Source organism: Prunus avium, chromosome 3, assembly GCF_965620075.1.
Source record: "Prunus avium chromosome 3, drPruAviu1.hap1.1, whole genome shotgun sequence".
NCBI classification, from domain to species: Eukaryota; Viridiplantae; Streptophyta; class Magnoliopsida; order Rosales; family Rosaceae; genus Prunus; species Prunus avium.
Window position 1 is genome coordinate 13,698,588 of NC_142286.1, and position 72,089 is coordinate 13,770,676.

General features: G+C 40.9%; 2 protein-coding genes and 1 non-coding gene across 3 annotated transcripts; all 3 read right to left on the minus strand.

Moving 5' to 3' along the window:
- Positions 1 to 21,512: 21,512 nt before the first annotated feature.
- LOC110771851 (proteophosphoglycan-like protein) lies at positions 21,513 to 24,169 on the minus strand. Its single transcript, XM_021976203.2, has 2 exons — positions 23,315 to 24,169; positions 21,513 to 21,924 (listed from the first exon to the last, which is right to left on the minus strand). Coding segments are annotated over exons 1-2 (624 nt in total). The 5' UTR covers positions 23,938 to 24,169; the 3' UTR covers positions 21,513 to 21,923.
- Positions 24,170 to 27,875: 3,706 nt separating this feature from the next.
- Positions 27,876 to 30,720, minus strand: LOC148295675 (uncharacterized). The gene is made up of 2 exons (XM_088250566.1): positions 28,396 to 30,720; positions 27,876 to 27,971 (listed from the first exon to the last, which is right to left on the minus strand). The coding sequence occupies exons 1-2, from the start codon at positions 30,718 to 30,720 to the stop codon at positions 27,876 to 27,878; spliced, it is 2,421 nt and encodes an 806-aa protein (XP_088106692.1).
- A 23,727-nt stretch (positions 30,721 to 54,447) lies between these two features.
- LOC148295676 (small nucleolar RNA R71) lies at positions 54,448 to 54,554 on the minus strand. Its single transcript, XR_015834873.1, has one exon. It is a non-coding gene; the product is annotated as a small nucleolar RNA R71 (small nucleolar RNA).
- Between the last annotated feature and the right edge of the window lie 17,535 nt (positions 54,555 to 72,089).

Genomic DNA, 72,089 nt, shown 5'->3' on the forward strand with positions numbered 1-72,089 from the left:
TGCGACCGAACCGGGGGATTTCAACGGGACGCCCGGGTGCGGCCATCGAGGTATGGCCGCCTGGTTCTGCTGAACCGTATCATAATGGAAATCTTGGCGCATCTGCGTCGTCGCCGGAATGGCCGGACCGTGTATTTGTTCTGGAAGTGCGGCGGTCAAGCCTTTCTGATCGCATTGTCGTGGTGACGCCTCGGTTACGTCGCTCTGGTCGGGCTGTGCGTGGTCGGCCAAAGTATGGGTTGGGCCGAGGTGCTTGACTGTAGACAACGCGGGGCTACCCTGACCTAATGCTTTGGCTAAGGCGTGTAGTGGGCCGCATGCTGTCTTCGCCGGATGGGTTGGTCCAGAATTCGTCCACGTGGGCTGGGATTGCCCCCAGCTGTTTGTCAGTGGCAAAGAATGCTGGCCGTAGCCTAATGCTTGGGTGTGGGCCGAGACGCCGAGGCTGCTGCTTTCGCCGTAAGGCTCGATTCTGTCACGCTCTTGGCCCCTCGGTCCGGCTCTGGGAGGTGTCGCGGGAGAGGCCACTGGCATCCTCTCCTGAAAGAGCGTTCGCAGTTCTGAGGAGAACCTGTCCATCGCGGCCATGAAGGATGTTTCTATCCTGTAGGCCTGCTTGGACATCAGTTCCTCCACCACTGCCTGTTCCTGCATGGATTCGGCCGTGCGATCCGTCGTTACTGGAGCGCCGGTCGAGATCCCGACCGCACGTTCGTTCTCGGTAGTTGTGATTGGTGAGGCGGACTCAGGAGTCTCAGAAGTCATTTCGACTGCTTTGTTTTTGAGCTTTGCCTGTGCCCTAGTTTCCACCATAAATTTTTGACAAGTATCCCACCGGGCGTGCCAAAAATGTCTGCCGCGCAAATCTCACGGCCTGGAGTTCCGGGCCGAGGGGATATGCGTTAACACGCGGTTTCCTGCTTTTGGGTGCGATGCGGTTGTGCGCGGGCGTGCCAGCACGGTCTACCGTGCGTCGATGTGTTGATGAGTGTTGGATGGATAAGTGGTGCGCCTGTTTGAACTCGTCTTCCTAATCAAACGATTGTAGCCGAGAGAGGAACTGGTCTCGGCTGTTAGGTTCACGGCCTGAACTACAAGGCCGTTGAGTGATGGTGTTGGTGGTTGGTTTTGGGCGGTGCTCCGGCGCGCTGCTCAGGGAGCGACGGTCGTGTGATATATGGGGTGAGTGAACGAACGACAAGGATGGTGCTTCGGCGCCTTGAAAATCAAGGGTCGTATGATATATTGATGAATGGATTTTCCTTACAATCTAACACTACTCCTAGGAAAGCAAGTAAAGATATTGAAAGTGCATTACAGGAAAAAATAAGTTGCTCCGTGGGAGGCTTTGTTTTGGTGTTGAACCCTTTGAATGTAGCTCGAGTCTTGTATTTATAGGAAGAGTCTCTGGAGGAGTAATCGAGGCTAAAAATCTGCATGGTGGAGCCTGATTGGAGCAAGTGGGCAATCCAATCGACATTTGGGATCGTGAAGTATGGTGGTGTGACCCCAGAAATCCTGGTGAATCTCGGCCGCCGCTCTTGATCGTGGGTTCTGAGCTTCTGGCCGTGGAGACGCATTTATGGCCTGGATAGCTGGTGAACCAATATCTCAGGCTGTCAGAATTCTTGTGAGAATGTCCACGTCTAATCACTCTGATCCTCATCACCAAATCCTGACTTCAATCACTTCCCACCTTCCCTCATGCATTAAATGCTTCTTTGTGGCCAGTGGGTTTGCTGCATTAAACAGGCACTACTTCATTAAATGAAGCCTGGGACCCTGCTGTCACGTGATGATTTGCCTTTAATGCCTTGGCCGTGATTGTGTTCGGCCTTGGCCTCGGCCTGCGCTTGAGGCCGAGATGATCATGCCTTAGCATTTCCTCTTTTATCTTTAGGAAGGCGAAGTACCCTGGCGAAACGCTGCGTTTCAGTTTTTATGAACAAGTGCCGGGGCCGAGAGAAGGGGCTCCTTTGGCCAGCTTATGGCCGTGATTTATCCGGCATAAACAGGCATCACAGGACGAGAAGAACCTGCGTCGAACGCTCAATCGATCCTTGATCGTTCACATCACCTGTAAGTTGCACCTATCTCTATCTATTCAGTTTTAGTGCCAACACATGGTAAAAGCCCACCTCGGGAGAAAATGCACAAGACTTCTCAGTCGAAAAAAATCCACTATAGAATGATGATTACAATAAGAACTCACACACTTATCCTAGCCGGATGATATTTCCACACTCCTTATGTTGAATCTAATACTGGTCGTGATCAATTCAAACTCTCACGAGAAAACTGCCACTACAGTCTTGGTGCTCTTAACTGTATGAGTCACCAATCAATGCAAGTGAATGCAATATGAATGATGAAAATGTTTGATAAATCACCAAGTAAACATGGAACACTTGGTGATTTATCTCAAATAAAAACTCAGCTTTCCAAAATTTATGGATTGAAAATATGATTGTAAAAAACTCTAAGAAGAAAGAAGACAAAGGTATAGTTTTATAGTCTTTTTGCTCCACCAAAAACACAACTCACATTCAAAACAAATTTGCCTAATTTGAAGGCTGGCCAAACAACCAAGATATCATTCCTATTCAATATCAAATTCATGAGTAATCTAACTAATAGGCAAGAACTATAACAAGAAAGATTTTCACAATTACTCAATTACTTTGATAGAAAATTTGGTTATAAATGTGATTTGCAATAAACCAAAACTTGATAGCAAAGCAAGGGACTATCAAAACGCGCAAGTGGGAAAGCTAAAATTATTTGAGACATACTTGCTTTGAATAAAAATTCTTCTCAATCAAACTTCAATTTTCTTTAAAATCAGAGTTCTGAATAAATGCTTGATTTGAAAATGATTCGAGAATTAGCCCAATAAGAATGCATGATTTTATGATGATTTACCTCATATTGGATGTTTCACGTTGATTGAAACAAATATCTTAATATCAGAGATTGATGAGCTCCATCAATCTGCTATCATTAATCTTGTTCTTAGACTTTCTTAAAGCACGTTACATCTTGTGGTAGCCTATGATAGAGTCTAGGGAATGCCAATACAATTTTCATACTAACATACTGTCAAAGAGCCAGTTCAACATAATGAAGCTATAGGTTTTCTCAAGTCAAGTTTGGCAAGGGAGGTTAGTCAAGATTGTATGATCAACAATTTATCATCAAGTGTGCTTGATTTCAAAGGTGTAGAGTTGTGGGGTCGGAAGACAAGGTCGTAAGAGTGAAGTTAGGACAAGGGACGACGAGGATAGTGTTGTTGGCTCGGTGTTAACCGAAGAGGTACTTCTTACCAAGGTGGTCATGAAAGGAACTCTAGATGGGGATCAACAACAAACTCACAAAGGAGTTCTACTTGAGGTGGAGCCTTCAACACTAGCAAGGTAAGGGATTAAGAAATCCACCAAACCATCCCAAGGGTTTGGATGGACAGACAAAGTAGATTCAACTATGTTTCAAAGTGCTTTTGGGAGCATGAAGTGGGAAAGTTGGATGGGTGCTTTGAGGAAAAGGAAGGATTCCAAAAGGAATTAGTTCATAAATCCAAGAGCAATGTTGGTGGTTGCATGGGGATTTATAGATCAAGGTATGTCAAGAATTCAAGGTTCCAAGAAGGCAACGAGCAAGGAGTTCGGCATGGGGGATCTCTATTCTACACAAGAGGTCTAGGTTGCCCAAGTTTAGCTTGGGTGGAGCACCTCCTCACTTGAGGTGCATTGAGGCAAGAGGTTTCTTACAATGGTGGAGCTCTTGGGAATTACTAGAATGGTTTTCAAGATGGTTGAAGAGGTTCTAGGCATCAACAATTGTTCATTGGAGATTGATGGTTCTCCAAGGTGGAGATTGTTGAAGTTTTGGCTCATCCTTGATGTTGGCGGAAGAAGAAACCAAGGAGGTTGCAAGATTGGAGCAACAAGAAAGGGAAAATCGCACAAGGAGCAGCATGGTGAAGGTGGTCGTTCCCGCCTTGCTCCTCTGATGGTACTTCTTACCATGGTGGTTTGAAGGCCTTGGATGAAATCGATAGTGGAGCGAAGGGAAATGGATTTTCCTTGTTTAAAATTTGAGAGCTTCACTTTGAGTATGATTCGATCTCTCTCAATGAAAGCGCCAATTTGTGGAAGCAAAATTCCTCCAGAGTGAATTAAACGAAGAACTTCACTCCACTTTAATTCCTTCTCAAAAATTACCTGCAAAACAATAACAATCAATCGGATAAGCACCGATGTGTTGTTGGCCAAGGGCCCTTCGATGCTTAAGTCAGAAAAATTATCTGAGGGAGAAGTGTGTTTTTCATGAATGTTGCAGGAGGATTTTCTAAGAGAGAGAGAGAGAGAGAGAATAATCACTCATCCTGAGATCAAGAGTTGATTATCCCTTTTTTGATTACCTTTTTGGTGTGTGACCCTTGGCTGTAAATAGGGGAATTATCTCGTAGTCAACTCTTGAATTATTAAGGGAGAATAATTCCTTGAATAACCCTTTATCCAAGGAGATGGATGAGAATCGATCATGAAAGTTGAATGATTTCATTCTTCCTTGATTTGTGGAGATAAGCTTTATTTTAGGCCCCATTAATAAGCTAATTAAATGGAGAATTAATCAACATAATTAATGTGACCTAAGGCAAACTTAACCTTTATATTAAATTCCACATGGCCACCTGAGTGGTTGTGAAGTTATTTGCTCCCACAATTATAAGGAATCACATGTATCTGTATGATCATGTACATACGCCTTCCTGCTCTCTTGATTTCATTCATTGCAAGTTTGGGAGTTTTATAGGAACTGCCACCATTTAGAGACACGTCTTATATGATTCGTGATGACTTTGGTGAAAGTCATAAAAGGGGTTGGCAATATTCTATTTTTAAGACTTTTGAGAACGTGCCTCACGTGCGGCGAATTTCTTTTTCACTGAGTCAGGAAAGTTCGTTCTCCATCGTCTAGAAACGGCCGTACGCGGCGGTTTCTGGGTTTATCCTTGCCTAGTTGCTGGCTGTGCGTTCCCCAAGCCTTCTCCGAGCATGGAGGAAGGGTCGCCTGGTGTGTTCTTTATGAGCCCCAAATTGACGAAGCGAGTCTGAGCGTCGGAGGATCGTGATCTTGAGTATGGTATGGAACATGATTCCGATCATACTCCGATGAAGAATTCGGGATTTGTTGATGCTCCAGTGATGGAAGGTAGATTTGGATTTGGATCTGTGAGCTTTAGGGATAAGCTGATGGATACAGTCAATGTAGCCAAAAATAAGGGAATTGATGTGAACTGTCTTGAGGCGGATTATGATGATCTCAATGATGAGACTGATGTTGTAGTTTCTCGTGGGGACCGTGGTCCTAGCATCCAATTCTCCGAACGAGCTAAGGATTGATTGTGTAAGCCTTGGCAGAATGCTTTGATCATTAAGTTGCTAGGAAGATCACACACTTATAATTATCTTCATGCTAGGCTACAACAAAAATGGAGTCTCAAAGGGGGATGGAAACTGGTGGATCTAGTCAATGACCATTTTGTGGTGAAATTTGAGCTAGAGGAGGATCCGAATTTTGTTTTCACTGGAGGGCCCTGGATTATTGCAGGGCAAAATTTGGTGATGCAGAAATGGAGGCCTGGCTTTTGCCCAGCTACTGCTAACATTACTAGGATGGCTGCTTAGATTAGGGTGTCTGCTTTACAATTGGAATGTTTTTATGTGTGGTCCTTGAAGAGAATTGGCAATCTATTGGGCAAACTCTTGAAAATTGATTCTCTAACCACATCTCAAAATCGGGGTAAGTTCGCTAGACTTTGTGTGGAAATTGATCTAACCCAGCCTCTAGAAGCTTTTGTCCAAATTAATCAGAACTTGTATAATATTGAATATGAAGGGTTGCCTGAGATTTGTTTTCTGTGTGGAAAATATGGTCATAAAAGGGAGGCTTGTGATATGAAAGTTGTGAATTCTGTGGAGATTAGTGCAGGGGTTTCTGATGAGGGGGGAGTGGATCATATGGCCACTGACTCTGGCACGAAGGTTGCTAAGGATATGCTTGGGGAGAGTGGGTTAAGAGGTCCATGGATGATTGTTCAGCCTAGACGGAATGTCAAGGCTTCTTTTAGAGATGGTAATGGTAAGGGTTATGGTGCTCAGTCTAAGGGTTCCAGGTTTGCTACTCTTCAGCAAGTGAATGAAGACTTTGGGAGAGCTGAAGCTGGTAGTGATGTGGAGCCAATGCAAAACTATTCCAAACCAGCTAGTTCTTCTGCTCCTGTTATTGATTTTAGTCCCAAGGTTTGGACTAAATCGCAAAAATCTAAAAGTGTCTCGAGACCAGTATTGAATGATATTTCTAACCATTCTGGTCACATCCAACGTAAGGGTGGTGAGAATGGTAGGAAAAGTTTTGGTGGTACTAAAACCCCCATTGGAGGTACGACTATAAAAGAGAGATTGGGGACAAGGGGTGGAAAGGTTAATGCCAATGGCATTGTAAATGATCAGATTGCTAGTTGGGTTAATGAGAATGATATTTCCAAACAGAAAGGAGTTTATTTCTTTGGACATCAGCCACCCAACATACAGGAAGAGGAGGAGTCTTTGAAGGATAACTCTTATTCTGATGTTGATGATGAGCAACTTCCCTCCTCGACTCCTGGAAGCCTAAATCAAGTTGAACAGATGGATTTGTCTGAGGGGCAAGGAAATGGTGCTGAAGAGCAGTTGGCAGATAATACCTTCGACAATGTTGGAGGTATGGCTCCTGGTTGTTAAAGGGTAAAGCCCTCAGGGTAACTTGTTTGTTATAAAATCATTCATTATGAATTTAGTTTGTTGGAATGTTAGAGATGCTGCGAGCACAAAATTCAAAAATAATATGATGGAGTTGATCCGTACTCATCATATGGATATTTTGTTTTTATGTGAGCCTAGAATTAGTGGTGAGAAGGCTTTGAATATTGCTACTTCTCTGGGGTTTTCTTGTGTTGAAATCGTTGAATCAGTTGGGTTTTCTGGTGGTCTCTAGTGGGTTAACTATGATTTATGCTAATCCTAGTGGGTTTAAGAGGGAGAAGCTTTGGGAGTATTTGGATTTTGTTGCTACTTGTCATCAATTGCCTTGGTTACTAGCTGGTGATTTTAATGAAATGCTAGGGGTTAAGGATAAATTGGGAGGTGCTTCTGTGAATAAGTTGAAAGGGTTTAAAAGGTGGTTTGATGGTAATAATATGATGGACTTGGGATTTTATGGGCCTAAGTTTACTTGGAGAAACAATAAAGTGTTTTGAGAGGCTTGATTGTGCTATCTGTAACATGAAGTGGAGACACTTAATTCCTGAAGGTCATGTTAGGCATTTGCCTCGTACCACTTCTGATCATAACCCTATCAAAGTTTCTTTGCAATCTAGTTTTTGTGCTTCTCCCTCTCTTAGGCCTTTTAGATTCGAGGTGATGTGGCTAAAGCATGACCACTTTAATGATTTAATTGCTGGTGTTTAGGGGAGTTCTTCTGGCTCTACTGTAGAAAAGACTTTGCAGTTGATTGAACCTTTTAAAAATTGGAATTCTACTGTCTTTGGTCATTTAAGACAAAAGAAGGCTAGATTGTTGGCTCGTCTTGATGGGATACAGAGGGCTTTATGTCGAGGTCCTAATCCTTTCCTTAAGCAGCTGGAGATTTCTCTTATGGATGATTTTAATGAAGTCCTATACCATGAAGCTTTGTTTTGGAAGCAGAAATCTAGGATTAATTGGTTGCAAGGGGGTGACCGAAACACTAAATTTTTCCATCTCACTTTTGTGATTAGAAGGAGGAGGAATAAAATAGAGCGGCTTAAAAATAGTGATGGCTTGCTTGTTGAGGAGGCTGCCGGCATCAAGGCTCCTGCTGTGGAGTATTTCTCGGGTCAGTTCAATCAAGTGTAGGTGGTTGTTCCTGATTTGGTCCTCCCTAATTTGTTTCCTGGTATTGGCAATGATGATTTGGCTTTTTTGGGTAAGAATATTGAGTTGGATGAGGTTAAAGAGAGCCTCTTTAATATTGGCGGTCTTAAAGCACCTGGTGTTGATGGTTTCCCAGCTTGTTTTTACCAAAGTCAATGGGATCACTGTGCTTCTGACATTTATGCTACCGTTGTCAAAGCTTTTACTGAGTGGAAGGTTCCTGAGCAATTGAATTACACCCTTATTACTTTGGTGCCTAAAGTTACTAACCCTCAGTCTATGGTTCAGTTTAGGCCCATTAGTGTTTGTTCAACCCTTTATAAAGTCATCTCAAAGATTATTGTTGCAAGGTTGAGACCTATCTTGCCTTGCCTCATTAGCCCCAACCAAGTTAGTTTTGTCCCTAGTATGCATATAATAGATAATATTCTTATTGCTCAGGAGCTTATGCATAAATTCAAGCTGTCTAAAGGAAGGAAGGGGTTTGTGGCTTGGAAGACAGATCTCTCCAAAGCCTATGACAGACTAAATTGGAAGTTTGTTGAGTCTGTGTTACTGGAAGTGGGGCTTCCTGCAGCTGTTATTCAACTGATTATGTATTGTGTCTCCATAGTGAGGTACCAAATCTGCGTTAATGGTGAGCTAACTGATTCATTTGTGCCTAAGAATGGGATTAGACAAGGTGATCCCCTCTCACCTTACCTTTTTGTCTTGTGAGTGGAAAAATTATCTCACCTTATTTTTGACTTTGTTCAAAATGGGATTTGGAAACCTGTTAAATCCTCTCAGAGTGGCCCAGCTGTTTCTCATTTGTTTTTTGCAGATGATCTTATCCTTTTTACTGAAGCCAACTCTAAACAAGCTCATATTATGAAGAATTGTTTAGAGATGTTCTATCAGGCTTCTGGGCAAGTTGTTAACTATGATAAGTCTGCTATTTTCTGCTCTCCTAATACCCCTAAGGTGATTGCTAAGGAGATTAGTTTTATATGTGGCTCTCCGATTGTTGCAAATTTTGGGAAGTATCTTGGTATGCCTCTTTTACATTTGTTGGCTACGCAAATCTCACGGCCTGGTGCTCCGGGCCGAGGGGATATGCGTCAACACGTGACGTCCTTCTTTTGGATGCGGTGCGATTGTGCGCGGGCGTGCCAGCACGGTCTACCGTGTGTCGAGGGGGTGATGTGTTTGGATAAAATGGTTTAAGTGGTGCGCTTGTTTGAGTTCGACTTCTAATCAAACGATTGTGGCCAAGAGAGGAACTGATCTCGGCCGTCAGGTTCATGGCCTAAGCTACAAGGCCGTTTGGCGGTGGCGTTGGTGGTGGGTTTTGGGCGGTGCTCCGGCACGTTACTCAGAGAGCGACGGTCGTATGATATATGGGGTGGATGGGAGAGTAACAGAGATGGTGCTCCGACACCTCGAAAAATCGAGGGTCGTATGATATATTGATGAATGGATTTTCCTTACAATCTATCACTACTCCTAGGAAAGCAAGTAAAGGTATTGAAAGTGCATTACAGGAAAATATAATTTGCTCCGTGGGAGGCTTTTGGTTTGGTGTTTGAACCCTTTGAATGTAGCTCGAGCTTGGTATTTATAGGAAGAGCTCTGGAGGAGTAATCGAGGCTGAAAATCCGCATGGTGGAGCCTGATCAGAGCAAGTGGGTAGTCCAATCGACATTTGGGATCGTGAAGCATGGTGGTATGACCCCATAAATCCCAGTAAATCTCGGCCGCCGCCCTGATCGTGGGTTCGGCACCCCTGGCTGTGGAGACGCATTTAATGCTCTGATAGCTGGTGACCTAATCTCTCAAGCTGTAAGAATGTTTGCGCCTAACCACCCTGATTTCCTTCACCAAACCCTGACTTTAGTCACTTCCCTTCTTCCCTCGTGCATTAAATGCCTTTTCGCGGCTAAGGGGTTTGCTACAACAGTCAGAGGCGTTACTTCATTAAATGAAGTGTGGGACCTTGTTGCCACGTGGCAATTTAACCTTGATATCTTCGGTTGTGTCTCTTACGCCCTTTGGCCTCGGCCGTTGCAAGGCCGAGAGGATTCCGCCTTTGTAGCTTTTCTTTTGTTTTTTAGGAAGGCAAAATGCCTAACGAACCGCCACGTTTCAGTTCAAGAGTAGGTGCTAGGGCCGAGAGGAAGTCCTTTCGGCCAGTTTATGACCGTGATTTATTAGGCAAAAACATTGCCCCCACATCCCCGGATTCTTCGGTCGCGGCATGGATAGAGGCCAAATGGATTCCAGGGGATGGACCCTTTGCATTCCTTCTGAAGTGATTGACAGTTGGTGCCTTAAATGCGTAGGTCGGTTAGCGCATTTAATGCACAAGCACGTCGTTTAGGCCATCATTGCCCTGATTCGTGCGAGCCGTCGCTTCGTCTCATCAAATGAAATGACGGCCTCTAGGCTTCCGACACGTCATCGCGCATTCGAGCACGCTGTCAGACCGTTACGTCTCCCGAGAGAGCCATGCCCTTTCGTTTCAATTTCTAGCGCCAAAATAAAAAACCAAACTTCTTCATTCTTTCCTTACGCTTTCAGAATTTTCAAACGCCCAAACTCTGCCAAACTCTTCTCTTAATCCTCCAACCCTTTTGAACTCTAAATCTCAACACTCCTCTTTCTCCCCAGTTATTTCCTCGTTAGTAACCAACGATTTTAGTCGTTCCTTTCGCATTTCTTAGAAAGCTCAAGAAACTCTTTGCCACCTTTTCTGAGTTTTCGGCTTCCTAGTGTTCTTCGTGTTCATCCTTCTCTTTCCAAACCCCCTTTTTCAAAACACTTGACTTCCATCTCCCTCAATGGTATCCAGTGCCTCTTCCTCTGTTGAAGCCCGGTCCCAGGCCTTCCAAACCGACGGCACCGCTACTGATTCCTACGTTCTCGCCCCTTCCTTGGAGGGTGGCATGCCAGAGAGGCTGGCAGTCCATCTCAGTGACAACCTGGTGGATCTCTCGGCCTTCGACCAAGGAGACTACCAGGACTGGAGCGCCATTCGACCGCAGCAGCAGTGGCCAACTTCGACCCCAGACTGGGAGAAGTGGCTGCCGAGGATGGAGCATTTCTTCGGCCAACAATGGAAGGATCAGGGGATCTACCACCTGATTAAGCTGTTTGACCGGCCGATTGTCATGGATTGGTCATTGTTGGCCGCAGCTCTGTGTTTCTGGTCTTCGGCCACGAACACCATGAACCTTCGGTTTGGTATGATGACGCCGACCGTTCTGGACATGGCCGCCCTATTCGGCCTCTCCTCCCTCGGCGTGGTAGTAAACGCCGCTCTGGTCGCCCCTGAGGCCGAAGGGAGCTTTAAGGCCGCGTGGCCTACGGTCGCGTGGCCTACGGTCGCCAAGCTTGCTGGGAGCAAGGCGAAGAACATGCTCAACTACTCCAGCTTCTACAGCAACTTTGGCGTGGAGGACAGCGCCGTGATGATTCCATCGTCCCCCTGGGTGAGGTCGAGCATGCCGCGTTCTTGCTATACTGGCTATGCAAGTTTGTGTTTTGCACCCAGGCGAACAAAGTCACCCTGGGGTTCGCCCATCTGGCCCACTATCTCGCACAGGGCGGAAGGCTGGCGCTCGGTCCATTCCTCCTCGGCCATATCTACCGTACGCTTCATGACGTCGTTACTGACGGGATGAAGCCGAAACACGGCGGCCCACTCTGGGCCTTTCAATTCTGGTTTCAAGCGTACTTTCCAGAACTGAGGGGGGCGGTCATAATTGAGAATACCGAACTGCTGGCCAATGCATTCGCTAGGGCCCCCAGGAAGCATAACGCGACGGCCTTCTGCTATAAGTTCTTCTATGACTTGGCCGAGAGGACTGGGTCAGAATTTCGCGTGTGCCTTACTCGGCCATTTCCTCTGTTCCTAGCGCACGACCTCTCCATGATTCCTGATGGGGAGATGGAGAATGACTTGAGGGAAATCTGGGGCTCCTTCCTGGTGGCGCTCAATCTTCACTGCAGCCTTTCCAAGGCCGGGGCCTAGGTTTATTTGCCGAATTGCGTGGCGAGGCAATTCGGCCTGATCCAGACTGTTCCCCTCCTCCCTCTGTCAATCAACAGGCTCTCGTCCTGGAGGGCCGACGTTCCCCAAAATCATGGTGTGGCTAGCATCTCCTTTCAGCTTCAGAAGGGGATGACCTTCCTTACTTTGACGTCGTGGATGCGCCGCAATGGGATGGACGAAGATGGGCGGGCCTGGTACGAGGATTTTATCTCGGCCAGATATCTTCGGCCAGTTGGTGAGGCCCTGAGGGGGGCCTTGAAGAATGAGGATTTGGACCCCCTCCCTCCTAAGACTGGCAGGGGAAAGAAGGCCTCCGCCATGCCTTCTAGGCCGAGTGCTCCGGCCGCGGCCATTCCCCGAGTAACGCCCCCTCCTACGGCCAGAGTGACGGCTGCCCCCACGCCCGGAGTGACGGCTGCAGCCGTGTCCAGAGCGACGGCCCCACCCATGTCTAGAGTGACGGCCCCACCCGTGTCCAGGATGACGAACGCGAGTTCTACCACGACCCAAACCTCCAGGGAAACAACTGTTGTGGGGACGCCAAGGACTTTGGTGCTCAGGACCGTGCCATCTTCCTCACCAATTAGACCGAGCATTGCTGCTGGTAAGCACTGGCCTTCTTGTACTCTTATCTTTTGATATTTTTGTATCATGCCTGACTTCGTTTTATTTCTGAATCCCTAGGACGTAAGAGGAGCAGAGAGGTCGAAAGTACTGGGGCCGCTGCAGTTGAGGCCGTGCAGGCAGGGAGCGCCGCGGCCGAGGTCAAGGTACCAAAGCGGCCGAGAAAAAGGCTCCTCCTTGTCGCTTCAGATGGTGAGGACGAGGAGGGAGCTCCCCCTGTGGCTGTAAGCAATTCATCCCTTGGCTTCTTTTCTCTTCTTAATTTTTTTAGGCCACGCCCCCCTCTTTACATATTTTAATAATCTGGTCCCTTCCTCAGGGTGAGGTGGTGGTCGAGGAGGCGGCCACTGCCGAGGTGGGGGAAATGCTGGATGTCGGGGCAGCAGCTGCAGAGGTGCCAGCTACTGAGGAGGCTGCCGCAGACATATCAGACGGCGAGGATATCGCCGTGGAATCAGCGCGGGCCACCCTGGTAGGAGCTCCTTTGGCCGCTGCTGGTCATTCCCCATCGTCCAAGCGGCATTGTGATCCGCTCGGTAAGCGTTTGTTTAGCGTGCCAATCTCCTTCCCCTACTTGGATTTTTCTAACTCTCAATTTTTGTTTGCAGCCCCCAAGAGTGTCTTTCCCTCTAGCCATGGTCGTTGTGGCATCGATCCCGCCAGTTGTCTCGGCTGAGGTGGCCGTGACTCAGGAACTATTGGCCGAAGGTGAACTTGCGGCCGTGGAGCCCCCGGCCGCTGTCACCTCGATTTTAACTCCAACCGCTTCGGTCAGCGTGTTCATGCCGTAGCCGCCCTTATCTCAGGAGTGAACAGTCATGACCGAGCTCGGGTCACCGAGATCTCTATTGTGCCACCGGCCGCTGAGGTGAGTTTCTCCTTATAGTGCCCCTGACTTTTTCCTGTCGTTTCAATCATCTAACTTTTTTATTCTTTCCAGGAGCTCGCCACCTCAGATGATCTCGCCAACCTGTACGCCAGCCTTCACGAGGAGGGATGTAGCTCGGTCTCGGATCCCTTAGACGAGGATTCTAGGGCCGCTGTTGAACGGCTCCGAGAGTTCCTCTTCATGGAGTTCAGGTCTTGCCTAGATACGGCTATGGCGTTGGGTCTGCTGGACTCGGCTCTGCTGGATGAGCTACAAACCCGTTTGGCCGAGGGCGAGGAGATGATCGGTCGATACGCTGAAGCGAACATGAGGATGACCGAGGGGTTCTCGCTCGAGCAAGAGCTGTCAGTGATAAAAGAAAATGACCTTGTTGTCCAAAGAGAGAATGAGGAACTTGCGCAGGTTGAGGTTCAGATTGCCAAGCTCCAGGCCCGTCGAGATCTCATCCTTCAACGCCGAGATTGTACGGTTGCGGTCGGAACGGAGCTGAAGTCTTCGACCAGGCAGATCCTTAAGACAGCGACTTAGAAGAAGAAAGCGCTGGCTGAGAGGAAGCTGATCCGGGCAAGATGGCAGGCGGATATAGACGGCGGGGACATTGCTTGGAGAAGGATCACTTGCCTGATCTGGGGGATGTTCAGCGAAAGGGTCTAGGCGGGCGGCCGTTTATAGATTTTGGGATGTAATAATTTTTTCTTTGATCGGCCATGACTGGCCGTTCTCTCTTTCTTTTGTAAAAAAATGACCTTTTGATCTAAATACAAAGCATAGGCCTTCTTTTCTGAATGATCGAATGTATGCTCCTTTGCTTTAATTTCACTGCACCGTTCGTTTAACTCGTTCGCCTACTTCCCCCTCTTTTTCTTTTTGACTTTTTGTCGTAGGCCCTTGGTGCCATTTTTTCTTGAGCTTGCACCGAATTGTAAGCGTCGAGTCTCGACTGTTCTAAATTTTCTAAACCCGGGGAAACGCTTGCGTGTAGTTCTTCACCTCTCGCCCAGGTCGCTTGGTAATTCAAAGAAATTGAACCTTTAGCTTCATTGGTACATCAGTGTCATGGCCGTAGGCCGAGATATGAGGAAATGTACCCGTGGCCGAGCGTTTCGATATGCGGTATGTCCAAAAAGGCATAGGGAGCAAGGCCTGTCGAGCCCTGGGCTTTTCTGATGAGTACGGCTCAATATACCCTGGTGCCTCCGACCGCCTTTGGGCTAAGCCATCCTTGGTCATACACCGGATATCTTCGAACCGAAGCCCTCGAGGGGTCAACTCCTGTTGGACCGCAAGTGGCCGTGGGACCTGTTGCACATCGTTTTGTGGCCTTACCTGCTGTGCTGCTTGAACAAGGGGCTCGGCCGCTTCGACCGAGCCGGGCGGTACTAGAGAAACGTCGTGGGTTTGACCGAGGTGTGTATGGTCCAACGACCACAGTGGTGTGGCCACCTGGCTCTGTTGGATTGTATCATTCTGACAATGGGAACCTAGGTGCGTCTGCGTTGCCGTCAGAATGGCCGAACCGTGTGCTTGCATCGGTAGTGCAACAACCAAACCACTCTGACCGTGCTGTTGTGATGACGCCACGATCGCGTTGCTTGGGGCGGGCTGCGTCTGGACGGCTAAAGTATGAATTGGGCCGAGTTGCTGGATCGCGGAATGCGTGGGGCTACTTTGCCCCAAGGATACGGCCAAAGCGTGGAGTGGGACGTACGCTATTTCTGCTGGGTAGGTTAGTCCGGGATTCGCCCATGTTGGCTGGGACTGCCCCCAGCTATTCGTCGGCGGCTGAGAATGCTGACTGTATCCTGATGCTTGGGTGCAGCCAGAGGCGCCGAGGCTGCTGCTTTCGCCGTAAGGCTCAATCCTCTCGCCCTCTTGGCTTCTTTGTCCGGTTCTGGGAGGTGTCACAGACGAGGTTACTGGCATCCTCTCCTGAAAGAGCGTCCGTAGCTCTGAGGAAAATCTGTCCATTGCGGCCATAAAGGATGTCTCTATCTTGTAGGCCTGCTTAGACATCAGATCCTCCACCACTGCTTGCTCTTGTATGGACTCGGCCGTGCGATCCGTCATCATTGGAATGCTGGCCGAGATTCCGACCGCTTGTTCGGTCTCGGCGATATTTATCGGTGAGGTGGAATCGGGGGTCTCGGAAGTCATTTCGACTGTTTTATTCTTGAGCTTCGCCTGTGCCCTAGTTTCCACCATGAGTTTTTGACAAAGTGTCCCACTGGGCGTGCCAAAAGTGTTGGCTGCGCAAATCTCACGGCCTGGTGCTCCGGGCCGAGGGGATATGCGTCAACACGTGACGTCCTTCTTTTGGATGCGATGCGGTTGTGCGCGGGCGTGCCAGCACGGTCTACCGTGCGTCGAGGGGGTGATGTGTTTGGATAAAATGGTTTAAGTGGTGCAGCTGTTTGAGTTCAACTTCTAATCAAACGATTGTGGCCAAGAGAGGAACTGATCTCGGTCATCAGGTTCACGGCCTGAGCTACAAGGCCGTTTGGCGGTGGCGTTGGTGGTGGGTTTTGGGCGGTGCTCCGGCGCATTGCTGTTGTGAATTTTAGACAACCTGAAAAATAGAGATTATAAAGATTAGTCTAAACACAAATTATACTCGCAAGTGCACAAGGTCAATCGTAATATAGTATGGCAAATACGAGGTCATTCCCACGAGGATTGAGTTCAACTTCCAATTAGTCTAACCTAATTTCCTTCACAAAATAATTTAACTACTCTAATTATATAAACAAGAAATTAAACACATAGCATACTCACGTAAACACAAAAGGGGTTTTTGAAAGAATGATTTAATTAGCAACGAAATTAAAAGACAAAATAAGTAAAAAGTCACGAAACACAAGGATGAGAAATTCAAATTGATAAAAGCACTAGGACAATGAATTCACCACTAGTAATCCGATCTAGCCTCTTATTCACCTGCCTATTTACTAACCATTTGATGTCGCCGCTTAGTTTTCCTTTTTCATGAATTACCTATGGTATTTAGGCTAACTCGTATATTCCTACATGCAATTTACCTATGGTATTTAGGTCAAATATCAACACATAGAAACTCATTAAGATCAGTGAAAACCTTGAACAAGCATTTAAACCCTAGGAGTATGGTATTTACCCTAGACGAATTACAAATCCTAATCACATGAAGCAAGCCTCAAATTAAGTATGGTATTTACTCTAATTTGCATATGATTACTCAATTAAAAGTCTAGATGGTGATCAAGCATCAAGATAATCAACCAAGTTATTAAGCACAGTGATTAAGAATCCAACATCAAACGGCAATCAATAGCTGGGCTTTTACAGCAGCCCAACAATAAAGAAAAACCTAATTAAAACATAAATCCAAAATGGGTAAGTACTTGACTCCTCTTCCTACTTGGACTGGGATAACATGTCAGTTACTTTGCTTGCACGTTTGGGGTTGTTCCTCCTCCAAGAAAATTCGGGAAAAATGTTTAAATTGTATAGTTTTGTCTTATCTTTCCATCCATATATCGCACTCCTTGAGGAAAAATCAGGAAAGTCTTCAAATGGTCATTCTTCCACAGCAGCACAGTTTTGACGGGATTGCATCTTATGCTGACTTAACTTCAAAGACTGCTCTCATTGGCTGCTCCGAAAATTCTAGAAAAATTCCACAATCATCTTCTAGATCTTAGCTTTCATCTCCAATTGGTCTTGTGCTACAACTCCACCAAAAAGTCGTATTTCCGTTGAAAACAAATTACTTGCTCTGGAAACTGAAAATTGAGAAAATAAAGTAATAAGTCCTTTTTAAACCAAATTATCCTACAAAAACTAAGTATAAAGAGTACATAAATATGTAATTTTATGGACTTATCAGTTGCTCAGAGAGCGACGGTCGTATGATATATGGGGTGGATGGGAGAGTAACAGAGATGGTGCTCCGGCGCCTCGAAAAATCGAGGGTCGTATGATATATTGATGAATGGATTTTCCTTACAATCTATCACTACTCCTAGGAAAGCAAGTAAAGGTATTGAAAGTGCATTACAGGAAAATATAATTTGCTCCGTGGGAGGCTTTTGGTTTGGTGTTTGAACCCTTTGAATGTAGCTCGAGCTTGGTATTTATAGGAAGAGCTCTAGAGGAGTAATCGAGGCTGAAAATCCGCATGGTGGAGCCTGATCAGAGCAAGTGGGTAGTCCAATCGACATTTGGGATCGTGAAGCATGGTAGTGTGACCCCATAAATCCCGGTAAATCTTGGCCGCCGCCCTGATCGTGGGTTCTGCACCCCTGGCCGTGGAGACGCATTTAATGCTCTGATAGATGGTGACCTAATCTCTCAAGCTGTAAGAATGTTTGCGCCTAACCACCCTGATTTCCTTCACCAAACCCTGACTTTAGTCACTTCCCTTCTTCCCTCGTGCATTAAATGCCTTTTCGCGGCTAATGGGTTCGCTGCAACAGTCAGAGGCGTTACTTCATTAAATGAAGTGTGGGACCTTGTTGCCACGTGGCGATTTAACCTTGATATCTTCGGCCGTGTCTCTTACGCCCTTCGGCCTCGGCCATTGTGAGGCCGAGAGGATTCCGCCTTCGCAGCTTTTCTTTTGTTTTTTAGGAAGGCAAAATGTCTAACGAACCGCCACGTTTCAGTTCAAGAGTAGGTGCTAGGGCCGAGAGGAAGTCCCTTCGGCCAGTTTATGACCGTGATTTATTAGGCACAAACAACATTCACGACCAACTTTTGCTACTTATAATGGTTTGGTTTATCGAGTGACCAGTCGGTTGGCTGCTTGGAAAAGCAAGCTTTTATCTATTGCTGATAGGGCTACCCTTGTTCACTCTGTGACCTCTTCCATTCCCATCTATTCGATGCAAACAGTTAAACTTCCTGTTAGTGTCTGCGAGCATCTAGATCGTTTAAATCGTAATTTTTTTTTGGGGAGGCAGGGAGGAGAAAAATAAAGTCCATCTTTGCTAATGGGTTTTGGTGTGCAGGCCTAAATGTAAAGGGGGGATGGGGTTCAAAAAAATTGCTGGAATGAGCCAAGCGTTGTTATCTAAAATTGGGTGGAGGGTTTAGAACAAAGACAATGGTTTATGGGCTAAGATTTTTTAGGCTAAGTATTTAAAAGGTGCCTCTATTTTGGACTCTCCTAACTCTACCAAGAAGACTAGTTCACACACTTGGAAAGGTATTGTTCATGGTGTTGAGATGCTTTTGAAAGGTATGAGGTGGAGGATTGGTTCAAGTGATCAAGCCAAATTTTGGAAGGATAGCTAGTGTAGTGACATACCCTTGCTGCATCAGGATGGTGTTTTGAACGTCTGTGATGCTGATTGCGTGGTCTCGAGCTTTTTTCTTCATAATTGATGGGATATATCCAAGTTAAGAGAAGCCCTTTCAGAGGATTTAGTTCAAAAAATTGTGAGTATTCCTGTGGGTGTTCATGGTTCTTGATTTGATACTCAAATTTGGCATGCTTCTTCAAATGGTGTTTTCTCTGTTAAGACTGCTTATAAGTTGTTCTTTGCTGGTTCTTCTTGGCTTGAGTCTAGTTGGGCTTTTCTTTGGAAGTTGAAAGTTCATCCCAAGTTGCAAATCTTTTTTTGGCTTGCGTCTCAAAGTAAAATATTGTCAAATGAGTATAGAGTGAGACGTCAGCTGGCTATTGATTCTTCTTGTGGGTTATCTGATTGTCTTGTGGAATCTGTTTTACATATTTTCCGTGATTGTGAAAGGGCCCGAAGTGTTTGGCATGCTCTTTCTATTTATGGTCTAGCTCACTCCTTTTTTAAGTAGGATTTCATACCTTGGCTTAAAGTTAATCTCCTTTCTAAAGCAAAATGGGGTGGTGGTTTGCCTTGGTCGGCTGTGTTTGTTTTCACTTGTTGGTACCTGTGGAAATAGAGGAATAATCATATTTTTCTCCCTTGTGATGAGTTTACTATTGATCCTGTGAAGGCTATTTCTATGGCCGTGAGGGAATGGGTCAAGGCTTCTCTGGTGGGTGTTAAGGTGAGTCCTAAAACTCAGCTTTTACTCAACTAGAAGCCTCCTGATCTAGGTATGTGTAAATTAAATGTGGATGGTTCTAGGAGAGCAGCCTCAGGTTGTATTGGTGCTAGCGGAGTGATTCGTGGGGCTGATGGTGATTGGATCTGTGGTTTTGCTATGAATTTAGGCAAGGGGCAGATCCTTGAGGCTAAGCTTTGGGGTTTGTATTTTGGGCTTCAGTTGGCTTGGGATAAAGGTATCACTAATCGTCTTATAGAGATGGATGTTGCAGTTGTTGTTTCCCTTGTTCAGCAAGTTGGTACCTTGAGTTGTCACCCTCTTGCTAGAGATCATATAACCTCCAAGGCAATCCACGTTGTTTTATTTTTTTTTTGTCAAAGTTAGGAAGGGGTTGAGGGATTTTCTACACACTGCAAGTCAAAATCTTCTTTTTCCATTGGACTGGTCCCGTTGACGCAATCCACTTTCTTTTCACGAGGCTTAAAACTAAATAGAAATGCCATATCTAGAATGGTATTCTAAATTAAAGACTATTAGAGATGGAAACTCGGATTCATCCGAAGCAAATTCAAATGTGAAGCCTCTACTAAAAGTACATAAAAAGGATCTAAAACTATTACAGAGATGAAATTGATTTTTTATTTTTCATTTTTTTCATTTTCAAAGGCAAACAGGACAGACAGCAACAAATTCAGGTATTTTAGGCCAAAAGTCACTTTTGGTCCCTGTAGTTTGGCACTTCAACCACTTTTGACCCTGTAATTTCAATTGCGTCACTTTTGACCCTGTAGTTTTATATTTGGAGCAATTCAAGGACAATATAAAATTTCTGTTAATTTCTTTAACAGAGCAATCATGTGCCCCTCACGTGGAGGGGCAATATTGTCAGACCAAACGAGCCCTTTCATCAGTGCAGTTATCATACAATCCATCTGGCTTTATTATTGCTAAACTTTTTTCCTTCTCTGCAGACCCATCAGACCTATATTTTGTTTGAAACATTAAATACAAGAAGATAGAAGTAGACTCATATTCTGTTTGGTTGTGAGGAAAATGTAACAATAAATGTATGGAAAAGCAAGAAATTTTTCAATTTTGAAATATGCTATCGATATTTATCCGATGTGGGATATTATCTCGATATCAAATCATAAACTTTCTTTCATTTTCTGGTGTTATTTCAACTTCCAACAGGGGGTTTTTACTTTTAGTAATCAAAAGAGAAAGTTGAAGCCTTTGCTTTAATTACCTGCAAGGGAGAGACAGAGAGACCACAAGGATGACGATGAAGAGAAAATTGGAGAGGAATGGAACTGTGGGGAGCATCGCGTAGCAGTAGATTCACTGTAAAAGCAATCAATTTACCAGATTATCAACAATTAGAAATTGCAGAATCAGATAATTGACTGTTTGGTTGCCCAAATTGCCATGAAGATTGATACTTTTCGATCTGAGAGAGAGAGATTACGTTTTCTCGGTAACAAAACATAAATTCACAATTGAATAGGAAAATAAAAAGATCCACGGTTTTCTCAACAAAAAATAGATGCACGAGAAAGGGAAAAAAATGGACAAACCAGAAAATGACAACTTCGAACACGCTAAACTCAAGGCTGAGAGTTTCAGTCAAACTTGAACTCGACGCATATTAGTGTGGGGTTTTGGTCTGACAATATTGCCCCTTCACGTGAGGGGCACATGATTGCTCCGTTAAAGAAATTAACAGAAATTTTATATTGTCCTCAAATTGCTCCAAATATGAAACTACAGGGTCAAAAGTGACGAAATTGAAACTACAGGGTCAATAGTGGTTGAAGTGCCAAACTACAGGGACCAAAAGTGACTTTTGGCCGGTATTTTATCTTCTCTATCAGTTGACGGAAATACCAAAACATATCTTTTGACAGTACGAAACGTTTAGAGTCTAGGGTTGGGGCTCGAGAAACACCCTACAATAATTATTCATGACCTAATGGTACCAAAGGAATGAATTTCACAGGAGTAGTTGTTTAAAGTACCAACATTATGCTCACCTTCAAATGCAGTTGATAAGTAAATAACACACATGTAGAGTATACATCCCATACACACCTTGGTCTCTCCTTTAATGGTATAAACAGAGACAACCACCAAGCAGAAAAAAAAGGGGCTTGGGTGCTCAAGCCTTTCCTTTTTTGTACAACACTACAAAATTTCAAACAAAAAATTTAAAAATTGCTGTCATCTGGGTCAGAAGGTGCAATGCAACACGGTTGAATCCTGTATTTCAACAAGTTGAAATTCTAATGATTCTTCAGAAAGTCAGAACAAGTTCCAGAGGTTCATAAGATAGCAGCTGGTCAGCATAGAAATCTCACTGTGGTATCATGGCAGTTCCATCTTCGTCCTCAGGAAGGTATTCAATCTCATAGCAAAATCTGAAAAGAAAAAAAAAACAAAAAATGCAATCGTTCATCATATCTATATCTTCAGTCCAACACTAAAGAGGAAAACCAATCTACATCAGAATAAGCGACATTAACAGAATTACTTCAAACAAAAACCATGAGATCCACGCACTTTACAGAAAATGATGGTTGTCTTTAATTTGTCTGTATCTGATGAATAAAAAGATGGGGCAGGGGACAAGTGCATTGCAATGAGTTAACTTATAATTTGTTTGGTGCTCTCCTAATCGCAGTCATCATTCCTTAGCTAACACCAAGAAAAGATAATGATCTTTAACCTAAAATGCAATTACAACCAAATCAAAGCATCAAACAACCAACTTCCTATTTTGAAAGTAAACAACCCCTATCCTAATTTTTTTTTAAATTAAAATTAAAACAAATGTCTTCAAATTTTGAAAAGGGATAACACTTGGCTAAAGCTAGTTACAATTGCATCTATCTTTCTCCAGGTTTAGCAAAACCAGTCATTTTCATCGTCAACATATTGCATATTTTCGTTAAAAGTGGTCAAGTGTGGCACATGACAAGTATTATCAAGGGCATTCTGTCCTTCCTGCAATTGCAGAGCATTTGAAAAGGATTTCAAGGGTTGGGATGGAAGAGGGGCGGAAAAAAAATTCCCTTGATTTGGTGGTCACATGCAATGCAGAAGACCATTTTAACAGAGACATCTTAACAGAAGTTAAAAGCTGTCCTTACTAAACACACATTGAAAGTTTGAGATTCAAAATGATTGCTATGAAGTTCATGGACCAAAACGAATCGCGAGCCAAAGTTGACGGAAGTATGTAATTTGCCCTTAAAATTTCCTTCCTATGAATTACGTTCAGCAAACCGAGCCTCTATTTCTCTCTAGTACTATTATACCCAAACATGAAAGCAAGCATAAAGTAAACCCAGAAGGACAATAATTTCGCACAAGCTTTTACTCTGCCATTAAATTGAATCACACAGAACATATCAAATTTACAGCTTATTATTACTATTTTAAGTAAAACTGTAGTAGCATATTTATGGATCCTCATAATCTCATAATCATTACACAAAACCAGTGATGACTAAGAACACATGTAGCCCCATTTTTTCTTAAAAGTTAAAACCCCCTAAGGATTTCTATAATTAGTAATAAAATCATGTCAACAGAAATGAGCACAAAATCCTCCTCCGCAAACTATTCAACCTTACCATCCATTAGAAAACACAAAAACAAAAAATAAAATCATGAAGAAACACTGTAATTTACATCAAAACACAACCCACAAAAATACAAAAATAAAAAATAAAAAAACTATAATTTAATTAGTGCACTAAATATAGAAGAGCTAGAAATGAGAGAAATTGGGAAGAAAGCCATTACCATCCACTGGAAGTCGGTCGTTTCCCGCTCGATCTCGGCCGAGTTATCCTATCATTCCCACCACCCGACTTGGGCCGGTCATCTTCCCCATACTGAACCGGAGCTCCAAAATGCTTCTGAACCGGTCTGGGGCGCTCTTCCTTCGCTACAAAACCCGGCCTGAGATGAGGCGGCACGAACTTGTCCGGTTTCGGCGACAATATCAAGCCCGGAGCTTCCTTGTGCCTCGGAACCGGAGACAATATGGGCGGGCTCGAACCGGTTCGGCCTAAAGGACGAAGCGAGATTGCATCGGAACGCGGATCAGCCCGGATCTGATCGGGTAGCTGCCGGGTTTGTTGAGATGGGGATTGGAGATGGGGTTGCTGCGGTTGCGGTTGCGGTTGAGGTTGAGACGAAAGGGGCGGTGGGATGGAGATGGGTTTGGGGGTGGGTCGGGTCAGGACAAGCATGCGGCCATGGGCATTGTTGTGGGGTGAAGAAATGGCAGAGTATGAGAAAGAAGGAGAGGAAGAAGAAGGAGAAGGGCCTTTGCTATTGGCGTTGGCTTTGGAATTGGTGGAGAGGTTTTTCTCGTAGATGTGGTTGAAGTTTATGGACGTGAACTTGTTGGTTTTTGCCATCCACCACCCACTCTCACTTCTCTCTTTTATATTTCTTTGGCGTTTTGGTTCCGGTTTTGTGTCGAGAATGAAAGAAGGAAGAAGAAGAGCAGCAGAGGGGACGAGAGATGATGATTGCTGGATTGGGATGTTTGTGTTTGTTTATGGTTTTGGTTTTTATTTATTTTTTACTACCGCACAGTTTTAGATTGTTTAGGAAAAAGAAAATCTAATGTTAGCGTGTTGTGGGTGGTGGCTTGAGTGCTGACCTGACGTGGTGGAATTTGATGGAGTGACCAACACAAAAGTTCTTTTTTTCGCTTCTTGAAAGGACCCAAAAAACCCAAACATAAACGTCAAAACACCAAAATTTTGAGATACTAAATTTATATTTTATCACAAATGATCCTGGACGTTTACGAAATTATCACGAATGGTCCCTGCCGTCAGAAATTCTGTTAAGTGTATGATGTGGAAGATAAGTGGAGCCATATGTCCAATCACATCGAGACATGTGGATTAAATAAATAAAGAAATATTTTTTTATAATAAAAATCCATGTTTTTGTGCAACTTCCCATCCCCTCTCTATACTCAATCTCTCTCTCCCGATGTCCTCTCTCTCCTCCCACTAGCCTCTCTCTCTCTTTCCCTCTGCCCTCGCCCTCTGTTCTCTCTACCCCTCTGCTCTCCCTCTCCCTTAAACATATAGTCCGAAAGTTAATTAGCTTTCTCAAAAATTATATCAAAAGTTTGTTTGATCCAAATGATTAAGCCATTTAGTGCAAAAGAATTGAAACAACAAATGATTATTTAGGTTTTATTAGGTTTGTAGAGGCAACAAAGAATCTTCAGTCGGGCTGTAGAGGCTACAAAAAAAACAGAGGGAGAGGGAAAGCAGAGAGAGAGAGAGAGAGAGAGAGGCTAAATGGTTTTTTAATGGATTTTCATTAAAAAAAATATTTCTTTATTTATTTAATCCACATATCACGATGTGATTGGACATGTGGGCTCCACTTATCTTCCACATCAAACACTTAACAAAATTTTTGACGGCAGGGACTATTTGTGATAAAAAGTCCAAATGTTAAGGACTATTAGTGTCCCAAAAAAACCTCAAGGACCATTTGTGATAATTTCGTAAACGTTAAGGACCATTTGTGATAAAAAGCCTTAGGAAATTTAGTAAAAAACCCAAAAGAAACAGGCAGCTTTCAAAAACACCCAAAAACTTTTCAAAATGACGAAAAAACCATTATCTTTAATATCAAAGACATGCAAATCTTAGAGCTCTTTCCTCCACCAAACACCACCATCAGCATGGGAAGAAGCTCTTCAAGCAACCAGACCATGTGAAGACTTTGTCACTTTGCATCAGCCCAACAGTTATTACTACACAACGATAGTATCAGAAATAGTATTTTTGTTTCTTTGTACATATTTTTAATGCATTTTGTCTTAAAAGTTAGAAGAATCGTTTGTTTGCCATCAGTTGGCATGTGATGTATGTATGAAATTTCAGAGAGAGATAGAGAAGGTATCATATTGTAAAACCAGCCCTAAGCTCTAAAAGCCTACAGAGGGGGGATGAAGTAGGCTAGAGGTCAAAGACCTACCAAATTAAAAATCAGGTTCTGTTAAGTCAAACAAGCACACATACAAACAATTTCGTGGTTAAGAGTTAAAACAATTAACAGCGGAAAGTAAATAACACACGAGAATTGTTGACCCAGAAAACCCAAAAGGGTAAAAAACTGGGAGCACCAAGCTAGGAGAGATCCAATCCACTCATTAAGAAATACAAGAAATGAAGGAAGACTTAACTCAATCTATTACATATAGGCAGCTTCAATCAACCTTTCAGCAAGCACCATTTCTTTATCTCTTAGCAGCAAATCCTCTCAAGAGCACCAAGCTCAAGTTGCATATGTATGAAGTGAGTTATGGTTTCACATATTCATCTATCTCAATCACAAATTATGATTGAGCTAGACAAATGAAACCTAAGTGTTGTGATGATTAAACTAGAAGTAATAAACTTGAAGCATATAGTTTAATTCAACAAAACACCAATGAAACAAAACAAATGTTCAACCGAAATCTTGTAAGTGTTTACTTGGAGAAAGCTATATGTATACAATCAATCATTTTACTCACAAGTAACGTATACTAGTTGAACAAATAATAATGAACTCAAACAATGAAAAACATTCAGCCGTAAGGAGTATAACTCAACTTGGGGAAGTGTTTATGTGTATGCAATCATCCACATAGCCCTCAAGTGTTCAAGTGTGGCTGAACCAGTAAATAGGTTCTTGAATGCTCAGAGGCACATAAGGAGGTTTTTTTCAAAAACCTTTGAAACGATTCTACTAGACAAGGAGAAAGTGAGATGCATAAGAGTTTCTAAAATGAATGAGTTCCACTTTCTGCAGTCAAGGACATGAGTATATAGACTAGAAACATCCGCATACAAGGATGGATGGAGAAGACATAAAACAACTCACGGTGGACTGCTCAAGGAGAAGAAAGAAGGATTAAAAATAATCTGCCCATACAGTGAGCACAACTAGCCGTTTAGTATCAAAGATACTGAAACAGATTTTCAAAATGCTATTTTATGAAAACAGCCAAGAGAAGGAAGGAGAAGCCTCTTTCCAAGAAGACCAGCCGACAAGGAATAGGGAGAGTAAAATAGACACACAATGGACTTCTCCAAGAAATAAAGATGGGAAGGAAAAATATAAAAACAGCCCATGCCTTTTTGTTTTGGTGAAAGAGAAAACATCCCATGCTTTTGTAAACACAAAGAAAGAGAAAGGAGTTTTTAAATTCCTTTTAAGAACCAAATGCACGGACACAACACCAAAGCAAATTAGAAAGATGACATAAAGCAAGCCATATTGTTTTGATAGCTTGGAACAAGGAGCCGGCAGCTTTATATCAAAGTGTGGAGAAAGTTTTCTCACATGGGTGTTGAATAAAAGTATTCAACCCATACATCAATGTCTAAAGCAAGATATATTAAATAACTAGATGATGAGCTCAAGAAGGGAAGGAATGAGCGGACAACTCATGCATGCTTTGACATAAAGTGACAATCCCAAAGGTATGACATGAAATAAAAAACATCCTTTTAGAAAAGATAAAGTATAATAATCAAGATGTTTTTAGAAAGAAGGGGTTTAATATTTTGTAAAGATGATCAATAATAAATATAATAAACCCCATGCTTTGGTCAGATAAGAAATATCAATGCAATAAAAGAATCTGACAAAGCTGTAAAAACTGACGTAGAATGGATTAATACAAGCTATGAAAGTATTAATACAACTGAAAACATACAGCAGCATGCACGAATGTATGTTGGATCAATCCAAGTGAATATGGATTAATCCATGTGAACATTTGATACAACTGAAAACAGACAGCAGCATGCACGAATGTATGTTGGATCAATCCAAGTGAATATGGATTAATCCATGTGAACAATGCAAATGTTTTACCTTTTGATCTGCAACGAGGAGACTTGGAAGCCCTTCAACCCATACTGATTCTAACCTAGAATCTAATTAATATTACAAGGGTTTTGTTGGTTTAAGAGAAGAGCCAAAATACAATAAAGGTCCAAATAAAAACCTTACAATCTCCCCCTTTGGCCTTTTCTTAAACAAAAAACCAAATTGAAATTCAAGGACTAACTCATCTAAAACTATCAAAAGACATTGAAAGAACATGGAACCTGCACAAGCTTCACAAGAAGGATTAAAAGATTTAAACTATAAGGTTCCAAAAATAAACAAAGTTTAGTCTACAGAATTTCAATTTTTCTCCCCCATTTTGTCTTAGAAAAGACAAAGGGAGAAACAAGACAAAGGAGCTTGTCCAAGTAACAAAAAATTTTGCTCCCCCACAAACCAAGCAATACAAGCTCCCCCATAAACAAAGCACAAGTAATTGCTAGTATGAAACACAAGGATTGGTACAAACAGAAACGTATTGGTACATGATGACAAGGACTGTTACACCAACAACAAATGAAGGTACAACAACCACCTGGATTGGAACGACAAACAGACAAATTGATATGATAATGATAAGGGTTGCTGCAAGTTCCACAGGGATTGGTAAAAATACCAAATGTATTAATACGGAAACAATTTGTATCAATCCATATATGCACAGATTTGAACATTTTGTCTATGTCCGCACAGAGACTTAATGAACAGCAACATATTGTGATTAAGACCAAATCAATTACAATTGCATCCCAAAATAAAAACAGATGAAAGAGCATGCAAGCATTGAGAAACATGTCACTAATGAGATCAAAGAATTTAAAGATATAAAGCTTTTTGTTCTTTGGTTTAATTTCAGACATGAAACAAACAGAATTAGTTTCCTCAACAATTTGTCTTCTTGTTTTAACTCTAGCATGAGGACAGCCTATGATGAGATGACTAGGATGATTCTTACTAACCCAAGGAGCAAGAATAGGTTCCACAAAAGTGTGAACAACCTCAGAAGTGATAGGCTCATTAGTTTTAGAAGAAGGTAGTTGAGTGACAACAGACACATGATTTTCCCTTTTGGACAGATTCTCAATATTCGCAAGATCATTAGAAAACAAATTGGTCTCCACACAATAACAATTATCACTCGATCTTAGACCAGTCAAGACAACATTTCCTTCTTTGTTTGAGACAACACATCTTCCTTTACTGAAACTAACATTGCAAGTGTCTTGATCACAAAGTTGACTAATGCTAATTAGATTTGGTTTCAGATTTTCAACATAGAAGACATTTTCAAGCATATTAATTCCTGGAGCAAAGATGGTTCCTCTTCCTAGTATACTTGACTTGCTACCATCACCAAAGGTCACACTCCCAAGATTAGATATGGGAGAGTAATTAAGAAACAAGCTCTTGTCACCAGTCATGTGATTAGAGCAACCACTATCAAAATACCAAGCATTAGAATTTTTCACAGATAAAGCATTCAAGGCAATAAGACAAGTTTGATTAGTTTTTCTCACCCAAACCTTTTTAGTTGGCATTTTAGTTGCTTGATTAGGTCTTAACATGTTTGAAATGATTGCAACTTCACTTAACAGATTTTGAACTTGTTTTTCTAAACTTAGAGAAACATTCTTTCCTTTTAGTTTGAAGCAATTTGGTCTAATGTGCCCCTTTTTATTACAAAAATGACACACAGGGATGAAGACATTTTTCTTAGACATACCTGATCCTGAAGCATTACCCTTAGTTCTGGAATTCTTAACAGAGGGCAGATTCTGTATTTGTTTGGATTGATACTTGCTGACACCGGATTGATCCATAACTGATACGGATTGAGCCATATAAGTTTCGGATTGATCCACAGTTTCCACAGAATCCACAGCTTTTACAAATTTGACTTTCTCATTTATTTTGACAGTTTCAGGAGTAAAGCCAAGACCATATTTGTCACCAAAAGATTTTCCCATTTTCATCATGTTATCTATTTTTTCAGCACCAATGGTAAAATCAATTTCCCTCTTTCTAGACAAGTCTAAGTCAAATTTTAACTTCTCATTTTCTTGTTTAAGTTGACTCACAAGGTTAGACAAGTCTGTATTTTCTTGTTGTAGCATGACAACTTTACTGGAAAGATGCACACTTTGTTTCTTTATGTTATAAGAAACTTGCACAAGTTCTTCATACTTTTGAATTAACTCATCCTCACTATCAATTAATTCAACATCATTATCACTTTCTTCATCAGGTTTAGTGGATAGCTTACCAACAAAAGCAACAATACTTTCATCGTCATAAAAGTCATTCATATAGTCATCTTCACTATCACTTAACTGACTTTTCTTTTTAAGAGTGTTTGCACACTCATGAGCAATATGACCCGTCCCACCACATTCATAACATTTAATTGACCTATTCTTTTCTCTAGAAACAGATTGTGGAAAGTTGCTTTCATTTTTAAGACCAGAACTTGATTGAAAATTGTTTGTATTACCTCCCAGTCTTCTAAATTTAAGGATTTTCTTAAATTCTCTAGTGAGAAGAGCAACGTCATCCTCAGTCATAGAATTGTCTAGAGAGGAAGAGCATTCTCCCCCTTTTTCAGATTTTAAGGCAATATTTTTTACTTTCTTAGAGGGGTTCATATTCATTTCCATTTCATAGGTTCGAAATGAGCCAATAACTTGATGAAGTTTCACATTTTTTAAATCTCTCATTTCAGAAAAAGCAGTTCTTTTAGCATCAAATCTATTAGGCAAAGATCTAAGGAATTTCTTTATTAATTTTATTTCGGGGATCTTTTCACCTAGGTTGTGAGAGGAGTTAGCTAAGGCACTAAACTTTGCATAGAATTCTTGAATGGTTTCTGAGTCTTGCATTTTAAGACTCTCAAACTCAGCACTAACCATGTCTAACTTAGCTTCTTTTACTTTCTCATCTCCTTCATGAGTAAGCCTAAGAATATCCCAGGCTTCTCTTGAGGTTTCACAGTTTTCAATGTAAGCAAACTGTTCAGGGTTCACTGCAACAAATAAGGCATTCAAAGCTTTCCTATTTGAGTTAGCTAGGGTCTGTTCTTCAACAGTCCAATCATCCTCCACTTTTAATTCACGTTCCCCAAAGGGATTAATGGTGGTTGGAGGATTCCAGCCATCTACGGTCATTTTCCAAGCCTTAGAATCTAAGGCAAGTAAGAAAGCACGCATCTTGTGTTTCCAAGCAGAGTAGTATTCACCATTAAATAATGGTGGGTGAGCCACAGAGCAATGAGCTCTATCTCTTTCCATAGAGATGACTTAGAGTCGGATCTACACTAATTAAAATGTAGTGCCCGCTCTGATACCAATTGTAAAACCAGCCCTAAGCTCTAAAAGCCTACAGAGGGGGGGTGAAGTAGGCTAGAGGTCAAAGACCTACCAAATTAAAAATCAGGTTCTGTTAAGTCAAACAAGCACACATACAAACAATTTCGTGGTTAAGAGTTAAAACAATTAACAGCGGAAAGTAAATAACACACGAGAATTGTTGACCCAGAAAACCCAAAAGGGTAAAAAACTGGGAGCACCAAGCTAGGAGAGATCCAATCCACTCATTAAGAAATACAAGAAATGAAGGAAGACTTAACTCAATCTATTACATATAGGCAGCTTCAATCAACCTTTCAGCAAGCACCATTTCTTTATCTCTTAGCAGCAAATCCTCTCAAGAGCACCAAGCTCAAGTTGCATATGTATGAAGTGAGTTATGGTTTCACATATTCATCTATCTCAATCACAAATTATGATTGAGCTAGACAAATGAAACCTAAGTGTTGTGATGATTAAACTAGAAGTAATAAACTTGAAGCATATAGTTTAATTCAACAAAACACCAATGAAACAAAACAAATGTTCAACCGAAATCTTGTAAGTGTTTACTTGGAGAAAGCTATATGTATACAATCAATCATTTTACTCACAAGTAACGTATACTAGTTGAACAAATAATAATGAACTCAAACAATGAAAAACATTCAGCCGTAAGGAGTATAACTCAACTTGGGGAAGTGTTTATGTGTATGCAATCATCCACATAGCCCTCAAGTGTTCAAGTGTGGCTGAACCAGTAAATAGGTTCTTGAATGCTCAGAGGCACATAAGGAGTTTTTTTTCAAAAACCTTTGAAACGATTCTACTAGACAAGGAGAAAGTGAGATGCATAAGAGTTTCTAAAATGAATGAGTTCCACTTTCTGCAGTCAAGGACATGAGTATATAGACTAGAAACATCCGCATACAAGGATGGATGGAGAAGACATAAAACAACTCACGGTGGACTGCTCAAGGAGAAGAAAGAAGGATTAAAAATAATCTGCCCATACAGTGAGCACAACTAGCCGTTTAGTATCAAAGATACTGAAACAGATTTTCAAAATGCTATTTTATGAAAACAGCCAAGAGAAGGAAGGAGAAGCCTCTTTCCAAGAAGACCAGCCGACAAGGAATAGGGAGAGTAAAATAGACACACAATGGACTTCTCCAAGAAATAAAGATGGGAAGGAAAAATATAAAAACAGCCCATGCCTTTTTGTTTTGGTGAAAGAGAAAACATCCCATGCTTTTGTAAACACAAAGAAAGAGAAAGGAGTTTTTAAATTCCTTTTAAGAACCAAATGCACGGACACAACACCAAAGCAAATTAGAAAGATGACATAAAGCAAGCCATATTGTTTTGATAGCTTGGAACAAGGAGCCGGCAGCTTTATATCAAAGTGTGGAGAAAGTTTTCTCACATGGGTGTTGAATAAAAGTATTCAACCCATACATCAATGTCTAAAGCAAGATATATTAAATAACTAGATGATGAGCTCAAGAAGGGAAGGAATGAGCGGACAACTCATGCATGCTTTGACATAAAGTGACAATCCCAAAGGTATGACATGAAATAAAAAACATCCTTTTAGAAAAGATAAAGTATAATAATCAAGATGTTTTTAGAAAGAAGGGGTTTAATATTTTGTAAAGATGATCAATAATAAATATAATAAACCCCATGCTTTGGTCAGATAAGAAATATCAATGCAATAAAAGAATCTGACAAAGCTGTAAAAACTGACGTAGAATGGATTAATACAAGCTATGAAAGTATTAATACAACTGAAAACATACAGCAGCATGCACGAATGTATGTTGGATCAATCCAAGTGAATATGGATTAATCCATGTGAACATTTGATACAACTGAAAACAGACAGCAGCATGCACGAATGTATGTTGGATCAATCCAAGTGAATATGGATTAATCCATGTGAACAATGCAAATGTTTTACCTTTTGATCTGCAACGAGGAGACTTGGAAGCCCTTCAACCCATACTGATTCTAACCTAGAATCTAATTAATATTACAAGGGTTTTGTTGGTTTAAGAGAAGAGCCAAAATACAATAAAGGTCCAAATAAAAACCTTACAATCTCCCCCTTTGGCCTTTTCTTAAACAAAAAACCAAATTGAAATTCAAGGACTAACTCATCTAAAACTATCAAAAGACATTGAAAGAACATGGAACCTGCACAAGCTTCACAAGAAGGATTAAAAGATTTAAACTATAAGGTTCCAAAAATAAACAAAGTTTAGTCTACAGAATTTCAATTTTTCTCCCCCATTTTGTCTTAGAAAAGACAAAGGGAGAAACAAGACAAAGGAGCTTGTCCAAGTAACAAAAAATTTTGCTCCCCCACAAACCAAGCAATACAAGCTCCCCCATAAACAAAGCACAAGTAATTGCTAGTATGAAACACAAGGATTGGTACAAACAGAAATGTATTGGTACATGATGACAAGGACTGTTACACCAACAACAAATGAAGGTACAACAACCACCTGGATTGGAACGACAAACAGACAAATTGATATGATAATGATAAGGGTTGCTGCAAGTTCCACAGGGATTGGTAAAAATACCAAATGTATTAATACGGAAACAATTTGTATCAATCCATATATGCACAGATTTGAACATTTTGTCTATGTCCGCACAGAGACTTAATGAACAGCAACATATTGTGATTAAGACCAAATCAATTACAATTGCATCCCAAAATAAAAACAGATGAAAGAGCATGCAAGCATTGAGAAACATGTCACTAATGAGATCAAAGAATTTAAAGATATAAAGCTTTTTGTTCTTTGGTTTAATTTCAGACATGAAACAAACAGAATTAGTTTCCTCAACAATTTGTCTTCTTGTTTTAACTCTAGCATGAGGACAGCCTATGATGAGATGACTAGGATGATTCTTACTAACCCAAGGAGCAAGAATAGGTTCCACAAAAGTGTGAACAACCTCAGAAGTGATAGGCTCATTAGTTTTAGAAGAAGGTAGTTGAGTGACAACAGACACATGATTTTCCCTTTTGGACAGATTCTCAATATTCGCAAGATCATTAGAAAACAAATTGGTCTCCACACAATAACAATTATCACTCGATCTTAGACCAGTCAAGACAACATTTCCTTCTTTGTTTGAGACAACACATCTTCCTTTACTGAAACTAACATTGCAAGTGTCTTGATCACAAAGTTGACTAATGCTAATTAGATTTGGTTTCAGATTTTCAACATAGAAGACATTTTCAAGCATATTAATTCCTGGAGCAAAGATGGTTCCTCTTCCTAGTATACTTGACTTGCTACCATCACCAAAGGTCACACTCCCAAGATTAGATATGGGAGAGTAATTAAGAAACAAGCTCTTGTCACCAGTCATGTGATTAGAGCAACCACTATCAAAATACCAAGCATTAGAATTTTTCACAGATAAAGCATTCAAGGCAATAAGACAAGTTTGATTAGTTTTTCTCACCCAAACCTTTTTAGTTGGCATTTTAGTTGCTTGATTAGGTCTTAACATGTTTGAAATGATTGCAACTTCACTTAACAGATTTTGAACTTGTTTTTCTAAACTTAGAGAAACATTCTTTCCTTTTAGTTTGAAGCAATTTGGTCTAATGTGCCCCTTTTTATTACAAAAATGACACACAGGGATGAAGACATTTTTCTTAGACATACCTGATCCTGAAGCATTACCCTTAGTTCTGGAATTCTTAACAGAGGGCAGATTCTGTATTTGTTTGGATTGATACTTGCTGACACCGGATTGATCCATAACTGATACGGATTGAGCCATATAAGTTTCGGATTGATCCACAGTTTCCACAGAATCCACAGCTTTTACAAATTTGACTTTCTCATTTATTTTGACAGTTTCAGGAGTAAAGCCAAGACCATATTTGTCACCAAAAGATTTTCCCATTTTCATCATGTTATCTATTTTTTCAGCACCAATGGTAAAATCAATTTCCCTCTTTCTAGACAAGTCTAAGTCAAATTTTAACTTCTCATTTTCTTGTTTAAGTTGACTCACAAGGTTAGACAAGTCTGTATTTTCTTGTTGTAGCATGACAACTTTACTGGAAAGATGCACACTTTGTTTCTTTATGTTATAAGAAACTTGCACAAGTTCTTCATACTTTTGAATTAACTCATCCTCACTATCAATTAATTCAACATCATTATCACTTTCTTCATCAGGTTTAGTGGATAGCTTACCAACAAAAGCAACAATACTTTCATCGTCATAAAAGTCATTCATATAGTCATCTTCACTATCACTTAACTGACTTTTCTTTTTAAGAGTGTTTGCACACTCATGAGCAATATGACCCGTCCCACCACATTCATAACATTTAATTGACCTATTCTTTTCTCTAGAAACAGATTGTGGAAAGTTGCTTTCATTTTTAAGACCAGAACTTGATTGAAAATTGTTTGTATTACCTCCCAGTCTTCTAAATTTAAGGATTTTCTTAAATTCTCTAGTGAGAAGAGCAACGTCATCCTCAGTCATAGAATTGTCTAGAGAGGAAGAGCATTCTCCCCCTTTTTCAGATTTTAAGGCAATATTTTTTACTTTCTTAGAGGGGTTCATATTCATTTCCATTTCATAGGTTCGAAATGAGCCAATAACTTGATGAAGTTTCACATTTTTTAAATCTCTCATTTCAGAAAAAGCAGTTCTTTTAGCATCAAATCTATTAGGCAAAGATCTAAGGAATTTCTTTATTAATTTTATTTCGGGGATCTTTTCACCTAGGTTGTGAGAGGAGTTAGCTAAGGCACTAAACTTTGCATAGAATTCTTGAATGGTTTCCTATTTGAGTTAGCTAGGGTCTGTTCTTCAACAGTCCAATCATCCTCCACTTTTAATTCACGTTCCCCAAAGGGATTAATGGTGGTTGGAGGATTCCAGCCATCTACGGTCATTTTCCAAGCCTTAGAATCTAAGGCAAGTAAGAAAGCACGCATCTTGTGTTTCCAAGCAGAGTAGTATTCACCATTAAATAATGGTGGGTGAGCCACAGAGCAATGAGCTCTATCTCTTTCCATAGAGATGACTTAGAGTCGGATCTACACTAATTAAAATGTAGTGCCCGCTCTGATACCAATTGTAAAACCAGCCCTAAGCTCTAAAAGCCTACAGAGGGGGGGTGAAGTAGGCTAGAGGTCAAAGACCTACCAAATTAAAAATCAGGTTCTGTTAAGTCAAACAAGCACACATACAAACAATTTCGTGGTTAAGAGTTAAAACAATTAACAGCGGAAAGTAAATAACACACGAGAATTGTTGACCCAGAAAACCCAAAAGGGTAAAAAACTGGGAGCACCAAGCTAGGAGAGATCCAATCCACTCATTAAGAAATACAAGAAATGAAGGAAGACTTAACTCAATCTATTACATATAGGCAGCTTCAATCAACCTTTCAGCAAGCACCATTTCTTTATCTCTTAGCAGCAAATCCTCTCAAGAGCACCAAGCTCAAGTTGCATATGTATGAAGTGAGTTATGGTTTCACATATTCATCTATCTCAATCACAAATTATGATTGAGCTAGACAAATGAAACCTAAGTGTTGTGATGATTAAACTAGAAGTAATAAACTTGAAGCATATAGTTTAATTCAACAAAACACCAATGAAACAAAACAAATGTTCAACCGAAATCTTGTAAGTGTTTACTTGGAGAAAGCTATATGTATACAATCAATCATTTTACTCACAAGTAACGTATACTAGTTGAACAAATAATAATGAACTCAAACAATGAAAAACATTCAGCCGTAAGGAGTATAACTCAACTTGGGGAAGTGTTTATGTGTATGCAATCATCCACATAGCCCTCAAGTGTTCAAGTGTGGCTGAACCAGTAAATAGGTTCTTGAATGCTCAGAGGCACATAAGGAGTTTTTTTTCAAAAACCTTTGAAACGATTCTACTAGACAAGGAGAAAGTGAGATGCATAAGAGTTTCTAAAATGAATGAGTTCCACTTTCTGCAGTCAAGGACATGAGTATATAGACTAGAAACATCCGCATACAAGGATGGATGGAGAAGACATAAAACAACTCACGGTGGACTGCTCAAGGAGAAGAAAGAAGGATTAAAAATAATCTGCCCATACAGTGAGCACAACTAGCCGTTTAGTATCAAAGATACTGAAACAGATTTTCAAAATGCTATTTTATGAAAACAGCCAAGAGAAGGAAGGAGAAGCCTCTTTCCAAGAAGACCAGCCGACAAGGAATAGGGAGAGTAAAATAGACACACAATGGACTTCTCCAAGAAATAAAGATGGGAAGGAAAAATATAAAAACAGCCCATGCCTTTTTGTTTTGGTGAAAGAGAAAACATCCCATGCTTTTGTAAACACAAAGAAAGAGAAAGGAGTTTTTAAATTCCTTTTAAGAACCAAATGCACGGACACAACACCAAAGCAAATTAGAAAGATGACATAAAGCAAGCCATATTGTTTTGATAGCTTGGAACAAGGAGCCGGCAGCTTTATATCAAAGTGTGGAGAAAGTTTTCTCACATGGGTGTTGAATAAAAGTATTCAACCCATACATCAATGTCTAAAGCAAGATATATTAAATAACTAGATGATGAGCTCAAGAAGGGAAGGAATGAGCGGACAACTCATGCATGCTTTGACATAAAGTGACAATCCCAAAGGTATGACATGAAATAAAAAACATCCTTTTAGAAAAGATAAAGTATAATAATCAAGATGTTTTTAGAAAGAAGGGGTTTAATATTTTGTAAAGATGATCAATAATAAATATAATAAACCCCATGCTTTGGTCAGATAAGAAATATCAATGCAATAAAAGAATCTGACAAAGCTGTAAAAACTGACGTAGAATGGATTAATACAAGCTATGAAAGTATTAATACAACTGAAAACATACAGCAGCATGCACGAATGTATGTTGGATCAATCCAAGTGAATATGGATTAATCCATGTGAACATTTGATACAACTGAAAACAGACAGCAGCATGCACGAATGTATGTTGGATCAATCCAAGTGAATATGGATTAATCCATGTGAACAATGCAAATGTTTTACCTTTTGATCTGCAACGAGGAGACTTGGAAGCCCTTCAACCCATACTGATTCTAACCTAGAATCTAATTAATATTACAAGGGTTTTGTTGGTTTAAGAGAAGAGCCAAAATACAATAAAGGTCCAAATAAAAACCTTACACATATAAAGAGGCATCTCCTCTCATCCTTAGCCATCCTTAGCAGAAAGAATGGAGTCAGTGAAGAAATGTATATAGCTTGTAGCTCCGAAGAAGAGAAGTACAACACTAGAGAAGAAAAAATCTCAGTACTTCCTCCTTCAGTTTTCAATCAATAAAACTCCCTTTGTTCATATACTTTCTCTCTTATTTTCCTACCATTCTCGTACTCCGACCACTATTAATACCACCAACCACCGTTAATACTCAGTCATAACAGTAGTTCCAGCAACAAAAGCAATTAAGTAAATCCATTTCTCTTTTATTTTTAGTTTTCTTAGTAGACTTCTTGTCCAAAATAGGGAAGCACTTTTCATAATTGTGTTATTATCCTGCTAAACTGACGATCAATACTTTGTTTAAGCACTTGGTCATGTTTTATATTTGCCATAACGATAATTGGATGTCTGTCAGGGAACCTTTGAGTTCAGAGGACCTCTGAGTTCTGATCAGTTCATAATTGTATATCAGTTTGCACCCCTCTAGCTTATGATTTGGTTATGTTATTGAGTTAAACTTGTGCTTTTAATCCCTTTTCTGTTTATCATTCAGTTCATTGGGCCTTAGGTAGCAATGGTGGCTTTGGATAGGAAAATTTGCAAAATGGTGCAAAAACGAGCAGACTGAGTTAGCAATTTGTTTCGGCCTTAACTTCCTCCTCCCAACATGTATTGGCCCAATTTATATGTGGTTGAAAAGAAGATATTCTGAACTGCAAGATGGACTGCTAAAACGTATCAATTGATGAAGTCAAGCCCAATCCGTGGGCTCATCAAAATGCACACCATACATTCCAGTCTATTTTTCGGCAGTCAACTTGCAAGGCCCAAAACGTACACTTGTACTGCTCAGATGGGAATGCATTCTTCATACAAGTTGTTCCAATGGGTGTCTATTATGACATATCCAAATTTGAGCCCCATTGGATACATATTGAAACCTCAGGCCTTCCTAAACCAAGCCTAGTTCAGAAGAATCTTTTATTTCCAGCAACCAAAAGAAAACCCACATGGGTTGGCAGTAAAAGGCAGCCACAATTGAGCACCTTTGAACACCCATGTGAAGAAAGCTTGAGGTGCAGCAAAAGAAGTATGGGATGGGATTGATTCCAACCACACTAACATAGACAAGATAAAGTGGGAGTTATGGATTGTATTAAAGGAGGAATGGTGTTGTTTGATTTCATCATGATGTTCCTCCCTCTTAGCCCTATAAATAGAAAAGTCTTCAAGCTACAAAATTCACTTCAGCCATTGTTCGGTTCATTTTTACACATGATTTTTCATGTTATTCACCCACTATTTTGAGTTAGTTCTTGACATTTTATAGCTTTTTACTTCTTTTTTGTGTTTTAATAGGTTTTACCTTGGTTTGTATGAAAATGAGCTAAAAGTGCATTATTTGATATAAATTCTGTTTTTGTTCATTTTCGTAGGTCAACTTCGTGGCCTTGGATCAGCATGTTCCGGTCCTTGGATGAGGTGATGATCTTCATAAGACTTGTTCCAATGGATGTTAACTACAACATATCCAAATTTGAGCTCCATTGGGCAAGTGTAGCCTATCCAGCTGATCGGACAATTGACGCTGGCTCTGGATGTTTGTTTTGGCCCAGTTTTCACCCCCACTTAATAGCATTTTATTTCTACTTGTTACCACACCTTTTGGTAACAATGGATTGCATTTGAGTGGCATTTCCTGAGTCAATTGGAGCCTTGGATTATACCTTAAAACAATGTTTCATCATTTGCAAGGGGACAATGGGCAATAGCTTTAGAGAAAGAATAAGTTTTATACTAAAAGAAAAGCTGGAAAGGAGGAGAGAGAGAAGTCAAAAGGGATTGCAATCAGATTTGGGGGAGTTTTTGCAACGGGAGAGAGGGTATTCCACCATTCTACACAATTGAGAGCAGATTTTGGAGCTTGGAGCTAGGAGAAAGACAAGGTGCAGTCAAGAAAAGTGGAGAAGAAGACTTCCACCATTGATGATCTTGAAGCTTTCATCATTTTCTGAAAATCTGTAAACTCTTTCTAATTTCATTTTGAATTTGTGTTTGAAATGATTATGAGGAACTAAACTCCATAGCTAGGGCTTAGGTTGAAGCCCTAAACATGATTACCTTATTGTTTTGATGCTTGAGTGTATGAATTTCTAGATGTTGTTGATGAACCCCATTCACTAATTGAATTTTATGATATGTGTTTGCTTCCTTTGCTTAATCACCTTAGGTTGTATGCATGTAGCTAAAGTTGAGAAGTTGTGTAAGATAACCAAGAACACAATTTCTAATTAGCAACAAATGATTGAACTTGTTTAAGTGAGCATCATGTGAATTGGTTTCTTGACAACAATTGATGAATTCCAATTCACCAAATTAATCTATCCTTGATGTGTGTTTTCCTTGATTGATTACCTTTGAAAGCATGCTTCTTGAGGTTGTTGGGATTATGTGTATCTTCATGTTTTCCTAAGCAATAGATGGATGGAGTAAGAACCATCCATGTGAATTGGTTTCTTGAATACCTAATGTAAACACCATGCTATTAGGGTTCTTGTGATGTTCATATTCTCTTTGAACTTAATGGGTTTTCCTTGCAATCGAATTGAAGTACAAACCATACCTAGGTTCGGTTATGAGGAGGGCACAAGTATTGTAGCACGAACCATGCACTTTACGTATATTAGAGAGAATCAATGCGTCTTGAGCCACGACCCATGGTCTTGATTGCGAACATCTTCATCAATACATTTAGAGTTCATCACTTGAGTATCCATGAACATGGGTAGAATTGTTTAGGGTGGATTCCGAAACCCTAGTGTTTGTTACATTTTAATTTCACATTTTGATAATTCATCTCTGCCATTCACATTTAAATTCAAAGTCCATTTACTTTCATGCAATAGAAATAGGTCACTTGAACCAAATCAAAAAACCCCCCCAATGTGTGTGTGAGTTGCGTGTTTGACACGTTTTGTGTCTTTGTCACTGAATTTTGTTTGTTTCGTAATTGTTTTGGACTTTTGGTCCGCGCTGTGTTCTTGCATTTTCTGTGCTGATTCCAACCGTATAAAGAACGTGAATTTTGGATAAACGGTTGGAAAGTTATAGGTCAAAAACTGGACAGAGGTCGAAACTGAAAAACAGAGAAACGAATCTGTCCAAATGGTGATAAACGGGTGATAGAAAGTGCTGTTTGTGTTTTTCTTTGTTTTCTTGTGTTGTTTCATTTCTTTTATCTTCCTTACTTCATTTTTAGTTTCCAATTTGTATTGTGTTTGTGTGTTGTGTAAAATTAGTGTTCTTTACGTACTTAAATTAGAACTTATAGGAAACCGACAAGTTCTTCGTGGGATCGACCCCGTACTTACATAATCTATACTTCATTAGATTCGTGCACTTGTGGGTATTTTTAATTGGTTGTTTGCACATTAATTTGTGTCCTTTTAGGAATGCAACAATTTTTGGCGCCGTTGCCGGGGAACTGGCACGGTTGCTTATTTGTTTTGTTTGAGTATGTTTAGAGTACTTAGTTTTATTTTTGTTTATTGATTGTTGTTTCATTTTATCTTGATTTATTTTTGTTTCTTTTTCTTACAGGAACATCCGAGGAGTCACCTCCACCATCTCCAATGGCAGCCGCAACTGAAATTGTGGAACTTACTATGTAAGAATACTCCAATAAATTTGTGATGGAAGAAGCAAATGTTTTTGGCTCATTTCATAATGAATTGCCTATGAATGAATATTTCCGACAAACATACAATTCGGAGTGGAGAAATAATTCAAACTTCTGGTGGACCGACAATCCAAATTTTCAACAAGGGTCATATCAACCATATCAAGGCCAACATAATACTTGTCCACCTTATGGTCAACCCCAATATTATAATCCACCACCACTTAGTCAATCTCACCAACCACCTCAAGGACCAACTTTGGAAGAAATTGTTGCTTCAATGGTTAGACACACAGATAGTTTCATCATGCAGAGGAATGACACCCATATGCAGAGGAATGATACCCACATGCAGAAAATGGTTAAGGCCATTGCCAATCTAGAAAATCAAGTGGGGCAAATTGTCACATCTTTGAGTCAAAGGGAAGCTAGGATAATGTCTAGCCAAACAGTGATACAAAATGGGCGTGAGCATGTTCAAGCAGTTACCTTGAGAACTGGTAAGGTAATTGGTGAAATTGATGGTTCTAAAAATTTGATTCACAATGTTGATGAAATGCAGGTTGAGCAAGTGATTGGGCCTAAGGAAAATGATGAAATCAACAAGGGGGAAGATAAACAAGCAGCATCTTCACCTGAGTGGATCCCAAAGCATGAACTTGCAAGAAGGGCAAGAAAGGAGAAGGTAAGTCGTGAACCTACTGATGAAGATATCTTACATGCTCCTTTTCCTCACAGGTTGATGAGTTCTAGGAAAAATCAACATGCCAAGGACATATTGGAAACTTTCAAGCAAGTGCAAGTCAATATTCCTTCCTTGGATGCAAACAAGCTCAAGGAATGCGAAACTGTTGCATTAACGGAAGAGGTTTCTGCTGTTTTGCAAAGGAAGCTTCCTCCCAATTTGCAAGATCCAGGAAGTTTCACAATTCCTTGTATAGTTGGTGATAAATTATTTGAGGAACCTTTAATTGATTTCGGTGCTTCAATTAATCTAATGCCATATTCTGTTTTTGAAGTACTAAAGGAAGACAAGCTGAACATCCATGTTCCAAGCACCAATCATATGTTCAATGTCACTCCTTCTACTCAAATGAGAAGGCCACCCGACCCTAAATTTGTGCCTCCTCCATCTAATCCACGTATTGAAGAGCGCTTAAAATTGCTTTTGAAACCTACTCATGTGCATAAAAAGAAAAGAATACGAAATGGGTTGATTAGATGGCAAAGGGATTTGAAGAAACTTCATGTTCGGCACAAGGAGGCGATTGAGCCAAAACCCCCCAAGTGACCCAAGTATGTTGGAAGTCCGGCAAAAGACTTTAAACTTAGCGCTTCTTGGGAGGCAACCCAAGGTGAATAGAAGAAGTTTGTTGTCGTCCTAATCGCTTCAAAGTGGAGTTTCTCTAGACTCAAACTTACTTTTATTTTACTTTATTTATTTATTTTCCTTTTGAGTTAGGATTTCAATCTCCAACCAAGGTAATTTCGATTTTCTTGTTGTTTCTCTTTGTTTTTCTTACTTTTACTTTCCTTTACTTGTTTGTGTTTCTATTTTGTTGTTAAGTTTGGGAAGTAAATTGCTTCATGATTGCACACACTGAACTTTGGCTCAAATGTTTATTTCATTCCATACATGTGATTCCAAACACAAACTTGAAAAAAAAAAAAAAAAAAAAAACATAAATTTCTCAATCACATGTTCATTGTTGCATTTTGCACCACCTGAGGCTTCTGCTAATTGCCTCTGTCTGTTCTTGCTTGTAGAACCTGCAAAAGCTCTACATGATCTTCATTCCTCTTTTGCAGCATCTCTACATGCTGGCTGGCACTGTAGAGCCGCTTCTGCAGGTCCGCCACCAGAGCTTTCAGGGCCGCCACCTCCTCACTCAGTGCCCCGCACTCTCGTGTTCTCGCCAGTAGGCGCATGCCCAAATTTGTGGCCGAGACCGCGTTGAGCACGGTTAGATTGTGGGACTCGTCCACTGCCATCTGGTCAGACCTCTGCTCCACATGCAGGTGATCTGCAACTGTCAGTCTGCTGACAGTCATGCCCTCCGGCATTACTGCCCTTCGCGGCACCACCTCAGAGAAGTTTGAGGCCGAGCCATGGTGGTATGAGGAGTTTGGGAAGATAGGGTTTGGAGGAGCCCTTATCTGGGAATTTGGTGGTGCTAGTGACAGCTCAAGGTTGAGATCATCAAGGTGAGTACATGTGGATGCCATTGTTTTGTTTTTGGATGTTTTTGATGGTTTTCCTTGAGTTTGCAGAAAGAATTGCAGGGTACTCTTCCGCTTGCAGAGGCGTGGCTTAAATAGACATATGCAGATGAGAGGGAGAGCCAACGCCATTTCGGATTTCCCGGGCATGCTCGACCTAATCGCTTCAAGGGGGAGCACATTAACTTTCACTTTACTTTTCTTTTTTCCGTGTTTTTCTAGTGTTTTGTGTTTTTGCCTTTCCCTTTCGGCTATCACCTTTGTCTTATTTTAGTTAGGGAAGTGTGTTTTCCCTTTCGGCTGTCGTCTTTGTTTTGTTTGGGAAGTGTGCTTCTTTTTCTTTTGCAACTTCATTTTCTTTTATTTCTGAAAAAAAAAAAAAAAAAAAACAACAACAACAAACAAATACACGGAAAGGGCAAAGACAACCAGGCACACCACTAATACATTAGAAATTATTCTTTCACAGTGCTCGGTGTCTCGGCCATTGGACCTTTGAGTTTAGCCCTATGGCTATCCTCTTCCGGGGCTTCACGCACAGCCTCTTGGGGCTCATCACTCGAGCTCCCAAAGATCGCACTCTTAGCTTGAGCATACCTACTCTCGCGATCGGTTTTCTTGCGTTTACCCGGTTGGTCCAGGTCCTCCAGCTGCTTTCTCATGTCATGGGCGTAAACACTTACCATCTTTGAGAGATTTTGGTTCTCTTCCCGCAACGCCTCTAGCTGGTGTCGATTCACCTCCACTATCCTTGCCCTTTCCCTTTTTAAACTTTTAATAATACTCTGGCACTCTTCCACCATACTTCGCTCCGCCGCCAACTGACCTCTTAGCACCTCCACTTCATGGGACTTCGCAAGTAGGCGATGACCCACACTTGCGACTGTTGCGGTGCTTTGCACGCTTAGTGCCAGAGCATCGCTCACGACCCGGTTGTCATCCCTTGATCCCAGCACCCGTATATCCTTGGGAGTTACTAGATTTCTAGCAACTCCAAGGGCAACATCGTTGTCCAGCAGTATCGAGTCATTCACTGTCACGTGCCCCCGTGCAGAGGCAAAGTAGGGCATCCACACTGGTGCCACTGCTTGGCCCCGAGTCTGAGTCGGTGGAGCTAGGTTGAGATCCAGCGAGAATGGGTAGGAAGAAGCCATTTGAACTTTCTTTTCTTTTGTTCTTTCTTTTCTCTGTTGTGTGTTTCTGCGTTTGTGTGTTTTTCCCCAACTCTTTCTCTTCTTCTTTTATAGAGTTAGTTTCTACGTAACCCTAGACACGGCGCTTCTGCGTTTTGCGCGGCCCTTACGGCCTATCCCCTTAGGTCACCTCACCTGGTCCCCAACCCCTTTAATTACAGTTCTGCCTTTCAGCACTTTTGAGAAACAAAAGTCGTCACACCTTCCTATGAAGCCAATAATTCTGGCTTGGGACCGAGAGAGAGACCGCTGCTTGTCGACACGTCTCTCACTTTGTTTCCCGTGACTCACAGGTGCTGAGACTTCAGGGCCCACTTTTTTCTATTTTACTGAGTCCTCGCTCTTTGTGCTTCTGACTTGGTTTCTCTGTTTTTTATTTTTTTTATTTTTTTATTTACTTTCTTCGCTTTTGGGCTTTCGTTTGGGTTGGGCTTTCATTTGGTTTGTGCATTTCATTGGGCTGGATTTCTGCATGTGTAAGATTGTTGTTAGGGCTTACTGTTTGGTTTTGTTTGGTGTTGTTTTGTTTTGTTTTGTTTTGCAACCGTGTTGTAGTTGTTTTTCTTTTTTGTTTTTGTATTTACTTGCTCTTTCCCTTTATTTCTTGTTATAACGTTGTTAATGCCTGAATTCTTTAACATTGAGGACAATGTTTATTTCTAAGTTTGGGAAGGGATAGCAAGTCTTTTTCGTTTCGCTTAAATTCTTGCTTTAATTTGTTCTGTTTTCTTTTCAGTTTTGAGTCTTTTTTGTTTTCAAGTCACTTTCCGGACATATATGATGAGATTGTGATGAATGTTTACATGACTTGATTGAAGATGTTAAAAAAAAAATAAAAAAATAAAAAAAATAATTTGTTATTCACTAAATGGCATCGTTCTAGCATGATATGTTTGAAACCCTCTATGCACTTGCCATTTGTTTCATAATTCTCCAGTTGAGGGACTTGCATGATCCAAAGAATTGTATCAAGCATGAATTAGACTTGTATAACCATATAATGTGAGCTTTGAGCCTTGTGCTTCAATTCATGAGTGTTATACACATATTCTTACTTTTCTTGTCATCTGAGTTGTTGTCTGATCTCATTATTCATTGATTTGGTTGAGCACTTAAAAGTTACTCATTCTTGTGCAATTTGATTACATGACATTTGAGAAATGATATTAAGGCCCTCTTTGGACCGTTTGTGCCTTTCAAGCTAACCCTATGCATGCTTAAGCATGATTTTCCATTGTTAACCACCTTGAGCCTATATGTATGCCTTTTCTTTCAAGTAACCAATTATTACTTCTAGCCTTAGCCTGAAAAACAAGAATTCACCTTTCTAAGGAACTCGTGAGCTTTAATTTAGATGTGTTTTTCATGCTAAGTTTGGGAAGGGTTATTACATTCTTTAAAAAAAAAAAAAAAAAAAAAAAAAAAGTACTTCACTCAAAGGGTGAAAGAAAAGAGAAAAGTCGTGGTTAAGTGGCAATGGTTTCAATTTCAATTCCATGTTTCTTGGTTGTTCAAATGGAAGGAAGGAGTGTGAATCATAATTAGTGGAGGTATAAGGCTTTGTGGTCTATTTGATCACCAAAAACTGAGTGAAAATCTCAAGCGTGATGTTTCAAAGTCTTTTAGTCAACGATTATATGCTCTTACATTGTGAGTTCCTTGGACTTTGTTGTATCCATATCCTTCATTTCTTACTCACCTTACACCCTTAGCCCCATTACAACCTATAATAAAGACCTAAATTGATCCTAAATGTCATGTGGTTGATTTGCACACATTTTTCAGCTTTTAAGTGTTTAGCATCCTTCTTGAGATCATATTCATGCATGTTTTTCATCTTGCTAATTTTGAGTTAAGTCCCGTATGGTTTAACTCTATTCTCATATTTATTATTGAGTGATGCATTGTAACCCTCTTCCGAGTGATTCATTTGTGAGAGGACAACTTTGGTGAGATTTGAAGTTACATTTGTGCTTGGTATGATTTTTGAAGTTGTGTGAAAACTGAAATTGGAGAATGAGTTCCATTTGGCCATCACACTACTACACTTGAGCATGTTGTGTTATGAATTTTGCCGCCTTGTGAATAATGTGTAAACTGAGTTTTTCTTGTGAAAACTTTTGAGTCGTTTGCATGAGTTGCTCTCTCCTTAGAAAGTGTTCGGAAAGTTTTGTTTCGAGTCTTGTTTTAATTTCTGTTTTGCTCGAGGACTAGCAAAAGATAAGTTTGGGAAGTTTGTTCGGTTCATTTTTACACATGATTTTTCATGTTATTCACCCACTATTTTGAGTTAGTTCTTGACATTTTATAGCTTTTTACTTCTTTTTTGTGTTTTAATAGGTTTTACCTTGGTTTGTATGAAAATGAGCTAAAAGTGCATTATTTGATATAAATTCTGTTTTTGTTCATTTTCGTAGGTCAACTTCGTGGCCTTGGATCAGCATGTTCCGGTCCTTGGATGAGGTGATGATCTTCATAAGACTTGTTCCAATGGATGTTAACTACAACATATCCAAATTTGAGCTCCATTGGGCAAGTGTAGCCTATCCAGCTGATCGGACAATTGACGCTGGCTCTGGATGTTTGTTTTGGCCCAGTTTTCACCCCCACTTAATAGCATTTTATTTCTACTTGTTACCACACCTTTTGGTAACAATGGATTGCATTTGAGTGGCATTTCCTGAGTCAATTGGAGCCTTGGATTATACCTTAAAACAATGTTTCATCATTTGCAAGGGGACAATGGGCAATAGCTTTAGAGAAAGAATAAGTTTTATACTAAAAGAAAAGCTGGAAAGGAGGAGAGAGAGAAGTCAAAAGGGATTGCAATCAGATTTGGGGGAGTTTTTGCAACGGGAGAGAGGGTATTCCACCATTCTACACAATTGAGAGCAGATTTTGGAGCTTGGAGCTAGGAGAAAGACAAGGTGCAGTCAAGAAAAGTGGAGAAGAAGACTTCCACCATTGATGATCTTGAAGCTTTCATCATTTTCTGAAAATCTGTAAACTCTTTCTAATTTCATTTTGAATTTGTGTTTGAAATGATTATGAGGAACTAAACTCCATAGCTAGGGCTTAGGTTGAAGCCCTAAACATGATTACCTTATTGTTTTGATGCTTGAGTGTATGAATTTCTAGATGTTGTTGATGAACCCCATTCACTAATTGAATTTTATGATATGTGTTTGCTTCCTTTGCTTAATCACCTTAGGTTGTATGCATGTAGCTAAAGTTGAGAAGTTGTGTAAGATAACCAAGAACACAATTTCTAATTAGCAACAAATGATTGAACTTGTTTAAGTGAGCATCATGTGAATTGGTTTCTTGACAACAATTGATGAATTCCAATTCACCAAATTAATCTATCCTTGATGTGTGTTTTCCTTGATTGATTACCTTTGAAAGCATGCTTCTTGAGGTTGTTGGGATTATGTGTATCTTCATGTTTTCCTAAGCAATAGATGGATGGAGTAAGAACCATCCATGTGAATTGGTTTCTTGAATACCTAATGTAAACACCATGCTATTAGGGTTCTTGTGATGTTCATATTCTCTTTGAACTTAATGGGTTTTCCTTGCAATCGAATCGAAGTACGAACCATACCTAGGTTCGGTTATGAGGAGGGCACAAGTATTGTAGCACGAACCATGCACTTTACGTATATTAGAGAGAATCAATGCGTCTTGAGCCACGACCCATGGTCTTGATTGCGAACATCTTCATCAATACATTTAGAGTTCATCACTTGAGTATCCATGAACATGGGTAGAATTGTTTAGGGTGGATTCCGAAACCCTAGTGTTTGTTACATTTTAATTTCACATTTTGATAATTCATCTCTGCCATTCACATTTAAATTCAAAGTCCATTTACTTTCATGCAATAGAAATAGGTCACTTGAACCAAATCAAAAAACCCCCCCAATGTGTGTGTGAGTTGCGTGTTTGACACGTTTTGTGTCTTTGTCACTGAATTTTGTTTGTTTCGTAATTGTTTTGGACTTTTGGTCCGCGCTGTGTTCTTGCATTTTCTGTGCTGATTCCAACCGTATAAAGAACGTGAATTTTGGATAAACGGTTGGAAAGTTATAGGTCAAAAACTGGACAGAGGTCGAAACTGAAAAACAGAGAAACGAATCTGTCCAAATGGTGATAAACGGGTGATAGAAAGTGCTGTTTGTGTTTTTCTTTGTTTTCTTGTGTTGTTTCATTTCTTTTATCTTCCTTACTTCATTTTTAGTTTCCAATTTGTATTGTGTTTGTGTGTTGTGTAAAATTAGTGTTCTTTACGTACTCAAATTAGAACTTATAGGAAACCGACAAGTTCTTCGTGGGATCGACCCCGTACTTACATAATCTATACTTCATTAGATTCGTGCACTTGCGGGTATTTTTAATTGGTTGTTTGCACATTAATTTGTGTCCTTTCAGAAACACACAAAAGAGAAAAGAAAAGAAGAAAAGAGAGTGAGAAATCAAATGGCCTCTAACTACCCATTTTCGTTGGATCTCAACCTAGCTCCACCGACTCAGACACGAGGCCAAGCAGCGGCACCAGTATGGATGCCCTACTTTGCTTCCGCACGGGGGCCTGTGACAGTAACTGACTCAATACTCCTGGACAACGATGTTGCCATTGGAGTGGGCAGAAATCTGGTGACTCCTAAAGATATACGTGTTCTGGGGACAAGGGATGACAACCGGGTCGTGAGCGATGCCCTGGCACTGAGCGTGCAGAGTACGGCAACAGTCGCAAGTTTGGGTCATCGCCTACTTGCAAAGTCCCATGAGGTAGAGGTGCTGAAAGGTCAGTTGGCGGCGGAGCGAAGTATGGTTGAGGAGTGTCAGACTGCTATAAAAAGCTTGAAAAGGGAGAGGTCAAGGATAGTGGAGGTGAATCGACACCAGCTAGAAGTATTGCGGGACGAGAATAAAAACCTATCAAAAATGGTAGAGTTGTACTCTCGCAACATGCGAAAACAGCTGGAGGACCTAGACCGACCGGGTAAACGCAAACAAGCAGATCGCGAGAGTAGTTACGCTCAAGCTAAGATTGCGATCTTTGGGAGCTCAAGTGATGAGCCCCAAGAAGCTGTGCGTGAAGCCCCGGAAGAGGACAGCCAAAGGGCCAAACTCAAAGCTCCAATGGTCGAGACACCAAGCACTGAGAAGAAATGATTTTCTACTGCATTATTGTTGGTTTTATTTTATTTTGTTTTTGTATTTTCATTATTTTGTTTCGGAAGTAAAGTTGCAGAAGGAAAAAGAAAACGGAAAAGAAAGCACACTTTCCAAACTTAAATCAAACAAAGAAGACAAACGGAAAAGAAAGCACAGTTCCCTAACTAAAATAAAATAAAGATGACAGCCGAAAGGAAAAAGCAAAAACACAAAGCTCTAGAAAATGAAAGTAACGGGCAAAAACATAAAACACCAGAAAACACGGAAAAAAGAAAAGTAAAGTGAAAGTAAAGGTGCTCCCCCTTGAAGCGATTAGGTCGAGCATGCCCGGGAAATCCGAAATGGTGTTGGCTCTCTCTCATCAGCATATGTCTATTTAAACCACACTTCTGCAAGCGGATGATACCCAGCATTTCTTCCTGCAAACTCAAGGAAAAACATCAAAAAATTCAGAAGCAAAACAAATGGCATCCTCATGCACTCACCTTGATGATCTCAACCTTGAGCTCTCACTTGCACCACCGAATGCCCAGACAAGGGCTCCTCCAAACACTGTCTTTCCAAACTCTTCATATCATCACGGCACGGCCTCGAATTTTGCTGAGGCAATACCGAACTTTTCTGAGGCACTGTCGAACAGAGCAGTGCTGCTAGGAGGCATGATTAGCAGCAAGCTCACTCCGACAGATCATCTGCATGTGGCACAGAAGTCTGATAAGGCAGCGGTAGAGGAGTCCCACAATTTAACTGTGCTCCACGCGGTCTCCGCTACCAATTTGGGCATGCGCCTACTAGCGAGGACAAGGGAGTGTGCCGCGATGAGCGAGGAAATAGCTTCCTTGAAGGCTATGGTGGCGGACTTGCAGAAGCGGCTCTACTGTGCCAATCAGCACGTGGAAGCACTGCAAAGAAAAAATGAAGACCATGTGGAGCTGCTGCAGATTCTACAAGTGCGAGAAAATAGAGGCAAGCCATGATGATGAAGAAGATGAAGAATATTTCTTTTTTTATTTTTATTATTTTTATTGTTTTTGTTTTTATTTTGTTTTTGTTGTTTTGTTGTTTTTTTTATTTTTTTTTATTTTTATGCAATGTTTGAAATAAAAATGTGTTTTAACACTCAGAAATAAACTAACCAACCAAACCACGTAAATAAAAACATAAACTAACTTAACGAAACAAAAACAAAAACAAATCAAAAACAAAGACTCAACAGAAAAGAAAACAAAGAAAATAAAAATAAACTTAATTTAAAAACACACGAATATACAAGCAACTCACGGATGACCAGTTAAGGGCCTCAGAAAACACAGCCAGGGGATCCGGGAAGGTTGGAGGGGTCACAATGGTCCCGCTTAAAACCCAAACTTCTTAGACACCGAAGGTGTCGCCTATAGAACTCCTAGACACTGTATTGACGGAAGTGCTCACTGGAGTTACCATAAGTCAGCTCATATGAAAAATCTTTTTAAAATTTTTAAGATAAGAAACAAAAACAAATTAAGATAAAATGGAACAACAAACCATAAACGAAAATGAACTAAGTACTCTAAACAAATTCAAACAAACAACATAAATTGTTGTACTAAAAGAAACAATCCAATAAACCAAAGAAAAACACAAACAGCACTTTCTATCACCCGTTTATCACCATTTGGACAGATTCGTTTCTCTGTTTTTCAGCTTCGACCTGTGTTCAGTTTTTAGGCTATAACTTTCCAACCGTAAGTCCAAATTTCACGTTCTTTATATGGTTGGATTTAGCACAGAAAAACAAAGAACTCAACGCGGACCAAAAGGTAAAAACAATGACGGAAATAAACATAATTCAAAGAAGAGAAAGGATTGAAATGCTCCCCCTTGAAGCGATTAGGTCGAATGTGATGCATTTGGAGGTCGCGACTTCTCCCATTGCTCCACACTTCCCATTCTTATGATTGAGGTTGCCATCTCTTGTCCCCAGAACACGTATATCTTTAGGAGTCACCAGATTTCTGCCCACTCCAATGGCAACATCGTTGTCCAGGAGTATTGAGTCAGTTACTGTCACAGGCCCCCGTGCGGAAGCAAAGTAGGGCATCCATACTGGTGCCGCTGCTTGGCCTCGTGTCTGAGTCGGTGGAGCTAGGTTGAGATCCAACGAAAATGGGTAGTTAGAGGCCATTTGATTTCTCACTCTCTTTTCTTCTTTTCTTTTCTCTTTTGTGTCTTTCTTTTTACCTTTTATAGACTTAGCCTGAAAAACAAATGGCAAGTGCACACTTCCATCATTCCATCAACACATCCAGAAATCATCCTCATACACTCCCATCAACCCCATACACTCTAGCAATCAACCCAATACTCTAAACTGCCCCAAATCACCAAAACAACTCCAGAAAACCTCCCTTCCATTTCCCTATGAATTTCCTCTTTCTTAGCCATCACCACTCACCCAAACTCATCCCAAATCACCTACTAGCTGTCATACATCATTCTAAACGTGGGGAAGCTCTTGGAGAAGCATTAGGCGTGGATAAGCACTTGAAGAAGTCTTGGACACCACAAGAACTTCAGAAAAGGGGTTTTTCTACTCTTATTGCATTCCTTATGTTTTCTCATTTCTATCTAAGTTTCTTTTCCATTATGAGCAGCTAATTTCATAACTAGGGCTTCGATGTAACCTAACATGAATATTCTAGGTTTATAAGTTTGAAGTTTGGAGTTTCAAGTTTGATTCATGATTTATGTTTTTATTCATTATGCTTATCAGTTAATATACTTGTTTGAATGATTGATCACCATTAGAACTTGTATGTTAGCTATCTTGATTTGAATCAAGAGTAGACACCATGCTTTGATTCAAATTGAACTATGAATAGGAAGAGTATGTATGGACATTCGACAACAGGGATTAGATACATGCTTGGTTGTTTAAATTATTCTTCTATGCTTAATGGGTTCCTAATGCTTAATTTAGGTTAGACAACAAATGATCAAATTAGGGAATTAGGAACACAAGGTTAGAACTAGACATCATGGCCTAATCATACTTTAGCTAGAATCAATCTTTGAATATGAATTAGACTTGTTACTTGACTCCTTATAACCCAGAATTGAATTGTTATGGTGATTCGAATGCCCTAGTCTCCAAATCTGTTTTCCAACTCTTAAAACCACTCTTTGTTACATTTGTTTACTTGTTTTTGTTTGCAATTTCATTTTGCTTCTTTTGTTCAACAATCACAACCACTCTTACTTTAAATTCTATTTTAGACATAACCTCCTACTTTCTTGAATTTGGTAATCTAAGTACATAACTAGTTTTAACTTCTCAGTCTTTGTGGGTACGACCTCGTACTTGTCTTGCTATACTACTAATTGCCCCGTACAATTGCGAGTTAACATAATATTAACAACAAATTTTGGCGCCGTTGGCGGGGACTGAGCGAAAGTTCTTCCCTGGTTATGTGCCCAAGGTTACCCTATTCTTTTTAGTGTTTCTAATTAATCTAATTTTCTGTTTCAGTTAGTTTATGTCTAAAAGGCCATTCCTTGAACAAGTGAGGTCTTCGTTTCTACGTTCCAGATCTTTGAACGCAAGACCATCGTTGCAACCCAATCGAGTGATCTCTGAAATTCAGAATCGTCTAGAAAGAGAGTTGTCATCTAAAAAAGAGCAAGCTCTGGCCACATTTACAAGTCTTGCTCTCCACACTGAACTTCCTGGTTCTTCACTTTCAAATTCAGAAGCAAGTTCAGACCAAGAAGAAGAAATGATGGCTGCCAATGAGTTCATGGGAGACCTTGATATCCCAACAATTCCAACATCCCCTTCAAGCATTTTACTACCCACTGTAGCTCGAAACTATGAGCTTAAATCTTCTCATCTTAATATGTTACCTTCCTTTTATGGTTTACCTAATGAAGATCTATTGACTCATATAAAGGATATTTTTAATGTTGTGAGTTCTTTTCCCTTGATAGGTGTGACGGAAGATCAACTTCGAATGAGAGTGTTTCCTTACACTTTGAAGGATAAGGCGAAATATTGGTTGAATTCTTTGAAGCCTAGTTCACTCACTACATGGGCTGCCATTCAAAAGAAATGTTTAGAGAAATACTTCTCCATCCAAAAGACTGACATGCTCAGGGACAAGATCTTGTTATTTGCACAGCAAGATGATGAGTCGTTTTGTGAAGCGTGGGAGAGATTCAATGGGCTGCTTAATCAATGTCCTCATCATGGGATTCCTTTGAAACTTCAAATGCGTATGTTTTATAAAGGACTAACCCCTTCGAGTCATAATATTATCACAAATTTTGCAGGTGGTTCTTATAAAACCAAGACTTCGGAAGAAACATATGAACTCTTTGAGGGGATAGCAATGGAGACCCAACATACAGATACACGAGGTAAACGTGTTGTTAGTGGTTCTAATGATGCTTCTAGTGTGCAGATTTCAAAATTAGAACAAAAGCTAGATGCTCTTCTTGCATTGAACTCAAGAAACCCTTCGAAGGAAGTGTGTAGCATCTGTGAAACTCAGGACCATGCCACCATAGCTTGTCCACTTGGGGCTACATATCCAGAATTTGTGCAAGAGCAAGCTAATGTGGTAAATTCCTACAACCAAGGTCCAAGAAATGATCCATACTCTCAAAGTTATAATCCAGGTTAGAGGAATCATCCAAACTTTTCATGGAGGAATACTCAGAATCAAGCCAATCCCCCTTCATTCCAAAAGCCACAATAATCATCATCATCATTGGAGGATATAGTAAAGCAAATGGCAATCAATCAATCCAATTTTCAGCAAACTACACAAGCTACCATCTCCAAATTGGAAGTCCAATTAGGCCAAATAGCTGCTGAAATAACGCAAAGAGAACCTGGAAAATGGCCAAGCCAAACCATCATCAATCCAAAGAACCACGAAGCCAAGGCCATTCATGTGCTCAGATCAGGTAAGATTGTTGATAATATAGTTGATTCTAATCTTTCAAATGATGCTGTGGTTGTAGAAAATGAAGATGAAGAGGAGGAGACCATAGCTATGGAAGGAGAACAGCTCAAAACTTCTCAATTTGCCCCTAATGCCAAATCAGATTCTCAGGAACCCAACAAATTCCAATTGCATAAAAGAGGTGATAAATTTGTGCCACCACATCTTCAAGAAGATAGATACGTGCCACCCGCTCCATATGTTCCACCTATTCCATTTCCAGGCCGTCTTCAGAAAGCAAAGCAAGATAAGGCTTTTAAAGAGATTTATGATATTTTGAGTAAAGTTAATATCAATTTGCCTTTGCTTGATGTTATTGAACAGATTCCTGCATACGGAAAGTTCATCAAGAACTTGAAAACTCACAAGCTCAATTTTGCTCCAAATGAAGAAGTAAAGCTCAACAAGAATGTAAGTGCTGTGTTGCAAAGGAAACTTCCACCAAAACTAGAAGATCCTGGCAGCTTTGACATTCCCATTAACATTGGAGACAAGAAGGTTGGAAGAGCCATGTTGGACTTGGGAGCAAGCATCAATCTAATGCCATATTCAGTGTATCAAAAACTTGGCTTAGAAGGGATGAAGAAAACTTCAATGCGACTTGAACTAGCTGATCATTCTATAAAATATCCAAAAGGTATTGTGGAAGATATTTTAGTTCAATTTAATACACTAATTCTCCCTGCTGATTTTGTAGTAATGGACATGGAGGACAATCCAAATGGAGATCGTGTTGATCCCATTCTCTTAGGCAGGCCATTCATGGCCACTACAGACACAATCATTAAAGTGAAAGATGACACCCTTTCCATGACTGTTTTGGGTGAAACTGTTGAATTTAAAGTGTTTGATGCTCTATCTCAACCTTCTATCTCTCTTGATACTTGCTTTTCAATTGATGTTGTGGATCATGAGGTTTCCTAAAAATTTTTGCAGGAAAAGTCTAATGATGCTCTAGAAGCTGTCCTAACACAAGAAGAGGAAGATCTTAGTGAGCCGGAGTTCCAAGAAGTGTTGGCTACCTTAGGAGTGTTTCAGCCATACCCACCATCCTTTAGGCCACCACTCGAGCCTCCATTATCATCCTACCAAAGCTAGAACTTAAACCTCTGCCCAATTATCTTATATATACATATTTGGGTGCTAACGAAACTCTCCCTGTTATAATTGCTGCAGGTCTCACCTCACATGAAGAAGAGAGCTTAATTAAGGTTCTAAAAGAGCATAAAACAGCCCTTGGGTGGACCATAGCAGACATCAAAGGAATTAGTCCAAGCATGTGCATGCACCGGATTTTAATGGAAGAAGACAGCAAACCATCTCGTGATGCCCAAAGGAGGTTAAACCCCAACATGAAAGAGGTGGTTAGAGCTGAAGTTTTAAAGCTACTCGATGTAGGAATCATCTACCCAATTTCAGATTCTAAGTGGGTGAGCCCTGTGCAAGTTGTTCCAAAGAAGTCCGGAATCACCGTTGTGAAGAATGAGAAGAATGAGCTAGTTCCTACACGAACCATCACCGGTTCCAGAGTTTGTATTGATTACAGGAAGTTGAATACATTCACAAGAAAAGATCATTTTCCCTTGCCTTTTATTGATCAAATGCTTGAACGTTTATCTGGCCATGCTTACTACTGTTTTCTTGATGGTTTTTCAGGATATAATCAAATTCCCATTGCTCCGGAAGACCAAGAGAAAACCACATTCACATGCCCATTCAGTACGTTTGCTTGTAGAAGGATGCCATTTGGTTTGTGCAATGCTCCAGCAACCTTCCAAAGATGCATGATGGCAATCTTTTCAGATATGGTGGAACGATTCATTGAGGTATTTATGGATGATTTTTCAGTTTTTGGTTCCTCTTTTGATGATTGTCTTCACCACTTGTCTCTAGTGCTTAAAAGATGCCAGGAAACAAATCTGATTTTGAATTGGGAGAAGTGTCACTTCATGGTGAGACAAGGCATTGTGCTAGGCCATGTGATTTCAAGCAAGGGAATTGAAGTGGATAAAGCCAAGATCGATCTCATCTCAAATTTGCCACCCCCTACCTCTGTTAAAGGAGTTAGAAGCTTTCTGGGTCATGCTGGATTCTAGAGAAGGTTCATCAAAAATTTCTCAAGCATTACAAGGCCATTGTGTAATCTCCTTGCTAAGGATGCTGTTTTTGAGTTTAATGAAGCTTGCATGGAAGCTTTTACTACCTTGAAAAGGGAGTTAACTTCAGCCCCTATTATCATAGCTCCAGATTGGTCTTTACCATTTGAAATAATGTGTGATGCCTCTGACTTTGCTATTGGTGCAGTTTTAGGTCAAAAGAAGAATAAGCTCCCCCATGTGATTTATTATGCTAGCCGGACCTTGAATGATGCTCAAATCAACTACTCCACAACAGAGAAGGAGTTGCTTGCTGTGGTTTTTGCTTTAGAAAAATTTCGTTCTTACCTTGTTGGTTCTAAAGTAATTGTTTATTCTGACCATGCAGCTCTTAGATACTTGCTCACTAAGAAGGATGCCAAACCACGCTTGATTAGATGGATTCTCTTGCTGCAAGAATTCGATTTGGAGATTCGAGACAAGAAGGGATGTGAGAATGTGGAAGCTGATCATTTGAGCATAATTGTGGTTGAAGAACAAGGAGAAGCTGTGCTACCCTTGAATGAGACTTTCCCTAATGAACAACTATATGCTGCCCAAGTCAAAGAGCCATGGTATGCTGATTTTGTTAATTATCTTGCTTGTGGTGTTCTTAGAAATGATCTAACTTCTCAGGACAAGAAGAAGTTCTTTTCCATGGTGAAACATTATGTCTGGGATGAACCTTTCTTATTCAAGCATTGCCCAGATCAACTCATCAGAAGATGTGTTCCAGAAGAAGAGCAAGAAAGCATACTTAGGCATAGCCACGAATTGGCTTGTGGAGGTCACTTTGGAGCTAAGAAAACAGCACTTAAAATTCTGCAATCTGGTTTCTTTTGGCCCACTCTATTCAAAGATGCGTTTAATTTTTGTGTTAAGTGTGATAGGTGTCAAAGGATGGGGAACATAAGTCGCAAGAACGAAATGCCATTGAATAACATACTCGTTGTGGAGCTCTTCGATGTGTGGGGTATTGATTTCATGGGACCATTCCCATCTTCTTTTGGTTGTACTTACATACTTGTTGCTGTTGATTATGTGTCTAAATGGGTGGAAGCCATAGCCACCAAAACCAATGATCATAAGGTGGTGCTAAAGTTCTTGAAGGATAATATTTTCACAAGGTTTGGTATTCCAAGGGCTGTCATTAGTGATGGAGGCAGCCATTCTGTAACAAGCCATTCGAAGCACTCATGAAGAAGTACAACATCACCCATCGAGTCTCTACACCATATCATCCTCAAACTTCTGGTCAAGTGGAAATAAGCAATAGAGAAATTAAACACATCCTAGAGAAGGTTGTGAACAGTACAAGGAAGGATTGGGCTGCCAAGCTCAATGATGCATTATGGGCTTACAGGACTGCATATATATAAGACTCCCATCGGAATGAGCCCTTATCGTCTTGTGTTTGGGAAAGCCTGCCACCTGCCAATGGAGCTTGAACACAATGCTTTTTGGGCCATCAAGAAATTGAATTTTGATCTGGACAAGGCCGGCCATGTTAGAAAGTTTTAGCTCAATGAATTGGAAGAAATTAGACATGAGTCTTATGAGAATGCAAAGCTTTACAAAGAACGAACCAAGAGTTACCATGACAGAAACATTCAACGGAAAGAGTTCTCCAATGGTATGTCAGTTCTTTTGTTTAACTCACGTTTGCGTCTCTTTCTAGGAAAATTGAAGTCTAGATGGCATGGCCCATTCACCGTGGTCAATGTTTCTCCCTATGGAGCTATGGAGATTCAAAACCCTAAAGATGGCTCGACTTTCAAAGTAAATGGACAACGTTTAAAGCCATTCTATGAGGGAGTTTCAGCTGGCATCCAAACTGGCCATGTGGTAGATCAACTTCCCTTCGTACCATCAACTTAGCTAATTGCACAATGTCTTGCCAAGACAGTAACTAAGGCGCTTCTTGGGAGGCAACCCATGTATTCAAGAAGAAGGTGCTTGGTAGCAATCGACCTAATCGCATCAAGGGGGAGCATTTCAATCCTTTCTCTTTACTTATTTTGTTTTTATTCTAGTCATTTTAAGTTTCTGTTTCTTTTTATAAATAAATAAATAAATAAAATTTTAAATTTTTTTAAAAAAAAGATTTTTTTTCATATAAGCTAACTTTTGGTAACCCCAGTGAGCACCTCCGTCAATACAGTGTCTAGGAAGTTTGGGTTTTAAGCGGGACCATTGTGACCCCTCCAACCTTCCCGGATCCCCTGGCTGTGTTTTCTGAGGCCCTTAACTGGTCATCCGTGAGTTGCTTGTATATTCATGTTTTTTTTTTTTCTTTTCTAAACCTTTTTCTTATCTTTTTCCCTTTATCATTTACATGTTCTCAATCATCTTTACTTTGCTTTAACATTGAGGACAATGTTCAATTCAGGTCTGGGGGGAAGGTTTTCAAATTTCATTCATTTGTGTTTTCAATTTTCGTTCATTTGTCACTAATTTTTTTTTTTTTTAGAATGTCATACAATCGATGCTATGGAGCTGCCACTGAGGTTTTCATATCAGAATTTTGCACTTCACAAAGCTTTGGCTCTTAGAATTTTGGTGGCTAAAGTACCATGCTCAAATTCTCGAAGGAGAATAGTGGAGACTACCCTAGTGAGCTATATTGAGCCTAATTGCTTTCTTGAGAGGGTTTAAAGTGTTTCTATTTCTCATCCCAATTAATTTTCTTCAATTCACTCTAAATGATCTCATTATTCCATTTTGATTGAATACTAAGGATGATTCTCTTTTGCAGATATCATGTGCTTGCTCTCATTCATGAATGAACTCATTGAAGTGATGCTAGGCTACGTGTGTATAACCTTTCTGTGTGCTTTCTTTTCACCCTACCTATATGTGTGTTCCATCAGCCCTTTTGACGCCAAACACTTAAAGCCTTTTCTTCTCTCACCCTCATCATTTCCCTACCTTTGTGTCTTAATCTGAGATACTTGACCTATTGTAGCCATACCCTATAGCTTAGAAATATACCAAGGTGTGCCAAGATAAAGTTTGAAGCAAGGAAGTTGCTGCCATGTGCCTAAATGAAAGATGGTGTGAATCTGTGCAATGAAGTTAAAGAAGAAGCAGATCAAATCAGCAAATAAGAAAGATAAAGAGAAAGTGTGTTGATTTGATCTAAGTGTGAAATATAAGGTCTATGCCAGCGGATGCTATGATGTTTGCAGCCATGCCATTCTAATCAATGATACCTTGCAGATCAATGAAGAATGCAACCTTGGTATGTTCTTAAGTTACTTGTTTTTCCTTCCAATTCTTCCATTTCCCCTAACCTTAGCCTTTCATTACAACCTTGTGAAAGACCTAGCTGATCTTTGAGGATGTATTCATGGGTGCTGGTATGTATGTGTGTATCTCTACTCTTAGTATTTGATTCCCTTCTTGAGATCTAACCAAATATTGTGCTTCTATTTCATATACTCACTTAAGCTTGTTTGAGAGAATAAAACCATAGGTTCTGAGTGATTGAGTGCTATATATGAGAATTAGAGTTGAAGCATGTTCTTCCTTCAAGGCTTGAGTGTGCTTGCTTTCAAACTGTGTGCCTTTGAGCTATAGCTTCCACATTACACACTGATTGATCACCTATCTTGGCAACTCTATGGTGTTGGAGGTATGACTAAAGTTTTCTTTCGTTTTCATTAGTTGATTTCAAGTTTTACTAACCACTTTGTTTTGTAGAGTTAGTAAAGCGTTTGTGGGTATCGTTTCTGTTAAACCCTCAGGAGACACAACTCCTCCTACTAGGGATGCCTAGAGGTTTAAAGGCTTGTTGCATATGCTCATACCTGCGGAAGTGGTTTAGTTAACTTCTTGTTTTGTTTTTAACTTCGTTTTGTGTTGTTTTGCTCGAGGACTAGCAAAATCTAGGTTTGGGGGTATTTGATCAGTTCATAATTGTATATCAGTTTGCACCCCTCTAGCTTATGATTTGGTTATGTTATTGAGTTAAACTTGTGCTTTTAATCCCTTTTATGTTTATCATTCAGTTCATTGGGCCTTAAGTAGCAATGGTGGCTTTGGATAGGAAAAGATGCAAAATGGTGCAAAAACGAGCAGACTGAGTTAGCAATTTGTTTCGGCCTTAACTTCCTCCTCCCAACTTTTATTGGCCCAATTTATATGTGGTTGAAAAGAAGAGATTCTGAACTGCAAGATGGACTGCTAAAACGTATCAATTGATGAAGTCAAGCCCAATCCGTGGGCTCATCAAAATGCACACCATACATTCCAGTCTATTTTTCGTCAGTCAACTTGTAAGGCCCAAAACGTACACTTGCACTACTCAGATGGGAATGCATTCTTCATACAAGTTGTTCCAATGGGTGTCTATTATGACATATCCAAATTTGAGCCCCATTGGATACATATTGAAACCTCAAGCCTTCCTACACCAAGCCTGGTTCAGAAGAATCTTTCATTTCCAGCAACCAAAAGAAAACCCACATGGGTTGGCAGCAAAAGGCAGCCACAATTGAACACCTTTGAACACCCATGTGAAGAAAGCTTGAGGTGCAGCAAAAGAAGTATGGGATGGGATTGATTCCAACCACACTAACATAGACAAGATAAAGTGGGAGTTACGGATTGTATTAAAGGAGGAATGGTGGTGTTGGATTTCATCAAGATGTTCCTCCCTCTTAGCCCTACAAATAGAAAAGTCTTCAAGCTACAAAATTCACTTCAGCCATCCTCCACACTTCCATCATTCCATCAACACATCCAGAAATCATCCTGTCTGCCGCGCAAATCTCACGGCCTGGAGTTCCGGGCCGAGGGGATATGCGTTAACACGCGGTTTCCTGCTTTTGGGTGCGGTGCGGTTGTGCGCGGGCGTGCCAGCACGGTCTACCGTGCGTCGATGTGTTGATGAGTGTTGGATGGATAAATGGTGCGCCTGTTTGAACTCGTCTTCCTAATCAAACGATTGTAGCCGAGAGAGGAACTGGTCTCGGCTGTTAGGTTCACGGCCTGAACTACAAGGCCGTTGAGTGATGGTGTTGGTGGTGGGTTTTGGGCGGTGCTCCGACGCGCTGCTCAGGGAGCGACGGTCGTGTGATATATGGGGTGAGTGAACGAACAACAAGGATGGTGCTCCGGCGCCTTGAAAATCAAGGGTCTATGATATATTGATGAATGGATTTTCCTTACAATCTAACACTACTCCTAGGAAAGCAAGTAAAGATATTGAAAGTGCATTACAGGAAAAAAATAAGTTGCTCCGTGGGAGGCTTTGTTTTGGTGTTGAACCCTTTGAATGTAGCTCGAGTCTTGTATTTATAGGAAGAGTCTCTGGAGGAGTAATCGAGGCTAAAAATCTGCATGGTGGAGCCTGATTGGAGCAAGTGGGCAGTCCAATCGACATTTGGGATCGTGAAGTATGGTGGTGTGACCCCAGAAATCCCGGTGAATCTCGGCCGCCGCTCTTGATCGTGGGTTCTGAGCTTCTGGCCGTGGAGACGCATTTATGGCCTGGATAGCTGGTGAGCCAATATCTCAGGCTGTCAGAATTCTTGTGAGAATGTCCACGTCTAATCACTCTGATCCTCATCACCAAATCCTGACTTCAGTCACTTCCCACCTTCCCTCATGCATTAAATGCTTCTTTGTGGCCAGTGGGTTTGCTGCATTAAACAGGCACTACTTCATTAAATGAAGCCTGGGGCCCTGCTGTCACGTGATGATTTGCCTTTAATGCCTTGGCCGTGATTTTGTTCGACCTCTGCCTCGGCCTGCGCTTGAGGCCGAGATGATCATGCCTTAGCATTTCTTCTTTTGTCTTTAGGAAGGCGAAGTACCCTGGCGAAACACTGCATTTCAGTTTTTACGAACAAGTGCCAGGGCCGAGAGAAGGGGGTCCTTCGGCCAGCTTATGGCCGTGATTTATCAGGCACAAACACATCCTCATACACTCCCATCAACCCCATACACTCTAGCAATCAACCCAATACTCTAAACTGCCCCAAATCACCAAAACAGCTCCAGAAAACCTCCCTTCCATTTCCCTACGAATTTCCTCTTTCTTAGCCATCACCACTCACCCAAACTCATCCCAAATCACCTACTAGCTGTCATACATCATTCTAGACGTGGGGAAGCTCTTGGAGAAGCATTAGGCGTGGAGAAGCACTTGAAGAAGTCTTGGACACCACAAGAACTTCAGAAAAGGGGTTTTTCTACTCTTATTGCATTCCTTATGTTTTCTCATTTATATCTAAGTTTCTTTTCCATTATGAGCAGCTAATTTCATAACTAGGGCTTCAATGTAACCTAACATGAATATTCTGGGTTTATAAGTTTGAAGTTTGGAGTTTCAAGTTTGATTCATGATTGATGTTTTTATTCATTATGCTTATCAGTTAATATACTTGTTTGAATGATTGATCACCATTAGAACTTGTATGTTAGCTATCTTGGTTTGAATCAAGAGTAGACACCATGCTTTGATTCAAATTGAACTATGAATAGGAAGAGTATGTATGGACATTCGACAACAGGGATTAGATACATGCTTGGTTGTTTAAATTATTCTTCTATGCTTAATGGGTTCCTAATGCTTAATTTAGGTTAGACAACAAATGATCAAATTAGGGAATTAGGAACACAAGGTTAGAACTAGACATCATGGCCTAATCATACTTTAGCTAGAATCAATCTTTGAATATGAATTAGACTTGTTACTTGACTCCTTATAACCCAGAATTGAATTGTTATGGTGATTCGAATGCCCTAGTCTCCAAATTTGTTTTCCAACTCTTAAAACCACTCTTTGTTACATTTGTTTACTTGTTTTTGTTTGCAATTTCATTTTGCTTCTTTTGTTCAACAATCACAACCACTCTTACTTTAAATTCTATTTTAGACATAACCTCCTACTTTCTTGAATTTGGTAATCTAAGTACATAACTAGTTTTAACTTCTCAGTCTTCGTGGGTACGACCTTGTACTTGTCTTGCTATACTACTAATTGCCCCGTACAATTGCTAGTTAATATAATATTAACAACAAGTTCTGCTCCATAGCCCTTTAAGTTGGCGTCTTTGCAGTTCCATGTTCTTGTTCCATGTTCTAGGCATGGTGTCTGGTTGTTATTTTGGCCTTTAGAAAACCTTGACCAAGCCCCTGCTGAAATAATGGTATCAGAGCTTTAGTTGAGCACCTTAATAATACAATTATACTAGTAAAGTACCTTGAGAGTAGAAGTCAATCAACACAACTGATAAAAACCAACGTTTTATAATCTTTTAAAATTCTGTTAATTATCAGAATCACCAGCTAAGAACAATAAACCCTTTGCATGTTTGGCCCTTGGTGGACACCTATTGGAATAAAAGAAAGGTTACAAGGATTAAAGAAACAGAAGGCTGAATATCAAATAGAAATTAGGAATCTAGAGGAATTAATAAAATCACCAGAATTAGGTAATTATCCTATAAGAAAATTAGAAGTACATAATAGCATAACAAGAAACCAGTACCATTTAGAAGTCTGTAAAGAATCCATAGAAGCATTTCAAGAGCATTTAGGCATCTTAAAAGAAAAAGGTAGACCTAGATAAATTTATATGATAGAGTACCTTAAATTAGTGAACAACAAAAGAAAAAATTGACTTTTGATAATAATACATTAGTTTGTTATTTTCCACAAAAAGAACACCAACACCTTTTACATAGCAGTAAATCCCTTATAAAATAGTGTTATTGATCATTTAATTAGTCAAGCATAAAGTGTAAAATTTGGACATAACAAACATAATAGAGTAATTCAACAGTTATTAGAAGATAATAATAGGAATATTCAAAGATTTCCTAATAAGAAAGAAATCAAAGACCTCACAGATCTTATAGATAGCAAGCCAAAACAAATAGAACTCCAATCATTAGAAATTATTGAGCAATTAAAAATAGAAGTGCAAAAAATTCAGTTAGTGCAAAAAACGTTAACTGAACAAGTAGAAAAGTTACATAATAAAATAGATAGACTTTTAGTTTAATGACATATTCAAAAATTAATAATAAATATATCAAAGAATTAGAAGAAGTTGGTAATCTAGATAAGGAACCAGTGGGTCTTATAGAATTTACAACATCTGTAGTAAGTAGTAATATTCCTATAAGATAAAATAATTTAATAATCCAATTAATTTTAAATCTAGTTGAAAAAGTAGATCAATTAGAAGAACAGATAACATAAATCAACCAAGTAGTGCACAATACTACTTCTACACTACCCAAAGACTTAGTTGATAAATTAGAAAATTTAACCTTAGGAAATAATCCTTAGAAAAGAAAAAGTAGAGTAAATCCCTTTGATAATAGTAAATGGAACTCTTTAGAAGAAAAGGAAAAGAAATAGTTAGAACAGAAGATATATACCCTAGTGAACAAGAAGCACAAGAATTTCTTAGAAAAGGTTTTGAAAAATCTCAGAAAAATAAATACAATTTATATCAATTAGGAAGATTTGAAAATAAACATAGTATTTTAAGTAGTGTAGGGGCCTTTTTCTTCTGGCAGCAAGTGTGCTGGGCTGATGAAATTGTCTCCTTTGTCTGAGTTCGAAAATTAAGCCCCAAAATGCTTCGAAAGGGTAGCAAGGCCATTAGGAAGTATTTTGGTTACCTTCACCAGCCAGAACAGCAGCAACCTATAGATAACTTCTTCATGCTTGCAGATAAACTTTCGGGCTTGGCATGAGAGGCATGTGGCATGGGAGCAAAATTATCATGGGTTTAGCACTTTATGAGAGGAAAAGTTGTAGGTTCCTAGGAAGGTCAGAGGTTCTAATGGAAGGGAAGAGAGGTTCTAAGGAGGATTGGTGGAGAGTTTTGGGTGATTTTCGCAGCTTCCGGCAGCTTGACAGTGACTCTGTCAAAGCTTCTGTCAATCTGCCAAAACAGGGGAAATAAGGAAAAAATGGGCAAGGATAGCACGAAAATTGCTGGGTTTTGCATGCAAGAGAGGAAGCTTGTTCTCTGAAGGTTGTGGGTTGTGTTGTGTTGGGTAGAAGAGGCCCCATTTATAGTTGCTGGGGTTTGTTCTTCTCCAAGAAACCCTAATGGTTTCTTCCCAACCTAGCTAAGCTTTCTTCTTCCTTTCTTCTCTTCCTTCTTGACTTACCTCATGGTGGCAAAGTCAGCTCTGCCCAATCCCACAAAATCAGAGATTTTGGGTGCTCCAGGCTTCTTCCAGCGGCTGCCTCAGAGGGGAACTTCCCTTTTTCACCCATCTTCTTTCTCCTCTTTTTTCCTCTTTCCATGGCCAAATCTGATGAAGGAAAGAAAGCGGGTGCGCCTGTTGGTTTAAGGGATGGCATCCTCCCTTGCGTGCCAAAATCCCTTGGTTTCTTGAATTCTTGCACTTGGAACTTGTTCCTTAGCCTCCCAGCAGCCACTCACGTATAGATTCCCAAAGTTCCTTCGTGATTTGTCTTCAAGCTGAGTGCCAAGGCTTATGCTGGTTTTTATCCTAATTATGTTGGCTTTTAAGACAACCACATGATCTATCCAATGGATGAGATGGCTTTGTCAAATGTTGGGCTTTTTGGTTAGTTTGTTCTAATTGGATCAATGGGCTATTTTGGCTAGTTTATTCTAATTGTGTCAATGGGCTATCTTGGTTAGCTTATTCTAATTGGATCGATGGGCTATTTTGGTTGAAGCAATGGTCTATCTCCTCTCTTGTGCTTACCCATGTTTGGGCCTAAGAAAATGGGCTTGAGTCTCGAGGCCCCCCAAGCGACCCGAGACTTCCATTTCTCGACCCATCAATGGGCCCCATGACAACTTATTACCATCCATACCACAACCCACTCAAGCAAGCCCCGGGCATTCGAGTGGCTTGAGCCCACTTAAGCTTGTTGTGGGATAATAATTTCCCGCTTGGCATGGCATGTCGCTTGGCATGCTTTTTTAAGTATGACGCTTGATAGGATGATTGGCACGAATTTGCGGTGCTAAATGGATCCTTATAATTTTAATCTCAACTTCTATCATGATAGATTTCTATTTTGGCGCGGCATGTAGGATATGGCTCGTGCACGGCAGACTTCTGTGCACTTCAAATTGAGTCTTTTTCCAATAATATGTCGTCTTGGGCCGGGAATTTATTCGGGCCCAACCATGGATTTTTTTGGGCCTCAACATCAGCCCCCTTGATTATTGGGGCCATGAGCAAAATATTGAGATGGGCCAAATAATCAAACCCATCCCAAAAAAATCAAATCCTTCCGTCGACGTGACCTTCTCGTTTCCCGCTTGTGTGTCGTCATGATTATCTTCCAGCAGCTTTGCATATTCCCCAGGTACGCTTCCATCAAATCTGCCTTATTTTAATAATTTTTTAATTTTTCCTTTCTTTTCTTTTCCTTTTTCTTTCTTTCTGTTTCTGATCTCTCTTCCTCGCATGCGCCAGACCAGAACCCTTCGCTTTCTCTCCTTCAACCCTGCATCACGCCCAGACCCAGAGGACTCTTGGCACCAGAAATCGCTGAAAGGTGCCATCCATAACTGCTAGTCAGTTAAGCATAGGGAACCGCTCGCGACCACTGAGAGGAGCCACCATTTTCCTTTAAAAAGAAATCCCCAAATCCTTTGGGTTTCTCCCTCAATTCGTCAGAGATCAAACTTGGCAAACTCGTGAAGCGATTTTTGGAGAAGAAATCGTAAGGCAGTTCCTTCTTCTTTTGATTTCGGCAAGCTGCTGGAAAAAATCGCCATCGAGAGCAGTGGTAAGCCTTATTCCTACCTCCCTTCTCCTGTCTCTTCATCTTGTCACTACACACACCTATGCACGCATACGTGCCCACAAGAGCGCATATACATTTATCTTCTGGGAATTTCTCACGAACAGAGTGCTTTTCTTCAGTCCCCCTTTTGCTGTATATTCTTTTCCTTTATTCCTAAATTTTGAATTTTGAGTATGAACCACCGATTAGGGATTTCAGGCATTCTTAAGGTAATGACTTGTCTTAGCTCGAACACAAAGCCCTTAGACAAGTATCAAACCGAAATGCCAGAAACGCAGTCATGAACCATGTTGAATAATCAACCCATGGCCTTTCTTCGAATATTTTACTTATGTAGCTTGGCTCCCCTTTCGTACTTGCACCAAATGGCCTTTTCTTCTTATAGGACGGAATTGCATGATGGTATTAATTCAATCCATTTGTCAGTACGGTCTTGGCATGAAGTGGTAGAGGTGCACACATGCTCAGCTATCGCAGAGGTGCCGGAACTTACAGGCCTTGCTCTTTCTTTTTGCAGGTACCTGTGACTTAGTGGATCTACCATGGCCTCCGCCAATCTTCCGCCAATCATGCTAGACCACCTCTACTCCGTGGATGACAATCTTAAAGTAGGAGGGCCGCTCTTGTCGCTTGAAAATGCTCGTGAGAACCCTATTGTTAGTGACGAGCCATCGCCCGAGACTGCTCCTGTAATTGATCCTGCCTCCATATCCAGGTGTTGTATTGAGAAGGGCCTGTTTCCAGCCGTTCCCTTGTTTTTCCAGTACCCTTGCAGCATCAGCAAGAGTTGGTCAGAGTGGGTCGACTAGGAGCTGCTGGATCCGGCCACTTGCGACATTTTGCGCAGGGCACAGGTTCTTGATGCCATCTTCCTCTCTAAATTGTGGGATATCCATATTGAAGCGAAGATGCTGCATCTTGTGGTTCGGAGGTGGAGTACCGCTACTCATACCTTTGTATGTTCATGGGGAGAATTTACCCCCACCCTTGAGGACGTAGCGAATATCTCTCTGTCTGCCGCGCAAATCTCACGGCCTGGAGTTCCGGGCCGAGGGGATATGCGTTGACACGCGGCTTCCTGCTTTTGGGTGCGGTGCGGTTGTGCGCGGGCGTGCCAGCACGGTCTACCGTGCGTCGAGATGTTGATGAGTGTAGGATGGATAAGTGGTGCGCTTGTTTGAACTCGTCTTCTAATCAAACGATTGTAGCCGAGAGAGGAACTAGTCTCGGCTGTTAGGTTCACGGCCTGAACTACAAGGCCGTTGAGTGATGGTGTTGGTGGTGGGTTTTGGGCGGTGCTCCGGCGCATTGCTCAGGGAGCGACGGTCGTATGATATATGGGGTAAGTGAACGAACAACAGGGGTGGTGCTCCGGCGCCTTGAAAATCAAGGGTCGTATGATATATTGTTGAATGAATTTTCCTTACAGTCTAACACTACTCCTAGGAAAGCAAGTAAAGATATTGAAAGTGCATTACAGGAAAAAATAAGTTGCTCCGTGGGAGGCTTTGGTTTGGTGTTTGAACCCTTTGAATGTAGCTCGAGCCTTGTATTTATAGGAAGAGTTCTTGGAGGAGTAATCGAGGCTTAAAATCTGCATGGTGGAGCCTGATTAGAGCAAGTGGGTAGTCCAATCAACATTTGGGATCGTGAAGCATGGTGTTGTGACCCCATAAATCCTGGTGAATCTCGGCCGCCGCTCTTGATCGTGGGTTCTGAGCTTCTGGCTGTGGAGACGCATTTATGGCCTTGATAGCTGGTGACCTATTCTCTCAAGCTGCAAGGATTCTTGTGAGAATGTCTACGTCTAATCACTCTGTCTTCTGTCGCCAAAACCTGACTTCAGTCACTTCCCACCTTCCCTCGTGCATTAAATGCTTATTCGTGGCCAGTGGGTTTGATGCATTAAACAGGCACTACTTCATTAAATGAAGCATGGGTCCCTGCTATCACGTGATGATTTGACTTTAATATTTCTGGCCGCGATTTTGCTCGGCCTCGGCCTCGGCCCGCAATCGAGGCCGAGATGAACATGCCTTAGCGTTTTTCTTTTGTCTTCAGGAAGGCAAAGCACCTTGGCGAAACGCTGCGTTTTAGCTTCTCGAGAAAGTGCTAGGGTCGAGAAAAAGGGCTCCTTCGGCCAATTCATGGCCGCGATTTATTAGGCACAAACACTCTCGTCTTCCAATTTGTGGCAACCAGAGTCCCTTTGACATTGCTCTCACCCCAGAAGAGATAGACAAGCTTGCGGTTTTGCGGAGAGGTGCTCCTACTTCCCCCAACACCTCGCTTCGGTTTAGTAACTGGATTCAATACTTTGGTGATGCAAACAAACAAGGACCTTGCCGGTTGGCTTCGTTCATAGCACTGTGGCTTGGGAGGTTCGTGCTTTGCGACTTTTCTCCGGACTGTTTGCAAGAGCGCGTGTTTCCTTTGGCCTTGGCCATAGCTCGAGGTGACGCGATCCCCTTAGTCCCCATGTTCTTGGGGCATCTATACCAGCTGCTTGATCGGACCCAAGTTTTAGAGAAAAACGCATCCGGAACCATGGGTGTGGAGACTTTCTTAAATTCTGGTTTCCTGCAGGTGTTTTTATGGGAGCATTTCAAAGGGCTGGATGTACATTCACTCTCTCATTCGTATGCCATGGAGAGGGCTGATTGGGGCAAGGGTTCTTACATGCTGGATAACCTTCCCCTAGTCTGCAGATGGTTCAAACGGATGCAACGGAAAGGCCAGGACTTCTTAAAAATATTGGATAGCATTGAGAACTTCGTCTTCCGCCTTTATGGCACCTTAGCGGAGACCTTCACCTTCGTGTCCTTTTATGTTGATGTTGGCGATGCTGTCGAGGTTCCAGCAGCTGTGTCACAAGGCGGCCAGTTCAAAAGGTATGCTCTGTTGAATGTTGCTCCTGTCCCACTGCCTACTCTTGGAGACAGCCGTTCAGAGATTTCCGTGACTTACTCACCACACCGAGTTAAGCGACAGTTTGGGCTCGATCAAGGGGTACCAAGCACTCCTAATCATGATGACCCCTTCATGCTTCATAGGGTCTTCTGGAGTAATGACCATATACCGAACAGCTGCAGGCCCCTTGTTTTGGCTAGCAAGGGGAGGATTGGTGGTTTTTCACAAAGATACCAAGCCTACTGGAACCGCTGTCTCGACTCTCTCCGTGAGTTCCAATCACTTCCTGGAGACAGACTGCCTCCCACAACAGCCCGCCTTGCAGGTTTGGTGTCGGAAGAGAAAGCCATCCCTCTCAGCCAAAAGCGCAACCTGCCCTTTATTTCCAAGTCTGGTGACATTGTCGGAGAATTTTTTAAAGCGGGGCCGAAGCCGGGAGCGCAAAAGCCTTGCAGTCCTGAAAAGAGTACAACACCGGTGTCAAGTAAACGGGGACGAGAGGCGAAACCAAGTGCAAAGAAAGAGCAGACTGCCAGTAAGCCTAAAAGGTTCATTCCAAAGGTGGCACCAAGTGGTCCTCCCCGGACTAGAGAAGCAACACCCCCGGAACGTCCGCAACCTTCGAAGCCTGCTGCATCCGAGAGCCAGAGTCGTGTCGACAAGGCGCCGGAAACTACCCCTCTTCGCAGTAAGTGTCCTTCTACCTCGAATGCCCTTTTATGCCTCCTCCCCTTTTTGTTCTGCTTTCTATGGGTGTATCACATATATATACTTTTTTTTTTAATTATTTATTTATTATTATTATTTTTTATTGTTTTAGGGAAGATTGGTACAGCCCCAAAGAGAAAGAGGAGCGACACACCTCCAGTATCTCCTCAGGTGACTCCAAAATGCCATAGCAAGCGCATTCTGCATGCAAGATTCATCGGAGCTCGTACAAGTGATGGTGGGGCTTCCAGAGCTAGCACT

Excerpts from the sequence above, each read along its gene's own strand:
- LOC110771851 (XM_021976203.2), bottom strand. The coding sequence starts at position 23,937 with ATGGCAAAAACCAACAAGTTCACGTCCATAAACTTCAACCACATCTAC.
- LOC148295675 (XM_088250566.1), bottom strand. The coding sequence starts at position 30,720 with ATGGAAAGAGATAGAGCTCATTGCTCTGTGGCTCACCCACCATTATTT. Across the intron at positions 27,972-28,395 it reads AACCTATTCTTGCTCCTTGG|GTGGTTGTTGTACCTTCATT; the intron begins GTTAGTAAGAAT and ends GTTCCAATCCAG.